The sequence below is a fragment of the Vigna unguiculata genome, chromosome 5 (genome assembly GCF_004118075.2).
Source record: "Vigna unguiculata cultivar IT97K-499-35 chromosome 5, ASM411807v1, whole genome shotgun sequence".
NCBI classification, from domain to species: Eukaryota; Viridiplantae; Streptophyta; class Magnoliopsida; order Fabales; family Fabaceae; genus Vigna; species Vigna unguiculata.
The window spans coordinates 7,242,572-7,314,660 of record NC_040283.1 but is presented as its reverse complement, the minus strand read 5'-3'; the positions used below and the strand labels follow the sequence as shown (position 1 = coordinate 7,314,660).

General features: G+C 30.9%; 2 protein-coding genes across 2 annotated transcripts; both read right to left on the bottom strand.

The window, feature by feature from the left end:
* Positions 1-2,501: 2,501 nt before the first annotated feature.
* LOC114185767 (polyphenol oxidase I, chloroplastic-like) lies at positions 2,502-4,336 on the bottom strand. Its single transcript, XM_028073672.1, has one exon. It carries the CDS (start codon positions 4,279-4,281, stop codon positions 2,602-2,604), a length of 1,680 nt encoding a protein of 559 aa, XP_027929473.1. The 5' UTR covers positions 4,282-4,336; the 3' UTR covers positions 2,502-2,601.
* Positions 4,337-12,184: 7,848 nt separating this feature from the next.
* LOC114184879 (BEACH domain-containing protein C2) lies at positions 12,185-52,754 on the bottom strand. The gene is made up of 32 exons (XM_028072256.1): positions 52,523-52,754; positions 49,287-51,370; positions 47,450-48,237; positions 45,038-45,718; positions 44,184-44,318; positions 40,440-40,544; positions 40,131-40,250; positions 39,218-39,294; positions 37,777-37,858; positions 36,747-37,049; positions 35,788-36,353; positions 31,197-31,281; positions 30,895-31,089; positions 28,552-29,097; positions 28,336-28,479; positions 27,490-27,945; positions 25,972-26,117; positions 24,136-24,205; positions 23,399-23,482; positions 23,131-23,187; positions 22,959-23,027; positions 22,704-22,790; positions 22,501-22,617; positions 20,849-20,998; positions 20,469-20,553; positions 20,246-20,366; positions 20,003-20,099; positions 17,541-17,654; positions 15,407-15,773; positions 13,552-14,324; positions 13,116-13,238; positions 12,185-12,696 (listed from the first exon to the last, which is right to left on the bottom strand). Exons 2-32 carry the CDS (start codon positions 51,310-51,312, stop codon positions 12,619-12,621), a joined length of 8,847 nt encoding a protein of 2,948 aa, XP_027928057.1. The 5' UTR covers positions 51,313-51,370; positions 52,523-52,754; the 3' UTR covers positions 12,185-12,618.
* Positions 52,755-72,089: the final 19,335 nt, after the last annotated feature.

Below are 72,089 nucleotides of genomic sequence, written 5' to 3'. Positions count from 1 at the left end.
CTTTTGTAATTTTGTTTAAATTTTATTTTAAAATTTTATAAAATATATATTTTTAAAATATTTGTGAATATCCACATGTACTCGCGAGTTTTAAAAAGCTTGTGGGTATTTTTTAAACAGGTACTCGACTAATAAATGGATGGGTAATGAATGAATTTTTTTTGTCACAAGTTGGATTACAAATAGACTATATCCGACCTCTTGTCATCTCTAACTTCATAGTTAGTTTAGTAACTTTTGATGTTTCTTTCTTCATATATAGAGACAATGGTCAACACCGTTGATTATTAAGAATGATACAATTTTTATTATCCTTTATTTTTGTGTAAGAAAAAAAGAGAAACTCACTCGTCATATTTTAAGGATATATGGAGAATAAATTCTAATAATTTTACATGAAAAATAGATATTAAAATTAAGCTTGTTTTGAAAACATTATTTTAAACCTTTAATATGAAGATCCATTATTTAATAATTTAAGTTTAAATTTGAATGATAAAAGTTTGTTCAACCTGATTTTATTTTAAGGTTATTAATCAATTTTAGAGCAAAGCTTTATAAAAAATTCAAAAGTTTTTTCTTCTTTGTGTTTTTTTTTTAAGCAATGGCATTCGATATTCGCCATGAAATCCAAATTTGACTTCATTTTCTATTAGATGAATTTTATTAACTTGGTGGATATATTAAATTCATGTGAACGGGGAAGTTTTAAGGTAATGAATATTTTTCAATTTTCGAGAAGTAACAAATAGGAAAAAGAGTTTTTGTTAAGCCATCATTTTAGTCATTATCATCGTATTATTTTATTAAGAATGAATGAGAAGTTTAATATTCAATAAAAATAAAAATAGCAAAATAAATAATATTTAAGAACTATTACTTCAGGAAAAATTGATTTTAAGTAAGTTTTTTTTTTTTTTATTACCAAGAGTTAAAATTTCCAATGAGTCATTTATCCACAGTTAATGTTTCCATATGTAAACCATATGTTGAAAACGTGTTCTCTAGAGTTTTATACTTGTTTATCATTTAAGCATTCGTTTATCAATTCAAAACTATTTATTTATATAATAAATTCTTCTCAAATAACTAAAGCAAATAAATAGATATAATTATACTTAAATAACTAAACTAAATAAACATTAAAGCACTGGTCAAATTTGCTAGGAATTAAGTAAAACATTAAAAGTTAGTTTTTTTTATCGTTATATGCTTATTACATTCATTTATTTTTTTTTCACTTCTATATATTAAAGTATGGCAGTAATGTTCAATAATGAGAAGTATTATTTTTGTATTTTTGCAATGTTAGTTATCATTAGCTTTAATTTAATCCATTTTAAAACTACTTTTTTTTTTCATCCTAACATGACAAGACAATCCTTTGCTAAGAGTCCATATTTATAATATCCTGTACACGTTATTTATGATAGTATTTATATAATAAAGAATATTTTAGTACCGGATAGAATTTTTATACTAAAAAATATGTTAGTATGTAGTTACTTATGATATCATTGCATGAATTTACGTACGAATTCATAAAATTCATAAAATCAACAAACATAACTAAGGATAATTTCAATCAAAACATATATTCAAATTTGTTTCAATCATTTTAAGAAGAATCGTACTTCAAAATACAATAATTAATCTCACTAATAATTTAAAATAGCTTCATTTACTGCTTTGCATTCTAAGTAATAACAAAATAAAGTATAATTTTGAGCTGCCCTTCACATTCTTTTTCTTCCTCAATTTATACGTAACAACCAACTCAATGTCCTATGTTTCAGCAAGATGTTGGTTCCAAAAGTTCCACACGGAAAATAACACATTTCTATATTTCCAAGAAGAAAAAGTTAAACCAAGACTTAAATACAAACATTTATTTATTATTTAAATAATAATATTTTAATGCATTTTTTATTCACTTTTAATCTAATATTTTAATCATTCTTTAATTATTTATTTTAAGTTTTTTTAGTAGTATAATGTGATGATCTAAAAATAATTAAAATAATTAAAATAGTAAGTTAAAGTGAGTGAAAAAATAAATCAAATATCATTATCTTATTATTTTAGTTAATTGTACGAAAAATCTTGAGTGTACCTTTTTTTTTTCAATTTGTGAAAAGTATAATTTGAATACACACAGATAATAAAATATATGTTTTACTATGATTTAATTAAAATGTAAGATTTTATATTTAATATAAAAATAATATTACAGTTAATATATAAATTTTATTATTCTAATTGAATAAAAACGAGATGACACACTCTTCTATAACTTTGATATTATTATTTAAATCCATTAAAATAATGTCTCATCACCGGTATTGATGAGATTGTCTTTATTGTGAGTAATAATAATTTTAATCAGTTCTATATAGTATCATTTGATATTCGTCATACAATCTCACATTTCTTAATACATATATAATAAGTAAATAAGATAACTAAACAAAATATTAATAAAAGAATTAAATAACAAAAACTTAATTAACAAATATAAAATTTTTAAATATTTAATAAATAAAAAAATTTAACACAAATTCACTTAAAAATACCTGAACTTACTGGGTAGTTGAAATTTAATTAATCCTTGAGCTCTCTTGGAAAAAACTCAATTTTGATGTTTCCCAGGATTAGGTCTCCTTGTCCCACGCGAGGTACCAAAGTAACGAGCACATCATCGTCTTCTGCAACTTCTAAATTCTCCAGAACTTTGGATATGGCAACTTTAAAGGTAGTGGTGATGTTATGGCCATGTCCATGCGCCACATTCACAAAACTTCCCACAAATTCTGTCTCATCTGGATTACTCAACCTCTCTTCATCATCATCAACATGAACATCAAACTTAACATACTTATCACTTCCAAACTCAATCCCTTCCATCACTAAAACCTCTTCCTCTTTTTCTCTCTCTTCCCTGCTCCTTTTTTTCTTCGGCCTCTTAACAATGACACTCGTTACGGAATCCAAAACCAAAGGAAACTTTATCGGCTTCCAACTCAAAACCTCATCCTTCTTCCTTTGTCTCAGGAGCTTACTTTTTCGTGATGTGGGTGGCGTACGTAACCATGGAAGATCAACATCTTGGTACACGTACCCCAACTTTTTAGTATCAACGCAATCTCTTACCTTAACACGAACAAAATCAGCATTCTCATCGTAGAAGTAAAACTCGGAATCTAACCAATCTTCGTCACTATAGTCCCTTCTTCCTTCTCCCAGTGTTTTCCATATCGCCCACATTCGATCCATGTTCGCGTGATGAACATAGAAAATGGGGTCTCTAGCAGCTGTGTAGAACGTGCCCATGTCCTCATGGTGCGGAGTATCAGCCCCACCAATCCATGAATGAAGAGTGTTATGTGGAGCAACCTCCACAGAACCCATACCAGGATGAGGGTTATTATCCCCTAGCCGAAAAGGGCTTCCCATGAACAATTCTGTGGTGCTTGCAAGCACCATTTGCTTGTACATGGTGGCTAAATTATACGAAACTTGTTGCTGAGAAGGGACGTAGCTGTCTTCAAGATGATAGTTGAGGTCAACGACGTGGGGTGGCAAGTGTTTCTGGTGTCGGAGTTGGTTGTAAAGTGAGGAGTTATGGTCTGTGAAACAAGATGGCATTTGCATGCCCTCTGCAGAATCCCAATTCCAGAATGGTAAAGCAAAGTGAGGGTCACCGATTAAGTTCCCTAAAATTCGTTCAAAGAAGTACATGTACCAACGATGGAATGGAAAGAAAAACCATGACACATGAATGTCGAATTTTGTGTCTTGAAAAGGGGGCTCAAGGTGATAAGCCCCGTTGCAATAGGCGCAGTGAACCTTAGCTTGTTGAATAAAGCTACGTGGGTCATCTTGAGGGAGGGCTTTCATGAGTGCAATGCCCTTTTCAAATTTAGCTATGTATTGTTCATCAAGCATGTGAAATGGTTTCCTGACTCGCAGTGTGGCATTGGGAGAAGCAAAATCTTTGAAATCTATGAGATTGGAGAAAGATGGTTTAGATGGACAACAATGGTTGTCTGTTATTGGATTAGAAGGTAACTCAGCAGGAAAACAGTGAGTTATATTAAGAGATATTGCTTTAGAAACGGAGAATGAGTGGTCAATGTTTTTGTGTCTATGGTTGGAAGTTGTGGCGGTGAGGCCATGAAAGGGTTTATACGTTTGTGTGGAAGTGTTGAGAATGAATGTTAAGGGAATGAGGAAGAGAAGAAGGGCCAAGAATAAAGGTAGAAGCTTGGAAGGAGTGTTCATTGCTGCTTTTACTTAAACTTTTTTATGCTCTCAAAATTTGTCTCTACTAATAAGCATTGTGTTAACGACGAAAACTGAGTAAGATAAAAGCTTTGAATGGTAAGCGTTGAATGAGTGAGATACTCACTAGAAACGAAACTGGTAGCCATTAATTAATTAGGGAGTGTGCAAGAATTCGATTATTAAATATCCAATTTAGATCGAATCTATATTTAAAAATTTTATCAGGATTCAAATCTATTTATTTTCTTTAAAAAATACAATTTATTTGTTTGATGCGATGCTGTTACTTAAAAAATATAAAGAGAACATGTGATTGAATTTTAAAATTTTGTTATATTATTATTTTGAGTTATCTTTCGGAACCCTCGCCGTTGAGAGTGAAGTTTAAATAATAATTAGTGTGTGGCAGTGCGGACGCGGGGTCTTCGTTTTTGTTTTATTTATTTATTTAAAGAAAAATAATATAATTAAAAAGTATATTTGTTTAAATGAATTTAAGAAATAAATATTTAACTATTACAATTATATATAAGTGTGTTATAGAAATAAAAAGTTGAGTAATCATGTAAAAGATTAATAATTATATTATTTTATGATAATATATATATATATATATATATTAAGATAATAATAATACCAATACTAATATTAATAATAATAATAATAATAATATAAACATACTAATAACAATATTGATAGTAGCACCCTCCATGTTGTATTGTATATAAATATAAGAGGTAAAGATAAATAAAAAAAGTGAATTTAAGATATAAAGATAAATTAACAAAAAAATAAATGCAAGAAATATGATTTCTTAGTAAATAAAAGTAAGATATACATTAAAATTAAAATGAAAATATAAACATATTATAAAATATGAATGATATGATATAAAATAAAAATAATATGAAGTTGATCTTAAAGTTTATAAATAAAAACACATATAAATAGACAGATTAAAAGACTAAGATGCGGTCATAGACATATTTGAAACATGTTGTATAAAATAAAAATAATACGAAATTGATTTAAAATTTGTAATAAGATAAAAATAATAAAATAATAAAAACAAACCCGTAATAATAATAATAATAATGAAACTAATGATAATATTAATTCAAATAATAATATATAATAATAATAATAATAATAAAATAATACTAAAATAAAAACTATATTCACAAAAGTAATAATAATAATAAATAATAATAATAATAATAATTATTATTATTATTGCACCCTTCTATGTTGAATAGCACATCAAAATAAAAGATCGATAAAAATATAAAGTGTCTACAAATAGTTGAAATATTTTCTCGCACTAAATAGAAGTAGATGGTATGTAGAAAATAAAATAAGAGATATAGGAAAAAATGTAGACATAATGTAAAATATGATTTTGAGCTGTCTAGTAAAATAATATTGTTATATGATTAAAATTTATAATTAAATTTTTAAATTATATATTATATTAAAATAAAATGTATTTAAACAAATTGTTGTTAAACTAAAATATAGATATATTATATATTATGAATTCGTACAAAATAAATAAAATAAATAAAATATTATAAATATAATTATAAATATAATATTTAAATAAATAATTGAATAATGACATAAATTAAATAGTTAATTGTGAGTATTTTTTGTAACAAATAAATTAAAAACAAATACCACTATTTTAATATTGATTTCTATAAGCTAAAATAATAAATTATAGAAAGTTGGATTAGTAATAATAATAATAGATTATACTAATAATAGTAACAATATTAATAATAAAATAATAATAAATCAGAGTAATATGCAACATATTGTTATTAGCGTAAACACATAATCTACCCTGTCTACGTTACACATTTTTATTCATCGAGAATAAAGTGGAATAAAGGAAAAAAAATAAGAATTGGGATACCCACACTCGAAAACCGAGTAAGATAAGCTTTGAATGAGTGAGATACCCATTCGAGACGAAACTGGTAGCCATTAATTAATTGGGGATAGCCATTAATAATTACGGAGTGTGCAAGAATTCGATTTTTAAATATCTAATTTAGATCGAATCTATATTTAAAAATTTTACAGGATTCAAATCTATTTATTTTCATTTAAAAAATTACAATTTATTTATTTGATGCGATATTGTTACCTAAAAAATATAATGAGAACATGTAATCTATTTATTTTCCTTTAAAAAATACAATTTATATATTTGATGCGATATTGTTACTTAAAAAATATATAGAGAACATGTAATTGAATTTTTAAAATTTTTTATATTGTTATTTTGAGTTATTTTCCATAACAGTAATCTTTGCATGAAGTTTAATATTGTTCTCGCTTGTAACGATTTCGCTGTTCAAAGGACTTTACGAATACGGAAAGTAAAAATGAAATGTATTCTCTTGGGTGGATTTGCAAGAATATATGAGCGCGAAAAAGCAGAATACATGAATTATTTGTGTTGCTATCGGGTGTATCCGGTGATGTTTCTGATGATGTTTATAAGAAAAATGATATTATAGAAGTGTTGGAATTCAAACAATAGATATATGTGTGTGAATGTGATGTAAGATCCCATGTATGTATTAAATGTCTAACACTTAGTTGGTTAGATTAGTAGATCATGTTTGATACGTGTGTGATAGTTAAAAAGTGTTGTTTTGTTGGCTCGATAGTCGATTAGAATACTAATTTAGTCAATTAGTTTAGTTCTGTAACATGAACTTGGGTTCTGTTATAAACTAATGGGTTAAATATGTTTTTGGTCTCTAAGTCTCAGCGAAATTTGGAATTAGTCTCTCATCAAAACTTTTGACCAATTTAGTCCTTCATCTTTCAAAATGCATGAATTTAGTTCTTTTATCCAAATTTTGTTAAGTTTATCTGACGTTTCAAGCGCATTTCATGATAGTATTTAAATTATTTACACTGTTTGACACATTTTTGCTTCAATGTTAACTTAAATACTATTATGAAATGTGCTTGAAACGTCAGATAAACTTAACAAAATTTGGTTAAAAGGACTAAATTCACGCATTTTGAAAAATGAAGGACTAAATTGGTATAAAGTTTTGATGATAGACTAATTCCAAAATTCACTGAAACTTGAGGGACCAAAAACATATTTAACGCTAAACTAATTGATTAACCAAATAATCTAATTAACTAGGAACGTCATGACAACCGCTGATTCATATAATCAGATCACTGCACCTGCTGTTTTTTTTTTTTATGTTTTTTCAACAAAAAAAGAAAGAGTGTTGAATATCTTCTTGGAGCAAATCCTGCAACAATGGCTTAAGTGTTCATCATGAATGATCACCAAGATCCATTGAAGAGATGTAATATTGACACAAAAGCTGTATTCTAATTAGGTGTTATTGTTCCATCATTGTTACTGTTTTTCACTAGTTTTTGTAATTTCTTGAAACTAAAATTCTGTGTGTTATCACTGTGATCGTGGTAATTGTGTATAATTGTTTGGAGCATTACATTTTGTACATTTCTTGAAGGGATGTTTTCAAGATGTGTGGTTTTAGAGTTTAGGAATTGCATAGGTATTTCTTGTATTCCTTTTTTTGTTGATACAGTAAAATTTCAAGTGATGAAAAATAGAGACTTGATGTAGATTCATTTGAATCGAACCAAAATAAATCTTGTTGTCTCTTGTGCTCTCATTCATTCTCTTTTTAATGTCAAAAGATGGACCACAAATCAAACAAAGGTCGTTTGAACCGAATACAATAGCTTTGAATTCAAAGTTAAAAATTAACAAGTGTCCAAAGAGTGACACGGGTTATTTTAGGCCCCAAAAAGACAATCTGAATATTTAAAGAGAAATCATGAGAAGGCAGGAAAATGAGGAACGTCATGACAACCGCTGATTCATATAATCAGATTACTGCACCTGTTGTTTTTTTTTTATGTTTTTTCAACCAAAAAAGAAAGAGTGCTGAATATCTTCTTGGAGTAAATCATGCATTGGAGTAAATCATGCAGTAATGACTTAAGTGTTCATCGTGAATGATCACAAGATCCAATGAAGAGATGTAATATTGACACAAAAATTATATTCTAATTAGGTGTTATTGCTCCATCATTATTACTGTTTTTCACTAGTTTTTGTAGTTTCTTGAAACTAAAATTTTGTGTGTTATCACTGTGATCGTGGTAATTGTGTATAGTTGTTTGGAGCATTTTTGTTGATATAGTAAAATTTCAAGTGAAGAAAAATAGAGATTTGATGTAGATTCATTTGAATTGAACCAGAATAAATCTTGTTATCTCTTGTGCTCCCTTTCATTCTCTTTTAATTTTTGTTAAGTATAAAGATCGAACAATATGCATTCTTAAAACCTCTTTTGTCAGTTGGTTAAAGATATAACAAAAACTATTTTTAATAGGGCTGGCCAAATTATACTGAACTGCACTGAACCATTAAAAACTGTACTGAACTAAAAAATGGTTCACCTGAACTGCACTGAACTGAAAAACAGTTCAGACAAACTGAACTGAACTAAACTATTTTTTGTTCTAACAAACTGAATTACATTGAACTGCACTGAACTGAATTGCAATATGTATTGAACTGCTATGAACTGAACTCTTTTTTCAAACTGCACTATTTTTGAACCGAATTGCACTATTTTTAACTAAACTACACTATTTTTGAACTTAATTACATTAATATTGAACTGAATTGCACTATTTTTTAACTAAACTACATTATTTTAAACTGAATTGTACTATTTTTAAACTGAAGTGTATTAATTTTTAATCGAACTATACTAATTTTAAACAAAACTGCAATATTTTTTGAACCGAGCTAGTTGTGTACTATTTTTAAATTGTTTAACTAAATTTTTCAACTAACATTGCCATTTGTGTAGATAAAAAAAACATAAAACTAAGTAGATAAGAAAAATTTGTCTCTACTCAAAAATACATCTTCAAATATAAGTTATTTTTTATTACTTTGTCATTTGTGTAGTTTAAAAAAAAAATAGATTATAAAATAAAAAAGTTGTTTTTTATTTTCAAATTGTACAATCTAAAATTAAACATTTTAAAAAGTAATAAAATAAATTTTTAATTATATAATTTTAAAACAAAAATAACCCACTGTTGTTTGTGATTTGCTTAGACAAGTGCATATATAAAGAAACAAAAGAAATAGTGAATTAATTGATTGAGATCAAAAGTAATGTACAACCAAAAAATGAATTGATTACAAAATTCTATAATACAGAAAATACTTTTTTCTTTTTATTATACAATATAAAATATATTTATAATTTTATAAATTATGTCTGAAAGTAAAAAATAAATAATTTTCTAATTATATGATTTAATTTTTTCTAATTATATAATTTATTCTTTTTTCTAAATTATGTCTGAAAGTAAAAAATAAATAAATTTCTAATTATATGATTTTTTAATTATATAATTTATTCTTTTTTCTAAATTATACAATTCTAAAGATCATTTAACTTTTATATTACATATTTGAAGAAAAAGTGATAATTTTATATTTACGAGAAATATGGAGGTGTCGCAAGAATCAGTCGTTAAGTCTCTTCTGGTTAGGGGAAAATATTTTTATTTTTATACAGATCAAACAAAAGTGCCAATTTCATGTAAAAGAGAAAGGAAAAAATAAAAGGGAAGTTCAGTTCAGTTAGTAATTAACTGATACAAGTTCAGTTATTTAAAACTGCACCTTAAAACAGTTAAGTACAATTATTATTTCAAATGGTTCAGTTTATTTTAGTTTAGTATAGTTAACTATAATTTAATACAGTTAGGTTAATTTTGTCCGGCGCTAATTTTCAAGTGTAAAAACGAATAAAAAGTTTTAGAAACTAATTCACCTCCTCTTGATCTTGAAAAATGGGTACATCAAAACTAACAATCTGATCATGGAAAGGACGTAAAGATTTGAGGGTGTTGGCTGCCATTTTACGAGTTTAACCCAATCATGTGATTAATATTTTTCAGTCACGTGGTTTGTGTTTTGTGGTTGAAGATTTTGGAAGTTAGATTTGTAGGTGAGTTTTGTTCCAAATGGGGTGGTGGTAAACGTGTGTTCAAGGGAATGTTGTGTGTGTACTGGTGTTTTGTGTGTCAAAAAATGTGTTAATAAAGTGTTGTGTGTGCATCGGTTACGGTGCTTTGTGTGTGAGTGTATGTTCATTAGTTACGTAATAATATATAATAATATATGTATATAATAATTAATAATAACAAACATATATATAATAAAATATTATTGAAATTTAATATTTTTAACTTTTTTAAAAATTATTTAATTTTATTTTTACGGTAAGGAAAATTAGGTAATTTTTAAATTTTATCTATTAATTTTTTTTAATTTATCACATCACCCAAATCATACTAATTTTCACAAAAATTCATTTTCAAATTTACTTATTTTATCCTCTAAATTCATTAAAAAATCGAACATGTTCATCTATTCAAATCCAAATCCAATTCTTCTTCAAATCCATTTTCTCAAAATAACACACCCAAAATAATAATTAGTGTGTGATCTATGTGCACGCGTCTTCTTTTGTTTATTTATAAAAGTAATATAAATAAAAAATATATTTGTTTAAATAAATTTAAGAAGTAAATATTTAATTATTAAAATTATATATAATAATATATAAGTGTGTTACAGAAATAAAAAGTTGAATCATGTAAAAAATTAAAAAATTATATTATTTTATGATAATCTATAACAATATATAAAGATAATTTCCTCTTTTGTGTTCATATTTCAGAATACTAATTATACCCTTTACAATATAATTATTTATTAAATTTTTTAAAATTAACGCTTACTTTTGGTTATTTTCTATAAAATTGTTTATCTTTTTTTTATTCATCAATAATTATTCTCTCTATTCATTCTATTTTATTTTTAATAAATATAAATTTATTTTATATATTAACTTAATAATATTACACTATTATGACCTACTAATATAATATCATTCATATTTAAAAAATGCGTACACACATGTACAATATGTCTGTGTTTACACTAATATATATTGAGATAATATCAATACTAATACTAATACTAATAATAATAATAATAATAATAATAATAATAATAATAATTTAAACATACGAATAACAAATGATATAGTAGCATCCTCCATGCTGCATTATATATAAATTTAAGTTGTAAAGATAAAAAAAAAGTGTAATTAATTAAAATATAATTCCTTAATAAATAAAAGTAAAATGTAGGTAGAAAATGAAACAATACGTTAATGAAACAAGTAGCTAACGCCCCTTATGATTATTTTAATATGGTGAGATTTTTGATCACCACACACGTTGATAGTACCTTATATTTGTTAAGATTGAGTTTATCATTTACACATTCGTATATATAAAATCAAAAAATAAATATTTACCAACATTTTAGATGAGATATCCCCAATTAAAGTAAGGTGAAACAATAAAATATCAACAATTCTTCTTAACTGCCTAAAATTTTTGTGCACTTTATTTTATGAGAAGTTTAAATAATAAAATTTGTTGTAATATGTGAAGGGACCAGTATCATCTAACCATGCCTTTAAAATTAAAGGCGGGGCCAAGAAAAATAAAAATAAAAATCCAAGTTTCTTATCATTCATGCTTAAGAGATGTCCCAATATATATGCAACGATTAAACCATATTTAGGCTTGACTTTCTGGCCTCTTTAAACTTTTCCTTACACTTTCTAAAATTGAGCAACCAAAAGTCTTGGCAAAGGTTGCAGATATTCTAATTATTTTTAAAATGACTTGATAATAAACGATCAATTTGATATTGTAGCAGCCTTTCCTCGTCAGCAACATGGACTATGATTCATGGAGTAGTTTATACAACAAGATATTTGAAAAAGTAACAACTGAAATTTGATTATATTAACAAATATTAACCATTCAAACCTGAAAATCTAATCAATCGCAACATCTGAAAAGCAGCAGCATTACAAGGAAGAATAGCAGCAGCATTACAAGAAAGAATAGCTATTATATTTTAATTCTCTGTAATAAAAAAATGGTGGGACAAAAATGGCTCAAACCTCAGTGGGAACTCAAGCTTGTCCAATATCAACACTATAGCACAACTGGAGGAGCAAAGAACCCTCTGCCAAACCTAAAAAATCTAACACTAGTGGTAACAGTAGGATGCTACATATGTCACAAGACTAAACCATAAGGGTCCAACCAATATGCTTACAAACCTGTTTCATAACCTCAACCTAACCTTCCTAACTGATTGTGTGTAGAAGATCTGTAACCCATTAATGTATACCCTACAAACTATGATTTTATGAGAGGCTGAAGTCCATCACCTTCCCAGCCAAGCTTGAGCATTTGATCGACAACTTTCAAGCTTAACTGCAAACAGTAAGTAGCAGTATTAATAACCATTGAATGAAACAGTTTAGACATTAAAACAAAACAATTACAGGCGCAACAGAGAGATTTATTTAGACAAATAGTTGGCCTTCATTTCATGCACATAAAAGGTTCAAATTTCATCGCTGGCTATCATCAACTAAACTTCAGATGCGGTAAGAAGAATAGTGGAAATTTCACACCATTTAAAGTCACTAGTATAACGCAAAAATATTTTGATTCTATTGGTGGAAACTACACAGATGTGATGTAGTGACTACTAATATTATGCAATTCAAGAAACTGCATGGGCAATATATGAAGTTTGTTCTATTTATCAGTTTACAATTCAGGAGAAGTAAAAAAAAAAAGACTCCAGTTGAAGGACATTGGTATTTCATATGAAAGAATTAACTTACAGCCGGATCAGTAAAGATTATCAATTGTTTATCCAAAGTTGAAACCAAAAGATTTGTGTTATCCTTGCTTAGAGCCAGAGCTGTGATATCCTGCCCTTCTTTCAGCTTCAATACATGAAATACCTACACAAAAATGTAGAGAAGACTTGTGATCTTTGAGAAAACTGCCTAATATTGGGAACCCACAAAAAATAACAGGTCCAAGAATATTTACTGTCTCATTAGAAATCAATTATTTTTTATTTGAAAATACATATCTGCAGACGATATTTATAATAATTCCACTACAAGACAAGAAATAAAAAGCTTGCTTTGAATGTTGCTCTTTTAGATAAAATGCCTGGTTACAGTACACAAAAATGAGGAATAGAATGCCGCACTTTAATGTGTCATAAAACGTAAATGCAAATTTAAATCTGAAATTTTAATGCTGTACCTCCAGCGTGTGCATATCCAGGAAGCAAATAGATGGCGATGGAACATCTATTCCGGCGTTTTCAAAAGTTTCTTCTGATTCTGAATAAAAATTGTCACCTGACTTTTGCGAGGTCGGACTATTAATAATGGGTCTACCATTTTCAAGGGAATTTATTCCAATCAAAGCACTCATCCCATCAACCGAAATTTCTATGCAACTGATACTGCAAAAGAAAGATAATTCTGTTCTTGCAATTGGAGTACCATTGAGTGTAAAAGTATTGAGAGTATGCTGAGATTCATTCCAAGTCATTACAACCCCCTCAGAGGAAAGGCAGACAATATGGGCCTCCACACCATCCAGCCTTCTAATTAGACGCCCCCTTCTTATAGAGTGCAAGAGAACATCTGATGAATGGGAGCAAGAAACAACTATTCCAATATCCGAGTTAACACAACAACTAAGTATTTCGGTGCGGTGGCCCCGAAGTACCTGTATGGGACCTTCAATTCGTCGTCTCCTGTCTTTTTCTAGCATGTGCAATGAACCATTACTAGTTGAAGATGATGTACCTGTTCCAGCGGAATGTTCTGACATGACACTTGTGTGGGATGCAAGTGCCCTATGTATTCTCCAGAGTAATACTGTGGTGTCTCGGGATCCCGTCACTAGGTAGTTACTATCAGGTGAAAGACCGAGGCATGTTACAGGAGCACAATGCCCATAAGCTGTTTCTAATGTTTTAGCTCCATCTGAGGATATTAGCCTAATACTACTATCAGCATGCCCACCTAATCAATTAGAAGCAAAACTCCAAAATTAGATGTCAAATATTAAGTATACAAAACCAACTACAATGTAGTCCATGTTTCTAAAACTCTGTAAGAGCCAAGACGATGAAAAAACATAATTTATTTTAAACAAAAAACAGATGAACTATTTCTCAGTAAATGTTACTTGAAAATATGGCAATTCAAGTCAGCAATACAGACCAGCAATCAAATTAAAATGATACTGCAACGTCGTGAATAAAAAGCAAGATAGAAATGTCATTATTCATATCCCCTGTTAGTGAGCAACTATATTATAATTTATTATTATTTCCATAATTTTAAATTGTCAAGATTGATTGATGATTAGAATATGTTAATTTGCACTGCCGCAACATTTAAAACTAAAATTTGAGCACCAGTAATGGCATTTAGCTTTATGGGTTACAGATCTACACAATAATATTACAATGATTGTGGATGCTAAATTTGATCACCATACAAGCAATGTTTTAAAACTTGGATTTGTAGGCATAAACTTGGATTACAGTACCAATAAAACTTTTTTTATATTATATAATGTATGAAGTAATAAAAAATGTAATGTTGTAAGAAATTAAGATACAAAAAAATATAAATTAACATAATTATGTTGCATAAGATAAAAAATACTAGTAATGGAAAAAAAATTATTTATAACTAAGTGTAATCCTTAAATGTGTTTTTTATTTATCTTAAAAATGTTTTAGTTTAAATTTAAAATAGAAATGGAAAAATTTGACAAATACTAGTTCAAACTGGCTTTCTGCAAAGTTTTGGACCTCTTCTGAAATGAACTAGCTTTTTTGGAGTTACCAGACTAGTCACTAGACTGATTTCCAGTCATTCCAGCCCAGTTTTAGAAATAAGAATAAAAGGAAACATTATAACATGAAAATAAACCCACACAATTATGGTTCAAACCCTAACAAAGATTCCATGTAGTGGATAAATAACACTATTCAATTAATTTGAAGTTTTGCATGAGTATAAATCCACCAGAAGAGCTCGCTTTATAAATAAGAGGCAGGATATGAAAACAATGTTAAGCATTTCTAGATTACCAGTAATAACTTCTTTGTTGCATGTTATAGAAACAATAGCTTGGCTTCTAATTCCAGAGGCAGCAAATGCTACTGCTTGGGGGAATTGCCACTCGACAGAAGATGAGGCTGGTGCTTTGAACATGCGCATAATAGTACCACCAGCAGAGGCTAATGTAGCTTTTCTGTGTTGAAAGAGGAAAGGAGTACCCTGCCCATCAGGTGTATTGGGCTGCCACTTGTGTTGTACAACATGAGCTGCTGGTGCATTCATATCAACAACCACAACTGTATCTGAAGATGCATGGATGGCAGCTGCGGGAAGATTGCAGCGTTCTGGGAATGGAACATCATATGGTTTGACTTCTTTTGGATTACGGAATATTGTCTGATATTGAAATATAAACATTGTCACGTACTTAACATTGAAAATGACAGTGTATTTACATACTCTGAACAAAGCACAGTAACTCTTTCATAAACGATAATAGTCAAAGGTTTACAAAAATCTAATGCCAACAAATTTCATTTACATCGTTTTAGATTAAAAAAAGTGTTTTAGATATCAGGTATCCCCACACATTTCAAAATCAGCATATATTTCCTAAAAAAAATACTAATGATCAAGCTTTGAGAAAAATATTAAAAGCTAAATATTCTCAGTTACAACGAAAAGTGAATTCACTGATAAAAAACCAGAAATGGGCTTCCACATGGCTATGTTGGATAATCTAATGAAGTGCCTAGAAAAGGGAACTGTATCAACAAGAAGAACTCAAAAGAATATTTAACCAAAATTGCAAGCAATACGAATTCAAATGAGTTCACAACTTGCTGTGAATACTGATAGTCAATACAGATGCAGCTTCTGAGGAAAGTATAATATTGGAATAATGTCAATGTTGCTTACTTTTAGAACCCCATAAGCACAACTTTCTCGTACACACATGCAAGCATGGTCTGGTTTTTTAACTCATTCTACATTTCACCGTTTCTTTGGGTAGTGGTTATCACTACTTATGTTTCATCTGGGCTTTAGTTAGCAGATCCATTTATAAAAGGTCTTCCCACTAAACAACTTCATGATTTCACATGCAAGCTCAAAATAAGAGAAGAGGATATCTAATTTAAAATTAGAAGGGATGCGAGTATAATTTAATATAACTTTAGGGAGGTAAGTACAGTTTCCCCTAACATTGATATAAAAAGAAAGATATCATTGGGCTAGATATTAGAAAATTTTCATGTGCGAATAGAAAAGTGCAATATTCCAATTTTATATTGGCATTACTTCGGATTTAACAGTGATGGACTCATTTGTTGAGGTTTTTGTAGGCTAGTAGGAGCAGAATATTATTAGAAAGAAGTGATAAAAAGAAGACGTAAGGTGAAATATTCTTAACAGCAAGGAGAAATAAAGCAGTGCAGAAGAAGATTTCTCAAAGAGCTTTTAAGTCCCACTTTATGTTGTACCAAGAAAAATACCATGAAGGACACCACTCAAGAGCATCAAAGACAAGCCATGAAAACAACTGTGTACTCCAATTCATCAAATCAAGCATAAAAGTGAGGATTTCAAACCTGCCAAAAATATCACACAACAGCATTCAAAGCACAATGACAACACTTTTCCTTTCTGACTCCTGCTAAAGTATGTTTAAAGCCTTTGAACTTGATCAACAATAAGTATTTGACTTCTGCTATCTAAACCTTACTTCCTTCTCTTTTAATAAAAACTTACTAAGTAAAGGGACAAAAAATACAAAGAGAAAGAGGAATTCCCCAACTATAAAACAGAAAACAAACAATGTCAAAGAGAAAATCAATAGAATAAAGCTATTCAATGCCTTAGCATATCCACTAGTTCTCCATTAAATAAATCAGAAGGATAAGATGTAATTTCCTTTTGATGGTGAGTACAGATGTAACTTCTCAATACAAACTATCTATAAGAAAGAATTATCTGAATGTTGTGTCTAATGACATACCACACAGTATGTAACTAGGCTAATTTAGAAATCAAATACATTAGATTCATGCCTAACAATCAATTATCAATGATCCTCATTTGCTAGAATTTGTAACAGCTAATGATTAACAAATCTATAACAGTTAATGCCCAACATTCTAACACTATCCAATAATCAGCTGTTACCTGCAAATGCAGAACTTCTGCTAATGGCTTTTTCTTCAAGTGAGGAACAGTCAGAAGTTGGGACGGTGTTTGTCCAAAATAAGCAATCTGATCTTGTATGGCACGCTGTTGTACCTTTACTTGTCATGAATAAAAGAAAATATTAATCTACATAAACATGAATAAATTACATTCCTACAATCATCTTATAACAGAGCAATTTAAGGGTACATTACATGGTCTTCCCTTAGATTAAATTTAGTATGAATAAATTTGTACTAAAAACTTCTTTCACATGTCCCTTGATTTGTTATCTTTTAGGCATTATGTGTTTGGTTTGTGCATAAAAATAAAGGAAGTATATGCAGTTCTTTAAAACAATAGAGGTGTCAATGCATAAGAATTATACATATGAGAAGGGACTTAGGTAAAGTTTTTTATCAGTGAGGCCTAGGAGTACAGCTAACCTCAGGGAAGGTTAGCACAATTATCCCAATTTATAACACATAATTTTTTTCCATATAACTTTTCTTATCCACTCAATTACAATTATTAGCAACATATTTTTTGGATGTAATGCAAAAGTACTAATTAATCAGGAATCTTCACATAACAGCTTTGGGCACAGTTAGGTCAAAGGCCTGGTATCCATGCCTTTATGGTCAAATGGTCTAGAGTTTGATCTATGGCAAAACAATCTATTTGTCCGTCATCCATTCAATTTATCCACATGTAAATTCATTAAATCCATTCATTCCCTTCAGTGGATGTATAATGATCCATCAACTATTTATCAAAATCTAATGGATATTCTGATCTATACCTCAAAGATCAAAATTATTCCAACAATTTTTTTCATATTTAAATCTTTCCTAAATTTATGTTAAGAAGTGAACTTTAAGCCTAACTTAACTCTACAAACTTGGCTTGTAAAGTGAGATTTGCACCCACTTATATACTATGAAATGGCATTACCTCTAGTTGATGTGAGACTTCCATCAAGTATATTGACGAGATATTCATTGTTGTTCGTGAAAGTGGGTGCATTTATCGTGCCATTAACAATATGAATTATTAGCAGTGTCAATAAATATAACTACCACTTGAACTTTTTAATTTTGAGTATCTTTGAGATATATTAAAATTTATGACATTATTCATTAAAACTAATTTAACTACTTTTATACAACTTCATAACTAGATACATTTTCCTTATATATAGAACTTGAAGTATTATATTTTTGTCGATGGATTGGATATCCATCCATGAAAAATTTATTAATAGATGGATTTTCATCAAATGGTTAAAGACAGATCGGTTTTTATTTTATTTTTTTAAATAATTCAGCAGATCAAAATTAGTAATGGATATTATAATCCGTATTAAAATTTTTCTGTTCCATCCATTTACCACCCATACTTGCTACTCTAATTCTTCTAATAAAAGGTTGACTCTTAACGCAGGATTGGTAATCATGTGCATTGGTCAATGCTTCAAGCTCAAAGAACTCATGCATGAGGGACATTATTAAGGAAGTGAAACAATAGATGTAATGGAAATATGTCTCAATTACAAAGTTAAAAATGTCGTTTACACTGTAACTAACAAATACAAGGATTTATAGTTATCCCAAGTGTCATAATAACATAGTAGTGCACAACATATAATAGCTTAAATAAAGTTTTAGCCTGTAAAAATATCATATTATAATGAATATTTAATATTTAGGTTTGATCTAATCCAAACCCCAAAAGGTTATAGATCGAGAGTATTTGACCATTTATACACGATTCCTGATGCAACTGTTGTCCAGAACTCTGAATACAGCCACATAAAGAAAGTTTGTCTGGTACATGAGTGTGTAATTAATAAAAGAGTGGAATTGGCAGTGATCTGACGCTCTAGAGGAGCCAAGGACCAACCAATGGGTGGTCACCAAATGAAAAAGTGTACTAGACAGAAGCCAACAAATCTGGAGGAGCCATGACAATTCTAATGAAAGTTATAGATGGGTCATGGTTATTCCTAAAAAAGAATTGCCTATGGTTGTTAGTGGATAAGGAGACTGATGTACTGCACTAAAGACTATAGAACCTTCCATTCACTAGTGAAATGAACCAACCAAAGTGTAATCAATTAACATCAATAAATAATTATTTGTTTTCTCTCTCTCACTCTGAAAGTTTAACACCAGTGGACAATAGGCCCATCATTTTTAATGGCTGAGGATTACTTGTCATCCTCATCACGCACTATATACCATGTTAAGGAAGAGAGAAACAAGAGACAATGAAATCCACTTGTCTCAACTACAAAACTGCATGTAAAAAGCATTAAGTACAAGAATTTTCCAGAGGCCCTAATTACCATGATTAAATATTATTATATTATGTATGATTACCATATTTACATACTACGAAACTTTAGGATTTTAATCAACAAATAAATGAGTTGAAAATATGGTGATGAGAAGGAAACATACTGGGTCAGAGATTTTATCAAGATCCACTGTCCCTTCATAGGTAGTATAAAAGAAAACGTTATTCGCTGTAACAGCTTCCTTGCCCCTTTGCTTAAACCTGAGCAGATCAACTTAATTTTATAAACCAGAATATGTATAGAAAGAATGGATTAACTAACTTACGATAATGGAAAGAAAAGAAAACAAGCAGCAGAGCAAAGCATCAAACATTTGGGTGAAATTAAAACGTAGTTAAAAACCTACCCAAATATGAGGTCAATCCACTCGTGCAAATGAGCAGAGACATACTCACTCTCTAGAGCCTTCCGGTGCTTATGAATAAAATCAACTGGATTTTCAGCCCAAGCAGGAAGCTTTACGGTATCTGGCAAAAAAGCAGAAGTAAGCTATTAACCATGATATCACAAACGACATTTTCACACAAAAAAAGAAAAAACTAAAGCATAAAACATCATTTGAAACATACCAAGTTTTCCTCCTGTTTGTGTTGTGCCAAAATCAATTGAATTTTCATTTGTGAGGACCTCAGATTGGTAAAATAGCTCAGGAACCTAAAAAGTGGAAATAAAAAATTGTTAGTGATAATAATTTCAATAAAACCATAATAACATTCAATATTAATAAAAGCATCCCCCTATTGAAGACACCTAGCAAAGGTCCCCCTAATTAATAGAACTATATTCTTAAAAGGTGAATTTAGGTCTAACTCAATCTAACAAAACAAGCATGTAATGTGATGATTTCCTCCACTCATAAACTGTATTTTGGTATTATCCCTAGTCAATATAGTACGTAAGTTTTTCCCAATATATATAGAACAACCATGTTTTAGAAGTGTATACATACCAATTCCTTTACATCACTCATGTCCTCAAGAACTCCATTCCAAGTAGCAGAAATATCAGAAAACATTCGATCTGCATGGTCAAATTTTCCACCTTGCAGTTGGATTGCAAGGGTAGTGAACGGTTCAACCCTGACAAGATAATACAAAACCTGTAAAAGATAATAAATATTAGATACTCCAGAATCAGCAACTAAAAAAATTCATGCAAGACAACCGAGTTTAAATACTGTGTAGTTACTTCTATTGCTACTGTATTAAGAAACAAAAGGGTAAATCAGGCATCAGAGGACATAGTGATTATAATACACACAAAAACGGAGGCTTGAATTCATGAGGCAAAAGAAACAATGAAGCAGAAAACAAAATCTTAAAGATAGTATTCTTTCAAATATTGACTTAGTTCCTTGTTTTGGGGCCAATAAGTATATCTCTTAGACCTTACTAGATTGAAACTATGATTGCTATCTTCTCTAAATTGTAACTCAATTTCAGTAAAAGTACTTGGATTTTAATTTTGTAGATGTTCTGCAGTCCTAGTTGAAATATTATTGGCAAGTCTAACTCTACATAGAATTTGGGCTTTTCCCTTGAAAATACGAGCTCTATTTAAGAGGATGTGATGCTCATTTCTTCAGAGATAAATTTCAAAAGCATCAATGAATTAAAAAAATATCTGGGATAAGGCTATGTTGTTGAAACAATGATGATTAAAATAAAGTTTTAGTAAGGAACATTTTATGAATATTTTTTCAGCAAAATGCTTCCAATTTGGTTGCACATTGCTATCAAAAGCAAGATGCAGTAGTGCCTATGAAATCTCAGATAGGGGGATTCTTCTCATTTTAGTCTACTATATAATTCAAGCTTTCCATGACATGCCACTTTTGGGCAGTCAACAGTAAAATTCATTGTGAAGACTTGGGTATTATTGAGGCCTAAGTCTTGCATTAACTAATAGGAAATGTTCAATGAATTATTTATAAGGTTGGTTATCCCCGTAAATGATTCACTCAAATCATCCCATTTACTAAAAGCCAGAGTCTACTGTTCAAAGAACCTACACAGCTTCCAATTCCAATGCCTCAACCTAATGATACACTCAAACCCATCTACCATTTATTTCTAAAACAACAGATAGCCAACCAATATTGATAAAATCTTAAGTAATCCACTGCCCTACTTTACATATACAGAATGAAAGACGCCAAAGCAATTGATTATAAATTATCTGAACGCAAATTTACTAAAAGGCCAGTAATATAATAGTTTGTAAAGTTGCCTTTTAAAATCATAGGTGCTAAGAGCAGACTGTCAAAATTTAGGGTAGATTCATAATATCTGAATAATTTCTCTGTTCAATTATGATAGTATGCTGCAGAAACCATGCCAGCATCATATCTGGACATACAAAACTCAAACACAACAAAATACAATACAATCAAACTTCAATTTAGATCTGTATTCACTTAACCAAATACATTTTTTTTATCAAACTATCCACATTGAACTAATTTGCTAAGTGATATTCAGCTAAGCAAATAAGCCTAAGACCCAAACATAGTTGAAGATACTAAATGAGCATACCAGCAATGCTAAAAACCTATTTTGATCAATAAGGATACTAGAAATATATAAAAAAAAAGGGACAAACTGTTCCGGCACTTGAGTAGTGTGATCCATAATGGAATTTGGGAATGACTGGATCATCAAAGCTAGTATATCTCTCCTGAAATCTATTCAGTCGATCAGGATTTAGTGCACCAACAGGCTGCATGACATAAAAAAATAAACTATGAAAACACATTATAAATGCTTTTACAATAGCTTCTAAAGAAATATTTCATTATTTAACACCTTTGAAAGGTCTCGATAAGAGGAGGGATTAGACAGATCCAAGCTCTCTGAACTGTATTCGGAAAGAATCCAAGGGAAAACCGGATACTGCCAAAAATTGGTAATGATGATAAATGAAAATAGGATTAAATAGATTAATTAAATGAAGTAAATTAAAGGGGATGGGGAGGTATGACAAATTAAATTGGTAATGATGATAATGAAAATCATGAAAATAGGATTAAATAGATTAATTAAAGGGGATGGGGAGGTAACCTGTGTAATATCATTATAACTGCGCCCAGCCAGTGTATTGAGTTGCATTAGATATTCAAAGTTACTGATCTGCACAAAGGAAATACAAAACTCTTGTAGTCATTTTCCGAAATGGATGAGTACCCAATTATAATGCAAATTATTCTTTTACTTAATGAATCATGGCTCTTACCTCCCACCTAGTCCAACGTTCCATGAGTTGAATTCTCTTCAAAAGTTGTTCAGGCCTCTAGAACAAGAAGGAATTTCTTTAGATTATTGGACAACATGAAACCCAAATGCTATGATATACATACATACATATATATATATATAAAATTATAATATCACAAATATAAATTGCAGCAAATATCAGCATGAGTTGTATATATTTCGTCAAAATTTCTTCATATAGCCCAGATGCAGAAAAATTTAGACGAAATCAACAGAAAGGATATTACCTGAGTAGCCAAATATATATTGTTTAAATGTGGAGGTCGTGCTTGAACAATTGCACGATACGCGTTTCTACGCCCTTCACCATTCTGAAGAGGGAAGTATAAAGGAAAATGTTAGGCATACCCATTGCTTAGCCTCCAACGCTGTTAAGGATTTTAGAAGAGTTGATCTTTAATATAGTATGAAAGCCTTCAAGACCAAGTGGTCAAGTGTCCAATCCTTTCCACATCCATTCTCCAAAATTAAATAAAATTTTGGTGCTAAGGTCCAACAGGCCAGTGCATTGTTCATAATTCAAGAATAAAAAGCTCTTGCAAGAAGGGCCATGTAAGAGCCTAAGCTTTTAACAGAGTCTTAGACAAGGATTACAGTGTACTGCATTCAACAGTCATATAAGTAAAATATGATGAATCATATCAGTGTTAAGATAACCTCAAAAACAAACTGATATTTTGATAGAATTTAGCTCCTCTAAAATTAGGATGTACTTTTTAGAGGATAAAGTATTATTATAACCATTGAATAGAAATTAATGGTTGAGACTTGAGGTTTTGAACAGCTTCTTAGTTTGTTGTAGTTGTGTGTGAATTTAATAACAATCAGAACCCTTGATTTTTTTTAATCTATGGTTACAACTGTAGTTTATTCCTGTAAGTACACTCCCTAAAATTGAAGGAACAAATCCTTTTTTTTTTTTTAAATTTAAAGGAAATAAACTGGTATATTTAAGAAGAAATACCCCAAAATCAAAGAAGAAGTTTGACCGGTCCACCATAAATAACTCCAGGGCACTTCTTCTAAGAAGGTATCTGTAACAGGAACTAACACTTATAAATCACCAAAATCATGTTTTAAAAAAGAAGTATACTGCAAATGTACAATAAAAACTATGAGAAAACTTCATGTATATAAACAAAAAAGAGAACACAATGCTTCACCTCTCAAGAGAATAAAGTATTCAATTCTTGGAAAAAGAAAACTACTAAGTTACAAACAACTATGGAGCAAACTTAAACTAATCAAGGATATTCCCTTATAGCTTTGTGGACAAATATTAAGCATCAATGGCTAAGTGCAAATTCAACATCTCTAAGGAACCTACAATAGAAATAGGAATAAAAAGAAAAACAAATTACTTAATTTAATGCAAAAATAAAAAGGAAATAAGGAACCAATGCCTGGTGTCACCCCGGGACACAGTCAATTACTTAAAGAGTAAATGAACTGTATACAATTATCAATGTGTATATGTTCTTAGTTGGATATTAAATGCAATACTGAAAGTTGTTGGTATGATATTAAATGTATTACTAGAAGTTGTTAGGAGTTGATAGAAGGTTCTAGAGATCTCATGTAATTATTATTTAAAGGTTTGAGTTCTTTATATATAAAAGTTGACGTACTATTTCAAACGAATCAATTGAATAAAATCTTCTTTCTTTCATATTAATTCTTTCAAGTGTATATTATCATGAGGTTAGTGAGATGTCTAATGTTAGCTATTAGTGTTATCTGTTCGTCTATAATGTTCTATTTTTCTGTAGTTTGTTTTAACTATTTTACAGGTGTGTTTGTATATTTTATTTTCTAGATTTATTGTAATTATAGGCAGTTACACTGGTCTGTAACTGTCTATAACCTCTCTCAACTGCTATGTAACTTCTCCTGGTCATTTATATGTTCTGCTACAGAACAGACCTGTAATTATTCTTGAGACTGATAATACAGCCTATATCTTTTCCAGTCACACGACTGCCTGTTACTATCCTTTAATTATTCTTTTCATCATCTTCATCAAATTCTTTATGGTATCAAATCTAGTTCGTGATCCACAATGGCCGCTCCCAATCCCAATTCCCTCCCAGATCAAATTCATTAGCTAAGTTTGTTTCGTAAGTGGCTAATATTTTCATACTGTTATCACAATCACATGTAATTAAGTGGCTATTATGGAATCACTGTTTTTTGCTGTATCTAGAGAGGTCATAGGCCGTGTGTACCCTTTTCACTTACTTTCCTTTCATAGAGAAAAACACAATTCTCGAATGACAAAACTCAATGAATTTCCCAACATTACATTCCTATTACTAAGAAAAACTCAAATCTCAAATGAGGACAATATCACCTTACAAGAAAATTTAGTAAGGTTGAGTTAGGCCTAAAAATTTGTAAGATGGTATCAAAGTTTATCCTAAATCTATTAGAAGGGCCACTCACTATATCATCCACATTTCAAGCCCAATAGTGTTATAAATGAGATGGTGTATTGGGAAAAACTAAGTCGCACATCAACTAGAGATTGTCACAATACACAACATATAAGTGAGTACAATCCTCACTTTACATGTTGATTTTCTAGGATTAAATTAAGCATAAACTACTTTGTAAGACCTCTATTTATTTCTTCACTACCCAACCTCTAATTCACCAACTAGTATGACAACTGTCTTAATTACCAAACTCACGACACTCTGTACTTGAAATGACAAAACACTACACACTGTACTTGAAATGACAAAACACTAAACCACTACAGAATGAATAAATAATAGTATGATCTACAAAATAAGCTCACCTCCGACTATAAATTTGGTGAAGAGATAACATTAGCCAGCTGCGATCTTTTTCTTGTTTCCCTGCCTCAACATTGGAATTAGAACCGTCCATTGTGGTGCTAGTTTCACTGTTATCAACTATAAAATTTATCCTCTTATTGGTTACCTACAATAAGAGAATAATGCTTTACATGAGTGTTATTACCTACATTAGACAAGAAAGTCACTGAAATGATAGGCTTTAGGTAGGGAAGGTGGAAATTAGAAAATATCAACAGAAAATAACAAGATATGAAATTGATATGATATGATGTGAAACAAAATACAAATGATTGGAAAGTCATCAAACAAAATTCGGGATCTCTTGTATTATGGAATCAAATACTAAGATCCTTTGTTGTAGCTCATTTTATTCTTCGAATCCCTTGTTTCCAGTTGTGGGTACATTATGTTTAGAAAATTATGGGCGAATTCCATCGTATGCTTTTATTTGGTTTTTCAAAACTATTTATTAAATAAGTTTTTGAAACCGACTTTTCAAAGAAAAAGTACGTTTGACCATACTGTTTTAAAGAAAAAAAATACAATTCCAAAAGTTTTAAGGGAAGAAAATATACTAATGAATTTGTTCTAAAATAAAGTTTCAAAAACTAATTTAAAAACTTATTTGATATACCATTTTTCTTTATTTTATAACTTATTTACTTCGAAGAATTCAATTACATTTTTGTGAGATAATATCATCCATAATAGTGATCTTTGTAAATCCATCGGATTTAAAGTATAATTTTCCACAGTCGTGGAGAGAACGACCATGCTCCATAAAATAAACAAGGGAAGAAAGCGAATAACGAAGACAGAAATAAGACAAGGAAAACTGAGGCATGATCCAAAGCTTTTGAGAAGTTGGAAATTGGGACAGAGAATAAGGAATGTGAGATATATAAGTTTCCCAACATATTGAAGAAAAATTGTTGAACTGTTGTTTTGTAAATGATTCCACTTAACTGAGAAATAAAAGGAACCAGTTAACTATAAACTTTAGAGCTTCTGGGACAAAAACTGATACCAAATGATTTTGGTATGCTGCAAATGATTGATGAGCATGGGGCACCAATCTAGGTTCTAGTTGGGATCGTAAGGTATATAGTGATGCTCTTGCATGCCTACCTTTCTATCATAAACAAAGGGGCAGAAATTGGAACAAGTTAGGTGATGAAAATGGGGAAAGGCATCAGAGGTTATTTGTGAGCACAAAATTCCTACCAAGCACATTGTATTATGGCCCAAAGGATTCTACATTGCAGAAAATACAAATCTTCTAACACATCATTAACATAGTCCAATTTCAAATCCACCCTGTAATTTGTGCCAGAAGCACAGCTAGGAGTAGAATGACAGCAGTGCCAAGAAAACAAAGCCCAATCGTAACAAGAAAATGAAGCAAAAGGAAGGTTCATGACTTTTTTCAAATCCACATTTATAACTAAATAGATATTTAATAAAAGATTATATTAAATGAGGCCCATAAAACTTACTTGAAAGGTTCCCCGAATGACCTTTAGTGGTCGGACCATTGATGAAGGTAGCTCAAGAACAATTCTTTCATCAAGTTCACTAGGTACATACCCAGGCGCAATGGCCGAAGAACTCTGCACAAGTTCTTCATCACTTGCATGTTGAGTAGCACCAGACTCTAGAGATGCCTGAACAGCTTGATCAGCCGTTTCAGACAGTCTAGTCTGATTGGCTCCTTTATCAACATCACTGACCCTAGTATTCAGGTTGTCAATTTCCACCTGTTCTTCATCTTCATTGACAGTCTCCAATGAGATTGCTTCTGCTGACAAAATTGGTGTGTGCTGGTCATTTTTCTCCCCTAAATAGTCGTCATAATTTGCTGCAGAACCTAAATGATCAGAGCCATGGTAATTCCTCCTCAAACATCTTCTCATCCTTGAAGAACCTTCCATTAGATCTAGCTTCCAGAAAACCTAGAGAAATTATAATAATTAGTATAATGAAATAAACACAAACATTTTGCTATGTCACGTAGCTTTACTAGAAATAGTGCAAGTAGGCAAGATAGTGCATCCTCCAATTAAGGCCTAACAAGAAAAAAGAAAGAAAAAAAGCAAAGGAGTAATCAAATTCTTTGCAAAACCCAAAGTCTCCCATATAAATGTCAGCAGCACATTACACAAAAAGGATATAATTTGTTTGCAAGATTTTCTGATTGTCACAGGACAAGAAGCAAGAAAAACGATGCATGTTTCTTAGAGTCACTTTCTCATCCCAAAAAGAGAATTCATGGTAGAAAGGGATGAGATGCTATAAAAAATGAGTTTGGTAATGACAATGTGAAGAATAGTATCACAACATACACAAGGTGGACTGTATAAATGATCTGCAAAAGGCCCAAAAAGACTTTTCATTTCTATTAACTGGTGAATAAGTTTGCGCCATGCACGGACTCCAGTACTGATTCGATGCCGACCAATTACATCTACATAAGCACGCCTGTCAACCTGGAAAGCAAGAAATATTTAACATTGGTTTCTCCATAATCTGAACTCCAAAGAAACAATTAGCAAACAAACCTCAGACCGTTGCATGTTCCTTGCTAGGGCAAAACTGGCAACAAGCACGGCAATGTATTTATATGAAAAGGCATTGAAGTCTTTCCCATATACCGACTTCGTATCAACAGGGTGCAAACATTCCATCCAGGCAACTCCCATTGCTTCAGAAATATTCCATCTCCTTACCCGCTCCATATCACTAGCATTTCTTCGCTGTGCAGCTGTGGCCATTGCAACAGCACTAAGACCTCTTCCAGAACCAATTCTCGAAAATCTCTCAAGATCACGAGCAGCTGCCAAAGCAGCAGCTTTTGCAGCAGCTTTGTCCTTTGGTAGGGGTGATGTTTTATTTGTGGCTTCCAGAGGTTTTTGAAAACTTGAAAATGTATGGAGTTTAGTCTGTTTTCGTTCCATCAATGAAGTATCACGCTTAAGAAGGGAAGTTGTTGTAGGAGGATGGCTTTCACCACCCGAAGTACCTGCCGCAACCATAGCCATTGCCATTGAAGCAGGTGGAGATGCAAAAGCAGCAGCCCAGGCAGGAGATATCATAGCAAGAGCGGCCTGAAATAAATACTAGTCATTGAATGCATATCTCAATGAATACAAGAATAGCATCATAATGAATGTTTTAGCTATCATTATTGTAGTGACAAATAAACAAGCAGACAACTAACAAAGCTAAGAAAGAAAAACTAAAGAACATACAAATGTAATGGTTTTGCACTTATCTCAAGTAACAAAAACCCCTTTTTATTTAAGGTTGGTGGCACCATCAAGTGCTACGCAAATTTTATTCAAGGTTGGTGGTAATTTTATTCAAGTAGATAAATAGGCTAAATCGTAATTTTGGTCCCCTAATTCACCCCCCTCAATTTTAGTCCCTTACATCGTAAGTTTAGAAAATCTTCAATTTTGGTCAAATCCTCACTTTTCTATACATTGTATTTCTTTTGATTTTAACATTTTACCTTCAATGAAAACATTAGGTCTAGGATTCAATTTGACCCCAAAAAAAGCATCCGGTAACTGAGGATTTGTCCAAAATTGCAGATTTTCTAAAATTGAGCATAAAATCAGTGACCGAATCACAGATCAGAACTTAAAGGGAAACCGAATAAGTGTTAGTCTACGCATTATTTATATTGTTGAAAAATATAGGGTTTTAGGTATTGAGGGAGGAAATTGGAGAAGAGACTTTGAATAATAACCCCTTGAGTATTATTTTATGCATTACCAAAGAAATAAAACACAATAACCCATATTTATACCAATACTAGATCATAATCATAAATAAAGAAACAATTCATCAAATATGGACACAACAAGATAATCTGAGATTGTCTAAGATAGTCCAGATATGATACACAATTCAGAGATAGAATGGTTCATGTAACGAGAAATAAAGTTGTACTAACGATTCAGTAAAATCCAGTTCAAACTGATTGAAATCATTTATTTATTGATGATGGGCCAGATGATAAGCTGGAACCTGACCACCAACCAAAGCCCAGGAAAGAAAGAGTGAACGCATGAGAGTTGATCTCTAATACTACTCGCTAATAAATCACCTTATGAACATCTTAGTAGATACTTTTATATTATTCTAAAACTTCCCTTCAAGCTAAATCTTACTAAAGCTAATGGAAGGAATATTATTCTGCTACTTTTATTCAAGAAAAGAATTGTGTTGAAAACACCAAAGAGCATTCTCCTTCTACACAGGGAAAATACCCTAGTCAACAATTAACATAATTCCCTCCTTTATGTTTCAGTCTGTTCCGGAACACCCAATAAGTCCCACATCGTTTAGGAGTTGAGGTCAAGCATAGTTTAAATACTCCTTTTTTCCTCCACCCTCCGAAGCGCCTTTCAAAGACAAACCCGTGACGAAGCTCCACACTACTCCAAAGCGGACAATACTCGGAAACACGGTGGTTGTTCCTAACGATGGTTGTTGGACGAACTTGGATCGGAATCAGAACACAGTCAAAAGATTATTTATATGCCTTTCTCTCTAACTGCCTACTCACTAACTTCTAATAACCTTCTAAGAAAAGCCTAAATAAAGTTTTATGGCTTTTCTTCCTATAGTAGACTCTCAGGGCCTAACAGAAAATATAATGCAAGCACCTAAAATTAGTAAATAGTCTATCATGCATCGCAAAGGGTACAAAACAAGTTAATTTACAAGCACATTATGAGTTTGTGCACATCCATATGCTTCCTTTTTAAATAAAAATAAGTAAGCAAAAGCATCACTATCTTGATTTCAGTTCCAACTAAGCTGGCACCTAATCAAGATCAATCATATGCAGCATACCTCAATATATATTCAAAAACACGTGTGAAGCAAAGTACCTCAATTGGTAAGGAATCAGCTGCTAATGCACGATCATCTGCAACAAGAGGATTCAAGCCATCAGCAGTAGCAAGGTCTTGAATGGCAGCTAAAACAGGGCGCCACCTCCTTAATACAGCAACGAATGGTGGTAAAATAGCTTCAAGGTACTGTTTACGAAGAGGCTTTTGATCTCTGCTAACAGCATGGTATACCTGGCAGATGTTGTACTACGGTAACTACAATAGTTGTGCACAAAAGAAAGACAAGTGACACATGTTGTGCACAGAAAAATTAAAACGGCAAGGATGATAATACGAACCTCAGAATAAAGCACGCAACATGCTACCAGAACTCTTTGCCTCTTAGAATCAGAAATTGGCATGTTGAGAATAGGTGAGAGAACACTGTTCAAATTACAAATAAATAAGTAAACAAGATAAACCCTTCAATACTATAAGCCCAGTCATTTTAGGATGATGATAATCATCTGCGAGGAGATGAAAAATAAAGACAAATTGGGAAATTCAATTAGGAAGACCATTTTACAAAATACAGTATAATGTTTCAAATAGATGTAAAGAGAAAAAGGTATATATTAAGTTCTAGTTGACTATAGGAAAAATAAGGAGGAGGGGAAAGATGTTTGCAGCTGGACCTTGTTACCATACAGAACTTGTTCATGTTCTATATAATTCCAATAGATTGTTATTGTACTTTAAGTAATAATGACATATTATGATACATAGATAGTATAGTATATTAGATTCATAACCCCCTCTCTTTTTCGTCCTCTCCCTTTTCTTCTTTGTTTTTGTGAGTATGCTCAGTGTGTGTTCTAACAAGTAGTATCAAAACTAAATTGGTACAGTTACTTTATCACTTTAAGTCATGTTATAACGAAAGAATAAAATATAAATGATTAGAATAGAATGTTTGTTTGAGGTTGTTTAGTATACAAGTTGTTAGATATATCGTTGTTAGATATATCGCATTAATCAGGGAAACATAACATCCATTGTTTATTAGGTAAAATAGATATTGTTTGATATTGGTAGTTATTGTTGATATTGTTTATTACAATATCTTCTATTTGCCATATATATACTTGTATCACTCTATTATAAATACATTCATCCTATGCGTAATTTAGACACAAGGGAGATTAACCCTATGCAATTTTTCTCAATATTCAACACAAGCAACAAACATAGTCTGTATTAAAGTTGGACCTGATGGTACTATTGATCGCCTCAAAGCTCGACTTGTAGCCAAAGGCTACATACAAATTTTTGGATTGGACTGTGGTGATACTTTCTCTCCAGTGGGAAAAATGACTTTTGTTTGCTTATTTCTAGTCATGGCTGCTCTTCAACAATGGCCTCTTTATCAACTAGATGTCAAAAATGCTTTCCTCAACAGAGATTTGCAGGAAGAAATTTTTATGGAGCAACCTCTCATATTTGTTGCTCGGGAGGAGTCTTTTGGATTGGTAAGTCATCTTCACAACTCTTTATATGGCCTAAAACAGTCTCCTAGAGCCTTGTTTGGAAAGTTTAGTAGCGTTGTTCAATAATTTGGTATGACTCGATGTGAGACAGAACATACAGTCTTTTACCGTCACTCAAGTGCTAGATGTGTCTATTTGATAGTATATGTTGATGACACTGTTCTTACAGGAAATGACCACCATGGCATCTCCCAGATGAAACAACACCTCTGCCACCATTTTCAAACCAAGAATCTTGGCAAACTCCGATATTTCTTGGGTATTGAGATAGCACAATCCAACGATGGTATTATTATATATCAATGGAAGTATGCATTGGATATTTTGGAGGAAATTGGGTTGATGAATTCAAAACCGTTGACACACCCATGGATCCTAATAGCAAACTCCTACCAAATCAGGGAGAGCCTATTTCAGATCTTGAGCAGTATAGAAGATAGGTTGGAAAATTAAATTACCTTATAGTTACTTGTCCTGACATTTCCTTTGCAGTCAGTGCGGTGAGCCAATTTCTTAATTCCCCATGTAAAGATCATTGGAATGTAGTCTTCCGTACATTAAAGTACATTAAAGGATCTCCTGGAAAGGGTTTGTTATATGGTTCTAATAATCATACAAAAGTTGTTTGCTATTCAGATGCTGAATGGGTAGGATTTCCTTTTGATAGAAGATTTACTTCTGAGTATTTTTGTCTCCATTGGTGGTAACTTGATTTCTTGGAAGAGCAAGAAACAAAGTGTTATGGCAAGATCTAGTGCAGAAGCAGAGTATAGAGTTATGACCTCAGCCACTTGCGAACGTGTTTGGCTTAAGCAATTTCTTAGAGAGTTACAATTTGGAGATGTCACTCAAATGACACTTATATGTGACAATCAGGCAGCACTTCATATCAGTTCTAATCATGTCTTTCTCGAGAGGACCAAACACATTAAGATCGACTGTCATTTCATTCGAGAAAAGATTATGTCTAGAGATATGAATTCGTTAACTCAAATGATCAGTTAGCAGATATTTTCACTAAATCTTTAAGGGGGCTGAGAATTGATTATATTTGTAACAAACTTGGTACATACAACTTATATGCACCAACTTGAGGGGGAGTGTTAGATATATTGCATTAATTAGGGAAGCATAGCATCTATTGTTTATTAGGGAAAATAGATATTGTTTGATATTGGTAGATATTGTTTGATATTGGTAGATATTGTTGATATTGTTTAATACAATATCTTCTATTTACCATATTTATGTTTGGTTGCCATATATACTAGTATCACTCTTTATTATAAATACATTCACCCTATGTGTATTTTAGACACAAGGGAGATTAACCCTATACAGTTTTTCTCAATATTCAACACAAGCAACAACCATAGTCTGTATGAAGTAATTATGCAAATAGCAGCAACAACACTTATTTTTTGGGTGGCTATAATGCAGAGTTTGTTTAGTAGCATACAGCCATAGTTAAAGGAATCTTATGCAGTAACCACATTGTTGTTTGAAGGTTGTGTTGCTGAAATTGTGAAATTGTGTGGTAAATACACATAGATACAACAACTCTATTTGACTATGAAGTTTTTGTTATTAATTGTTTCTTTGCATATTTATATATCTTATATATTTAAGTATATGTTAGATTTTTTAATGTTTATGAATTTTACGATTCATGATTCAAAATTTAAACTCTCTGATATGTGAAACTATTCGCGATTCAACTACCATGCTCCCAACCTTTACTTTCATCATCAACAACAACAACAACATCTCTCCTCAGCACTACCATTTTGTTGATTGGGACCCATTTAATGGTACCCAACACCCATGGCTTCCCCTTGTCATCCAACTTCATTTTTCTTCCATTTGATACACGTCTAAAGTAAAGTGAATCAAATGCTTAACAAATTGGTTTTCATTTATGACAAAATAAATTTGTTAAGAATGATTTATTCCATCTCGTCTTTGAATCAGAACTTTGCCCATCCTTCAAGTGTCAGCTGGAATCCTCTCCTCTTGATGCTGAAAAAATATGAGCTATTTACTAAAGAGAAAAGCTTGAAGGAGGAGTTGGATTTTGCTTTGGATTGTCAGGAAAGTTTCTGGATTTGTTTTGGATTTCTTTCATTCGGTGGTGAAAAAAGGAAGCAATGCTAGTACCATACAGAAATTAGTACATAATGGACAAAATCTAAATGATCCAAGTCAAATTGGAGAACATATTTTGGATTTCTATACCAGTTTATATGCTGATAATGCTCAGGCTAATTGCTCTTATTTGGAGATGCAGAATTTTGTCTCCAAGTATATTCCTAGCTTGGTTACCGAGGAAGAAATTAAACAAGTTGTGTTTGATCTTAATGGTGATAGTTTTCCGAGTCCTAATAGGTTTGGTGGTTCTTTTTATCAGGCATGTTGGTGATGATGTTTGCAAGGTTGTACAACAATTCTTCAAAAGTGGTTGGATCCTCGCAGGGATGAATTCTAATGTTATATCTCTTACTCCTAAAATTTCTTGTGCGGAGAATATTCAAGATTTTAGATTCAAAATTATCTCTAAAATTTTGGCTGATAGACTAGCTCACATAGCTAGTAGAATGTTGTCCCCTAATCAAAATGACTTTATAAAATAACTTGGTTTCAAGGTATAGGTCATCAGAGCTGATGTCACCACTGCGGTTCAGGCCACTGAAGCAAATTACTGCCATAGACAACTCCAAGGAAACTTGACAAGAAAGAAGGCTCATTGTTAATGCTTTCATTCTTAGGAATCTTTCACAGTGGTTCATAAAAGAGGGCTCATTCGCTCCCGTGTTCAAGATTTGGATTTAAAATTGAGCTAAACCTAAAATTGTGTTTTTGGAAAACAATAAATAAATTTAAAAACCACTATTCCACCACAGGTGCCGCAAACCACCACGGTGCAATAATTGAAATGATAGAAGATGATGCCATATCCTTCAAAATAGCAGATAGCGATGGCTCAAAAACACTGCAATAACTGTACCATTATGGTACTGCCATAACCACCATTTGAAAACACTGCCTAGAGTTGAAAATTTTTCCAGTGAAAATAAACGTGTGGATGATATTTTAATGAATAATTTGAACTAAGAGGAGAGTGTTGTAGATAATTCAGTTAGTGTTGTATGTTAGTCAGGTAGTTAGTGGGTTGTTTTAACTATTTGCTTGTTATTATACTATAAATAGGAATTCTATATTGTTAGATGTGTGCAAAATAAAATTTCAAAGTCAGTTGGTCTCTCTCTCTCTCTCTTTCAACCCCTTTTATTCTGTCCTTGTGTGTATGTTCAGTATGTGCTCTAACAGTTCAATGACCACTGATCATTTATGGATAAAAAAAATGAACTGCATATATACGTGAAGATTGAATAGGTTGTTTTACCTCCACAAAAGTGCCGACCGTGGTTTTCTTCCTTCAGATACTGAATCCTCAAAACTTGTATTTCTCATGAGCATGTGATCTTCACCATCATCATCTTCTCTCATCGATAGAAGAACCATTCGAAGCATGCACAAAAATGGCTGGTCACTGTCTAGTAGTTGGTACAATGCAGCCATCCCTCCCATTCCTGTACCTGACCCTCCACCTATACCAAGACCACCACCAAGCCCAGACTCATCCAGCAATAAGGCTTGGAGCATTGCCACAGACTTTTTCACCAAGGGAAGCTCAATCCACTTTCCATTTGCATCTTTCTCCTGAGCAGACTTCCAAAAATCCCATCCACTCCCACCACCACCAAATAAAGCTGGATTTTCAGAAAGGTTGACACCATACCACAACCGGCTCCTGTATTTCCATCCATCTGCTAAATCCTTAGCACAAGACCCATATGACACAAAAGCACAAGAAACAGATCCATAAGGCTCAGCTGCTGCAGCTGCAGCAAGCCTTTCCATCACTGAGGATGGGACCTGACCACTTTCGTCAGCCATGGATGAAAGGACCTAAAATTATCATGAAAGCATTTGTTTCACCAATACAAAAATAAATGAAAACGTGGAGAACTACATACTCAAAGTAACATGAATGCTAATAAAAGGAATAGCAAGGCAAATAAAAGGAATAGTAAGGAAAATAAAAGAAATAGTCTATCCATATTTTCCTAAATCTGAAGAATGCACAATGAAGTTAGAGATAAGAAAAAAACAAAGGTATGGAAAAATAATACTTTGGTTTATAACATAAAAGTATTTGGAGAAAATGTCAGTCACATCAACAAGGAATGGATTTTGTATGAATGACAGAAACAGTATTGTGGATCTATTAAATAAAAACAACACATCAGTATTTATTTCTAGCATGCATGCATGTGCAGTTTTAAATTACTGTATACATACATCTAGAGCGACTCCCTCGGAGTCACTAGCTTCTAATGACTCTTCAATAGTCGACAATGAAATTCGGATACTATTGTTTTTATTCTCAGCAGGGATTGGAGAAGGTGAAGCATCTGCAGCACGTGTAGAAGAGGATTGTTTGCTTTGTAGTCGTAAATGATCTTCAACAAGCATAAGTATCACAATGGCATTCTCCACTAAAGCCACAGACAACTGGGCAGCATTATCAGCTTCAGTCTTAGCTTCTCTTGGCGACAAACCCCCAGCCGCAACACCAGCTGCGGCCGCCGCAATAATTTGAGTCTGCATTAAGTAAAAGATGTATGTAGTCATTATTGATGTTTTCTCTTCCACACCTCAGCAAGAACAAGTTTCCAGTACTTAGGAGCTAGTTACCATCTCAGCAAAGTTAGTTAAGAATAAGAGAGGTTTTTATAAATACATTTTGGGTGGGTCTAGAGAAAGGGCAAGACAAATGTATGTTGGGAGGAGACTGGTCCTCGAAGAACCAGAGTTGTTCTTTCTGTAACACCGTATATTGAAGGAAACATACAGTCACTGTCTTTCTAATCTCAGTAAACTTCACCTTTCTTAAGTTTCTGATCCAGTTTCTATATCTTACAGAAACTGATGTGATATTTTTTATTAGTTTTATTCTGTATAAATCCGAATACAAAGAGAGCCTTTATAGAAGCTACCCTCGAAAGCAAAACTGATTCACCAAAAGGGAGAGCAGGAAATAACACACCAGAGAGAGAGAAAATGTAACAGAAAGATACAGAGGGATAAAAGAATATCTCTTATTTTCTTTTATTCAAATATATTCTGATAAACGGGGTTTTAATATCAATGTGCTTATGCATAAGAGGGATTTGTTTATTAAGTGTGCCTACACATTTAAAACCTTAAATAACTGGAGGAAAAAGAATATAAGAATGAATAACATATCAAGCCAAGGCATTTAATGTACATAACCCTTCATAGGAAAATAAAAAAAATAGAAAATATATATATATATATATATATATACCTGAACCTGCAATTCCCTTGCAGCAAAATCCAGCAAGCCTCCTAGGAGTTTCCTCTTAAAAATAGGTAATGCTTCTTCACGTCTTCAATACAGAAATTAACCCAGACATGAATGATTATATTGACATGAAACAGGTAACTGTAAACTGCCACTTTAAACTTTCAATCAATACTAGGGAATAATATGATAGTATAGAAGGAGATTGTAAAACTCCTCAAAACCCTTCACAATCTTTTCTACAAACCTAGATTAGAATGATCACTCTAAACATCAATTTCTTTGTTTCTGACACAATTGTTTCTCTCTCGATTCCTAGTCAACCGATGAGCAACCTATATACCTATTGTTTCATCATAATTCATCATCAAGTGTTAGCAACTTTTATACAAACTTAGAATTTATCAAATCTTGGTAACAAACACCACTGGAACATAAACTTTTTGAAGGTTCGGTATATTTTTCTTTATTGGCTGCCTCGGTATGGCTACCTTCCTTCATCATATCTACACTCCAAGTTACAGAAAAATACTTCCTCTTTTCCAAACTATCTGCCACATTGTGAATTTTGGTTTGTTTCAAAATGTTTATTTAGAAAGCATTAGTTAATTGTTAGTGTCTTGCTCACCTAAATGCTCATAATTTACAATTTTACTCTAACTCATGTAATAAGAGTTTAGTTAAATATGATTATTTTATCATAGTAATTAGCGAAATTGAGGATTTTCTTAAGATGTGGCCAGTTTTGTTTATCTTATTCCACATCATGCCCTTCAGGAAAATATGAGCCAGTAGCATTTATAATTGAAACATGGTGACATGATAGTGTCCAAACATTACGATGTCATAAGTGTGCTATCAAGGACCAACTTTACTCAAACCATAAACTGTAAGGCAAAAACTTGTCATTGGTTGCATAACTATTGGGGAAAATCCAAAATTACATTGATTGAGATGTTGGAGTGACTGAATATTATATATAAAGGGGAGGCAACTCTCACCCCTTGAACCACCTTGAAGGGTTGAGTTAAATCCAAACGCAAAAATTTAAGAATATCCAACATAACCCCCACTCACTCAAGAGCCATTTGGGCTTGTGCATAGACAAAGCAGGTTCATCCTACATTGTGCTGAAATTTATTTTGAATTAGAATGGGAAGGGGATTGAACTTTAAAAAATTTGGTTAAAAGGCTCTTATGCCACGACAATGACCAACTTCCATAAAGGATTGCACTGTTACATACACATATAGCCTAATGAATGGTTTTATATTGAATATATGTTTTCAAACTAAAAGAGTTAAATGTTTAGCTAGAAAACAATGACAATCAGCATCAAAATAAAATAAAATGGAATAAAACTTGATTTCAGTAACAGTCAAATCACATTATAGAAGAACTTCAGAAGTAAACAGTTGAGCTCATAATGGACACATAAACTTACCTTACTCGTTGTTCTCCTGTGCTAGATCCACCAACCATAGAAAGCCATTCTGCACAATGAATTGTTGCTTCAATATCCTGGACAAAATGAACAGCACTGGGCAGTCTGAATTACTTTGACAATACCAGAAATCATGCAAGCAAACAAATACATATAATAAAAGGGAAATTCCAGATGACTGATATTTTCAGATGACTAAGACTCTGCATGGTGATCTATCTCAAGCCTTGTAAATGGAAGATCCCACTTTCCAAAGTACAAAACATAGAAGGAAGGGAGGAGATCGATTCACGTTTAGTTGAACCAGATAGTGTTCCAAACAAACTAATAAGTCCCACTATATTGAAATTCCAGGTCAAGGACAAAAGTTTACTCCCTAAGGATGACTACAATTATGTGATAACAAAATAAAATATTAGCAGTGTTACAATGAAATAGAGAACATCCAAAACATTCTCACTATATCACCAGGACAAGATATGAGCTATCAAATAGAAGCTCTGTCACATTTTTAACCTCTGACCTCTAGTATTCATTTGGTTTCTTTATTTAGAAAAAATTATCCCCCGCTTGTATTTTTCTCTTCACTTGAATGAAATATCTTCCTTTACCATGAAGATAAAAAGATAAAGAAGTAGTGTGTATATCTAAAATCCCAAATAAGTCTCTTGGAATTGAAAGGATTTGCACATTTATTGCAACCACAATAAATGTCTATTATTTGATGTTCAAAATTGATAACACCAGCCAATGAAATAAATAATTAATAAAGACATCGGAAACACGTAAACATACAGTCCGACGAGGATGCTGTCAACAGAAACATACTGAAAGAGAAAATTGGGCAACAGTTGGCAGTAACATCAATAAGGTGAAGACATGAAAGAAGTGAACTATTCTAACAAATATCAACCTTCCATCCATCCTTTTGGCGCATTGAGTGCTCTAGCATGATACTAAGGAAATTATGTATAAGGTCTTCTATGTCTCCATCTCCAATGGTCGTTGAATCAGATAATTTACCAGGACCCACCTGTCAAACAGAAGAGCACAAGTTGAACAGTTAAAGAGTCTTCCCAACAACCATACAAATGTGTATTACACAAGAAAATGGCATGAATTTATTGTGTTTGTATGACAATATTAGAGATAAATGGAGACAAATAATAAACACAGAGAGAGAGAGAGAGGATTAAAACTTGGCTTTAATTAATATTATTACCTCGTAGTTCGAGATCAGAACTTCAAGAATCCACTCAGGCCATTCTTCCATGCTTATCAGACTGCTTCTATTTTCAGGATGACTGCAAGCCAAAAATAGAAGATCCTGAAATCATACACAAACAAAAACAACTTAAAACTAGTTGGTATTAAAAAGATGTCAAGCAGGAATATGTCCATAAGTGCAAGTCTAACTTCCTCTGAAAAGCTCCATAGATAATTTTCATTATAGCTGTGGCATATACAAGAACCTTATTTAAGTCGGACAAAAAGTACTTAAGCCATGAAAGAACAATTATAAATTGGCACCGAATACTACTTGGAGTGATTGTCCTATATATACACTAAACCAAAAACTCAAGAAAGTCAAAATCCGAATTGGAATGTAGAATAAAACATTGTTTGGCAATGTACATGAAAAGGAGGAATTGGCTCTCCTAAAGGTACAAAGTATAAAATTGGAAAGTAATAAGAAAAAAGAATATGAGAAAAGCACTAACTGACAAGGAGAACAGATTTGAATAATGCCTTAATGTATCAGGAGTTTTGGAGAGAAAGATGTAGACTTAAATTGTAGAAAGCAGACAGGACTACCAGGTTATTTCATGACAAATCTTCTATTTGATATTCTGTTAATAGAATTTCCTTCTTCTCAAGCATGATTCAAGAATGATCTCTGATAAATTAGAAATGGAAGAGCATGTGATGGAGCATTTCAAGAATATTGTGTCTAATGACTGTTCCAGTCCTTCGAGTCCTATTATTAGGGAGGTGATTCCCAAGACGGTATATGCAGCTGATAATATGGTGCTACTTCAAATGCCTTCGATGTCAGATGTTAAGGAAGCTCTGTTTAATCTTTGTCCAACAAGTTCACTGAGCCTGATGGATTTATAGTGTCTTTAATCATATTGGGACATAACCCAACCTGATGTATATAATGCTGTCATGCAGATCTTTGAAAAAGGGTGGATGTTGCCAAATTGTAACTCAAACCATTGATTGTTAAGGAACCTAGTGCCAATGAGATTGGTAAATTCAGACCTATTGCACTTGCAAACTTTAAATATAAAACAATTTCAGAGATTATAACATATGGTTGGTCAAGATCACTAATAAATTGATTTCTTCTCAACAAAGAGGATTCATGCAGGGAAGAAGTATCCTGGATTGTACAGAAACAGTGTCTGTAGCAGTTAATTTACTGGATAGAATGTGTTTTGCAGGAGATATTGCCAACAAAATTGATATAAAAAGGCCTTTTTAATACACTTTCAAATTTTCATATTTTGTACTAAAAGCTTTTGGTTTTGCAGAAAAAGTTCTGCACATGGATATATATATATGCTTCTGAATTCTGCTAAGATTTTTGTTGTAGTGAATGGCAAGCCAGGGGGATCCTTTAATTGTTATCGAGTGTAAGGCAAGGAGATCCTTATCTCCTTTGCTGTTTTGTATTGCAAAGGAAGTTATAAATAGAAGCATCATTTTGCATGATTTAGATGGAAAAATAAGGGCTTCTGGACCAAGACAGATTGATTTTCCCATACACGCTTCATATACTGATGACATTAAGTTCTTTTGAAGGTGTGTGATGAAAAATATGAGCAACATTATGGATGATTTACATAGATATAGAAAAAATCTTGGATCAGACAATGAATAATAGCAAATCTAAATTCTATGTTCGGAATATACCTGCTGTAGTTTGGGAAGTTTCATCTACACTAGGTTTCTCACAAGAACTACTGCCTTTTGTATACCTTGGTGTACCTACTTTGAAGGGCAAGCTAAAGTTACATCATCTGATGCCAATTGCTGACATAATTAAGGAAAAACTATCCAAATGGAAAAATTATGCTGGTCAAGTCTATGATACAAAACATTCTTTTCTTTCGTTTTCAAATATATAGATGGCTTAAAACAATGTGGAAAACAATTGAGAGCTGCTTTATAAATTGTATTTCGACTAGTGATATTTAGCTTGGTTATAGCAACTTCTGTACCATAGATATTGTTTGTAAGCCTTGCAAGGGAGGAGGACTAGGATTAAGTTCTATAGAAGATTTTAATGAAGCATCTATGTTAAAACTAAGTTGGGAGTTAATGAAACGGAAATCTAAAATGGGAAAAGTTTTTGCAGCTTGTGTGTTCAGGCCATCTGGCTCGCTAGTTTCTTTTGTATGCACTTCTATTTGGGTAGGTTTGAAAGACAACTTGTTCAAAAAGTGTATATTATTATATCAAAACCAGCTTGTAAGTTGAGATTTAAACTTACTTATATATTATAATTTAGTCAAATTTTCAGTATATATGAGATCTCCAACATACCTTACATGAAAAAAAGACATATCAAGCATAGGAATAAAGAGTGATCTAATAACGAGTAGCATGATATGCCCAATAAACCTTACTAAGGCTTTGATACCATCATAGAATGTGGACTTTAAATTTAACTCAACCTAACAAATTTGGCTTATAAGATTCACCTAAGTCTGCATTTTAATCTTGAGAGTTTGATACATATTTAATTGGGATGTAGATTTATGAAATTTTAAGAGTCATATTACAATATGAAATATTAGGGGTCATATAATTAAAGTATGGAATATTATGAGTGTTGAAAATTTTTAAAGATTGTAAAATAAGAGATATAAGATATATGATAGATATAAGAGGGGTATAGTGAAAGAGGAACTTGATATTTTATTCATATTTCTTTCTCTATCTATTTATACACTATATATATATATAGAACAAAATGTAACCGAATATGAAGTCAAACGACTTTATGTGGTTTTTTCTAAAAATAGTCATAAAATTATTGATCCGAGAATTTTCTCTTTCTAAATGCGGATTTAAGCGGGATGCAAACTTAAATGAGTGTGGATTTAAGCGAAGGTTTATTGTATATATTATTGTTCGACCATATCTCTAGTAGATATGGAATCTCCAACGGGTGGTAATGGTTTTTTCCAAACACGATTTGATCCCTTACAACCTCCTCCTGGCTATTTACCTCCCAAATCACTTATCTTAGCAAGTGGACTTTAAAGCCTAATCTAATTTCACAAAACCAACTTGTAAGGTGATATTTGCACCCAACCATATACTATAATTTGGTTATATATCCGACAATCTCTAGCCATTCTATCAACAAACTATAATAACTGTCCAAACTAAATCCCAACCTCCCAAGAGTTGAACATTAATAAGGGCAGAGACCGAGAAAATGAGAGCAGTAACGACAAAGCTAGAGAAAATGTCACAGACACAGTTTTCTCTTAACTGAGACCAATTACAATATAAAGCTACAGATAAAGCTACAGCTATCTATCCAGATGATAACAAATCAAATAGTCAAATCCGTTACAATGAAATCTAAATGTAACAGATAACAGAAGTACTAGAAACTAAGGGGGGACTGCTATTAATCATTGTTGACAAGCAAATTTAGATTTTAACAACCAATCTTGTCTTTTATTTTAGTTTTGCACTAGCCTAGGTCAATAAATGTCTGTGTTCCAGCATTATCTTTCGAATCTTCAAGTAGCAGCGAACTTATGCCCCAATAAAATCTATAAAATGCCAGAAACTGAAATGCATGAACTAAGCAGTACATTAATGTACAAGTGCTCTGTATTGAGAATTTCATCACATACAATACACATGAAACAGCAAACACCTCATAAATCATATAAAACACAACTTATAAACAATGGATGCATGACTGTGAAGCTAATACCTGTAGCGCTCTGCTCTGTAGAGGCCTAGGTGCAAATGGAAGAGAATGCAAAAGCACCAACAAAAGTTGTGAATGCTCAAAGCGGTGACCAGAATCATAGAAATTTAGCCCATCCTCTGAAGAAGAGGCATTGATCTGAAAAGAAGAGAAAACAAAGAAAAATGAAAACATCAACAAATGAGGATAGTAACCTTATCACCTAATGACATTTTTAAACATACATCTCGAATAAGCACTCAAAAAGAGACTTGAAGGCTTCTATGTTTTTCTTTCATCTGCATTGGGTCATGGTTAATAAGAGGACATTTTACATTAATATTAGCAAATATCCTTCTCCCTTCAACTAGTAAGTTTCCTTTTCTTAAGAAAAATAATGTGTATTTAAAAAGCCCCCTGACAAAAGATCAAGTATTGAGAAATTAATTCAACAAACTGGAATGGCCAATGTCATTGTATGACTTTTTCCCTTCATATATTAAGTTTGATTTCTTCAAAAATCATTTAAGCCTCCCTATGTTTAGCTTTTGTTAGTGCTTTGGAGGTTTTTTCTCTTGCATGAGTTTTGATCTGCTCCCCTCGTGTTTTTGTATCTTGTTGTTTTTCCTTTTTATGGAGTTTTCATGTGGTGGCACGTGATTGATGGAGTTTTAAGGTGCTAACCTAATTGAGTTATTAAAATCTCATTGTGATGCCTAACATGATTTTATAAAATAAAAGAATGGGCTTATACTGAATAAATCATGGTAAAGACATTGATAGAACTTTTATCAAAAAATAGTAAAATGAAAGGACAATTCCCATATTTGCAGCATAGGAATATGGAGTGTAGATATGATGAAGGAAGGTAGCCATACCGAGGCAGCCAACAAAGATGTGTAAACATTTTTGGTCATTAGCCTGTTGGGTGCTGCTTGAAATGCCTTTTGTAAAGCAAAAAGTACAAGAGAGACCTTGTCTTCAAACATAGTACCACCTTTGTCATGGAGTCCAACACCCAAAAGGTTGCTTGTTGTATCAGGACCTGCAGAAGAACCGATTCTCAGCTGGCCTGAAGCTACTAATGCACCTAAGAGACCTATGATCCCAACAACAATCCCATCACTTTTATCAACATTGTAAACATTTTTTCTAGCACTGTCTGCACTAATGGATAGGCTTATGCCTCCCAAATTCTTGACAGAAGGAATTTCAGAGGCAAATACAGGAGAAATAGGATCTGGGCTACTGCCACTATCAACAGATAGGGAACCGTGGTCATTGTCTTGTAAGATGGCTTCATTTTTCTCCTTCGATCCTTCATCTTCTTGACTTCCTTTTGTCATTTCATTACCACCATCAATCTCAGTTTTGTGAAGTTCAGAATTCATTGACCATGAATCCAGGACACCATTATCTCCAGCTTTAGCTTCCCTCTGGAGCAAAACAAGAAGAGTTTCTACACCACCACATGCCAGGAATTCTACCGCAAATGTATGAGCTCTAGATGCATTTGGCTGGACAACCAATCTGTAGAAAAGATGCAGCACCCTAGCAACCTGAAATTGAATAAATAACGAATTAGTACAGTTTTATTAAAATAAAAATAAAAGAATCAAACCAAAGCATTATATTATGTGCAACACTTAGAATTACAAACTTCAAAAAAACCACTTAACATGAGATCCAGAACATTGAGATTACATGCATTAAATATATCGCAATCTAACACAACATACCACAAAATATAACCTATTAGAGTTAACCTAGTTAGGTTTGCAACTTGTATGGTGATGCCATAGCATTTTCTCCTCTGATTAAAAAAGGGAACTACTACAGATATTCAGCTAGCTAGGTTTTCACAACTGCTGTGCCTTACTGTGCCATGTAAATGCAGCCCAACTCATGGCTTTTATTGAATATAGAGAAAGTAGGGATTGAGATTAATCTCCCTTGTGTAGAAAATACACATAGGGGCTGTATTTATAATAAATAATATATGGGCTAAGCCCAAAATACATATGAAGAATAATAACAATAAAAACAAAAAATAAGATATTAAAGATATCTTAACAGCTTTCACAAGTGTGTGGTCAGAACTGAAACAAATGAGCACGACCTTATTATCATCAATGCGGAAACAGATATCATAACAAGATCATATAACCACCATCACCAAGTCAGTGTCATCAACTAGAAGCCAGGGTTTCCATAGCAGTACCACCCCATGATGGGATTGCAATAGTTAAACAAAATGTCATTAGACTTCAATGGCATTGTAAGTTTTACATTGCAGATTATGACAGCCACCTGTCCATGTGGCCAAGGCAGATTGTTGAGACAAAAAATATTGATATTAGTTGCTTTACTCCTCTCTTTATAGTACTTTTTGTTTCCTCTCCCCTTGTTCTGAAGTTCAATTCTGATGTAACCTCTCCAGCCAACTGTGCATTATCTCTATTTGTTATCTTGACTACCAGTTTATGTTCCTTTTTGTTTTCTCGAGCCATTATTTCCTCAGTTTCATCTATGATCCCTCTGCACATTTCTCCCTATACATTGTTGATAGATACTTTTGTTGAATTTTATTTCCTAGAACACGTTTCTAATTTATTGTTTTAGATATATGTTACTAGTTTTTCTTATTTATTACATTCAACAATTTTTGTTGTATACCTTATATATATGTCTTTGTTAGTGTTACGCCAAAATCACTTGCCATATTATTGGCATGTCCCCTAAACGTTGCCAAGTCACAAGGGAACAATGTCACCATGCCACATGAGTACTGCATGGAAAAGAGTATCTGGCTGAAAGGAACTAAATGATAACACCCATTTGTGTCGTAAAACAAAAGGAAAGGTTATTTTTATATAATAGTATTGGAAGAGACCCAGCTCAAACATGAAATACACTACCACACCCCTGAAATAAGTACCTAACAAATAATAAAAAAATACTGTATTCTAAATGATAAAAAATTTAATAATAAAAAAGTTCAGTTGAAAACACCAAACAAGCAATCATTCTTCCAGAAGCTATATAAGAAAGACCACAAAAAGGTACTGTGAAATTCTATTCTAGCAAATGCATTTTAGCATTGACAGCACCCATATGTCTGTCATTGTAGTATCCTGTCCGACAATCCCTTCTTATTGCCCGCACCGAAAAGAAAAGCACTTAAATGTTACCCCTTTACCTGGTTAGGTTGTGGACAGTCAACCATGAATCCAAGTAAACATCGGACATCATTTGAGGCAAATAAAAGCACTTAGATGTTACTGCTTTACCTGGTTAGGTTGTGGACAGTCAACCATGAATCCAAGTAAACATCGGACATCATTTGAGGCCAACGAAGGAGATGCAGCCACTATTAGAAGTTCAACTACCACCAAGAGCTCATCAACCAAAGCATTGATTTCACCTACTGGACGTGTAGACCCAGTTAGGGAAACAGTATTTAATGAATCAATTTCAGGAACAGTCCAATAACATCTTCTGCAGCCATCAAGAAGCATCTGAATGGCATTAGCATCTCGCATTACCATTGACTCGGTGAAAACCATATCTGCAAGAGATGATAAAAGCTTCTTTTGTATGCCATAACTACACAAACTCCAAATTTTTAAATCTAACAACAGTGTAGTGAACAGCTGCACTTTAAGTGCATGGTTGATCTTCTGAGATTGACAAAGGGATACAACAGCAGCAACAAGTTCCTCATCTTTTACACCATCATGCTTTCTAACATCAAGTGAAGATAGAGTTCGGAGAAGATAATTTAAAATTTTTGATAGAACCTCTGGTCCTCTACCACGAGCCAATTCTTCATTGTTCCTTGGATGTTGAATAGCTGTGGATATAATTCTAAATATTGAGGCAGCCAAAGATGTGGTCGCTGAAGACAAAGGTGAATTCCCTTGCTGAGGTTCCAGAGTATTTTCATGTAGATTGCTTATAGTCAAAGGAAGCAAAGCCAAGGGACCACCATAGGATAATGCCCATAAAGCATCCACAGGTCGGATTCGTGTAGCAACGTGGACTTGCCCAAGAACCTCAGCTGGACGTCGAAGAGTTCCTGAATCATTATTATAAAGAAACTATAAGAAGACTACAATACAGAAAATTTTATACACCTTCATTATAAAGATGCTCTCAAATGTGGTTTTATGCGGTTGAGTTAAATCCCAAATGCAAACTATAAGATGCTCTCAAAGACTAACGTAAATCCATTGTAGGGCCACCCACATTACCACACTCCAGGCTGACAGCCGTGGGCAGGAGGATTATGTTTGAATGCCACATTAAATGGGATCATCCTTAGCCCAACTTAGTTGCAGCCCCTTTGGGAACTGTCATTAATTGTAGCCTCAAATATGGTATTTAGTCTCACATTGACTAAAAATATGATTTAAATAAATCTTATAAATTCCGAACATTCATTACATTACAAGCCAGTTACATAAAGTTGAATGAGGCCATAAGTTCAAATTCCAAGAGCCAGCATATCTAATCTATGTGTGTAGCTGTCAGACTCGCAAAGAGAGAAACAGAACCTATCAAAAAGTCAACTATACAAGATAACCTCACGAGACAGCTTAATCACAGATAGAACACTAATAGTATGTCTATTTCTCAATGAATTTCATACCATTTACCCACCCTTTAATTTGGTTAATATTCATTGTAAGACTTTTTATAAACAATAATACAATTTTATATGCTTGGATATAAGCTTAATGCAAGCCCCTAACTGATCTGTTCTTGATTCCCAAAAATAAAATATTTTTTGAATTATATAGTTTTAAAACAAAAGAAAATAAACTTTCAGAAATCAAGAATCAAAGACTTGGAATTAGAGTAGAAGCATCCTAGTACTAAGGTAAAAGAAAAATTTTCACTACTACAGATTAGAGAAGAACCACCATTGTGATGATTACAAACACTAACCCAAAATATAGTAAATCACTTTTTATTTCCATCATATAAATCCACAAACTAACCTTCCAATGATTATTTACCAGGTACCAGGGGCCTTTCTGCATGAAAAATCAATATGCATTTATGCAGTGTTTAAAATTCATTACTCATGTATTATCATAAAAGAGTCGATAGAAATTATCAAACCTGAAGCACCAGAGGGTGAAGCATCAGGACAGAAACGACCACTGAGCAAACTGGGATGATAGAGCAGATGAAGGCAACCTCCTATTTCTGCATCCAAAAGCACGCTTTCCTCTGCCTTGCTCTGCACATAGGCATTTGTTGCTAGCCATGGTAGCCCGGCAGCATTACCAAAAGAAGGAACTATATCCCCACCTCTAGAAGCCATGCCTGACATTCTTTCTGGACCAATTGGTTCCTTGAAGATGTAAACAGGACCCATCTCAGCAAACAGAGGACATTGACGACGACGGCGTTGCAAACCAGCCATAGTAGGAGGAGGGTTAGTCCCTATGCAGCAAAAGGCAAGAGGTTTGGAAATTCGAGGGAACTCAAAAGGACGACTTTCATACAAAGACCCATCTATATACAATCTGACTTCACTTTCTGCTTTCCCAAGAATTCCATGCTTGCCTATATGTTCAAGACCAACGAAATACCAGCATTGTGGTTTGAAAGCATAGGTAAAATGCAAAGAAGATTTCTTTCCCTTTCCACTAGCAGTTTCAACAACCAAAAATTGAGCATGGAAATAAGCCTCTATACCCTGATTATCACCGGATAAAAAACTGAACAGCCGTGGCATGTGTGCTGTACCTTCACCAGCAAGTGCACTAGCTGCAGCAGCAGCTGACATAGCTGATGATTTACCAGACCTAGCTGCTGCAGCAGCAGCAATTGCAGCAGCAACTGTAGCTGTATTTAATGTGTCTGCAAATGATTCAATGTAGATCCATGTTGCAAAAGCATATCCATTGATAAATGGCCAACGGCTTTCGCCTGGACCAAGCAAACCAGAACTTTCACCATCAAACTCAAAGGTGCAAGCTGGTCCCATTGACTCCTTTCCACTAATTGCCTTCTCCAATGCCAGTGTTAATCGTGGAGCCCAAACTGTTGTAAGTGTTTTTGTAATTACTTGAAACCATCTATAAAGATCACTCACAGTGAGAGAATGACCCGCCAAATATTGTATGCAGTGGCACAAAGGTGTTCCATCCCACCTCATTTGACCATTTAAGCCAACATCCACAGTGAAAATTTTTTCTGCTGTTCTCAACAACACTTCTAAAAGGCCAGCCAATGAGCACATTGCCCTATTTCTAGTACAAGCCCTTAATATCACAAGTAGTCCCCTAACCATCCGTGTCCTTGGTGACATCACATCATCAGTATCACCTGCATAAGGAAGCCAAGGAATAAGTTCACCAGCCAAAATGGCAGCCCGGGAATTCAGCATCACACTGGGAGGATTATTATCTTCATCCTCTTCAAAACTTTCCACTCCACCCATTGTTGCAAGAAGTGAATCTACAATTAAGAAAGGCACACTGTCCATTTCTTCCCCACCATCAAAAAATTCTACACCACTTGCGATATTCTTCAACTTGTCCATACCTTCAGGTTTCCCCATAATAGCAGAATCAACTAAATGGAGCAATTCTGGAGACACATTCGGCTTTGCATGTTTCTGTCTTGGCTTTGGTGGAGAATTAAAAGTAGAATATCCGCTAGAATCAAAATTAATTGATGTGGAAAAATGCTTGGATGTATGACCATAATGTCCTTCTGACCCAGGACTATAAGAATGATTATCATTATCCATCTCCGCAACTGGGGAAGAATCATTCTCTATTGAGTTTGACCCAAATGATTGTTGAAAATCCTCTGCATTTCCACCATATGGATGTTGTTTATTATCAGAACCAGACGAGCGGTTTGAATCCTCATGCTCATTATTCTTATCTTGGTCTTTCAAAGATACTTGCTCAAACTGGTCCTCGTCCATCACTGTAGTTACAGAATCAATAACTTGTTCTTGCAAGTTAGCCCTTTCATCTATAAGTTCAACCCCAACACTGCTGCTAGAATTTACATTTTCCTGATGAGGACTTCCAATAAATTGTTTTACGCCACTATCTACTATTTCATCAATATCTAATCCATTACCAGATATATTTATCTCTTTTGTTTCTTCCTTTTCTTCCATCAAGATATTTTTGAGTAAGCTAAAAAATATTCATTCCAATTATGAAAGCCCAATCCACCTGTAAGTAACAACTAGTAAAATTACAATAACCACAAAACAGCTTAATGAACAGCAAGTTCTATATGAACCTTTTGGAAGAACAGACATTATGTGATGCATGCATCAAACAAGAAAACCGCAGACCATATGGAAAGAAACCAATTAAACAAAAATAGAAAATGCTTTTGTGATGGCCAATACTCAGATCCACATTCCCGGCACTCACTTTTTGAACGCATTCAGCAATTTAGAACGATCAAGTTAAGATCAGCCCGCTTGGATTATATCTTGGTGCATCAACTTAAAACAATTCTAAACCTCAGCAGCTGATCTTTATCGAACAGTTATGAAAGCACAAAATGCATGATTGCACACAAAAATGACTGCACCGAATCTGGATCCTCTATGACTCTAATCTTATATTTCATGTGCATAAAATTGAACCTAAACGAAGTAAAAACGGTGATTCATGAGTTGCACACTATTTATTGATCCAGTTAACTAACAGCGTGTAAATGGTTGACAATGTCAGTTCGTCAGCGATTTCAGTAAAAAGGTCCCGCTAGGCAACTAAAAGTAAGCAAGACAATCTTTAGTTTGACCAAGCACACAAGAAACCATTATAAAACTTCACATTACAATAGTCTACAGTACACACTAAGAGGAAATTCATTAGCTTCCTCGGTCAACTCAAAAAACTACTTCATTCGCTTATATTTGAGTTAGGAACAAATTTCCAATAACTAAATGAAGTAAAGTGTGCACAAGTCGAAGCTCAAAAACACTGACACTGAAACACGCTCCACCCTTTAGTTAAGTTAACTATTTGAAATCAATTCAATCCAACAAGAACGCAACAACAGTAAGTAAAAACAACCACACGTTCATCCAAAGCCAAAAATCGTCGCTTAGCCAAAAACGCAAGAAACAAGTCTCGGATCTTGCTCGAACACAAACTCAAGCAATCGAATCGACTCTGATCGCCTCGCATTGCGAACACGGATCGAGAAACAGCAGATCTCTCCGCTAAGTCTCGCGCATTCACGCACGATTCGATCGAAGCTTGAAAAGTCAATGAAAGAAAATGCACGGATCACAACGAAACCCACATTGCTGCTTCAGATACAAAGAAAGCCAAGAAGAAGGAAATATAGGTCACAGTTTGGCTTACCTTCTACAGGATTCCGGCGCGGAGTGGCGTTCGGTCCGATCGCCGGTTCCGATCGAAGATTCGACGGAAATGAAAGTGTGGAGAGAAAAAAGTGGAGAGAGAGTGAATTGGAGATGGAGGAGAATAAGGCGAATTGGGCGCGAGAGAGAAAAAGAAGAGAAGAGAAGAGAAGAGAAAGAAGGAGGTTGGTGCTGCTTGTGTTGGTTGTTGCAGCTGTGTAATTGATTATTGCTGTCTGCTATGGTTTTACCCCATTTTCCATTTCTTAACTCTCTCGTTATCTGATCCGGTCCAGTCAAACCACCACCGGATTACCAACCGGTTCAATTTTTTATTCTTTTTTTTCTGGATTTTCCCTTTTATTAATCTTATTAGAATTAAAATCCTGTGTTTATTTTCTATTAATTATAGATTTTTTTATCAGCTCTATTTATTATAGATATTAAAATATAAAATAATTATTTCATTTAAATTATAGTAATATCATATATTTAACTAAAAATGTAATTTCATTCATTAATATTTATTTCAATCTTTTATATTTATTAGGTTTTATATATTGTTTAAATTAAATATATACAATAATTTAAGATGTAATTTATTTTTAAAATTATAAGCAAAACAAAATCAGGTAATAAAATGAAATTAGATATTAAAATTTAAGTCCACAGTTTTTTAATACAAATTGAACCTAACCCTACCCTTGAACGAGAATAAAAAGAATCAGACCCATTCTCGTCAACCATAAGATTTGTGGTACCCACAAACATTTTTGGCTCAATAAAAACTACTCATGCAAACATACTCGTTCTTCTATTCTAGAAATTTCAACCTGAATCCCCAAAAATATGAAATGACAAAGTTGTTCTTAACTTTAAACTTTGAAAGTTGCAACCTACAAATACATAAGTTTTAGACAATCAATTTCGAAAAAATAAAATCAACTACCCTTTCAAAAATACCATTATAGAAAAATGCAACAACCTTCTAGAAAAAATTAATAAAATATTTGTGAATATATGATCTGAAAAACTATTTAAATTTGAAGTGGATAATTCAAAAATCTTATTTATTTAGATATATCTAATAATATTAGATAACTTTTTAAGGTCAAAATTATATCATGATTTTTAATATATTAAATATAATGATCGACCCTATTGATGTAATTTTGATAATTTTGAGATTGAAACATTAACCTTCAATATGAAAAAAAAAAATTAACCTTTGATCAGATTTGTTTTTGTACATAATAGTCTCTTTAGTTAGAACACTTAAACATTTCATAACACTGTCTAATTGCATGTGTTAAATATAATGAAGGTGCTGATTATAGAGCCTTCAATTTTGAATATTGTTCCTTTTGTTCTGAAATTGATTTTTCGAAATACATTGTAATGTCATATATCATTATTTCAGAGTAAAGTAAGATTGAATTGATTGTGGAATTTTATTTAAACTTTTTGTAATAAGGTTGTTGAATTCTTATTTCATCGGAAATGGTATTTCTTAAAAGTTGTTGAAATTTTGTGCACCTTCGATTTCTCGTAACAAAATTGTATGAATCGATCCAAGTTAAAAGAAATTATTTAGAACAATTTGTTCGTTTCTACACTCTTTAGGAGTTTTCTGCCACTATTTAAAAACAGCTTGTCTTTTTTTATTTTATAACAATCTGTATTCATTATTATTGTTTTCAGAACGTTGTGTAGATGTTGAAGTTAGTAGGAGTAAATTTTATGTTTTAGTTTTAAGCAGTTAATAATAGAGGTATTTATACTTTTTTTTAATTAACACATAGTAATTCAACATTTGATATTATTATGGAATGTACATTATGGTAAGTCAAATGTAAGTGTATAATTTACTTGTAGATTTGCCAATCTAAATATTTTGTTTAGCTTATATGTAATTTAAAAACGTTTTTTTACTTGATTAAATGTTCTAAAATGTAATATTTTTATTGAAATCCATTATTCTCTTTAACATAATTGTAATTATAATGGATGATCGATTTTAAAGTATCATAGGAGATGAAATTGATAAATTTATTTGTATAAATGAAATTCATAATATAATGATATGATCAATATAAAAAAAATAGTTGGAATAAAGGAAAATGAAACTTTCACATCAAATAAGTTGAGTAAGTTTATTATTCGTGATAAAAAATGACAAGTGACATGTATTAAAAGTGACATGTATTAATATTGTAATATATTTGTATAGGTGTTTAGTACGTGAGGTGACTTCCTTGAATTAGTCATTTGAATTTGGATTTGTTATTAGTATATTGATAAGTGTCTCTTTAACATCATAAGCATATTAAATTAGACACTCATTAAAGACTTAAATTGTTTTTAGCAAGGAAAAAGACCATACTTATACCGATGAACATCCTCCTTTGATGAATGGAAAACATGAAAACTAATGAAATCACATTATTTTGCAAGAGAAAAGAGAGAGAAATCAGGCATTACACTCGGCCATGTTTAAAGAGCTCAACCATGATAGTTGAGAATATAGAACAATCATAGATCCTTGGGTTGAGCCTAAAAAGTGTTGTTGAACTACACACATGAGCTTAAACTATTGATAGTGAAGTGATACTTCAAGCATCAGAATAATAGAAGAAGTTCATGTGGCTAAGCACACCAACAGAAAAACTCATAAAAGAAGTTCATGTGGTTGAGTGCAGAAAAATTGGTTGAGCATTGCTTACATCAGTCTATAAAATAAGACTTTCTTCTTTGGCTAGGTCATAATATTCACAGAGAATAGGCTTCCTTCCTCTGGAAACTCTTTACAATTTTCTTTTGGGATGGATAAAGTGGAGAGAAAGTGGATTTATGTGTATTAATGGGTTGATCTCTCGATCATGTGTGGCTAAACTCAAAGCGTAAGGTTGGATGTATTTGAACTTAACCTTTTTTTTATTTATGATTAATCTTCTAATGTATCTATTGCTATTATGATTCATTAGATTGTGAATTGTTTTAATTATCTTTGATTATTCTAATTGGTTCAAATTGAGTTGGAAAATTGGTTTGAATTATGGTCTAAACAATTTGTCTTACCTATACTAGTGCATAAATGGTACTTATAGGGGATGTTGGGCTGAAAAGTCATGAGCAGTAAAGTAGATATTTAGTCTACCAAGAGTAGAGAATCACCTTGGGTCTAAATTTCCCTAGGTTTTGGACTGTAAGGATGCATCTAAATCTACTTAGATAGAGTACTTCAAGAGCAATAATTTGTGATAGATTTTAGGTTAAAGAAAGGAAATCAAAATAGAACCAGGGAAAGAGAGAAAACATCCAACCTTATTTGTTTTTATAATACTTCTTACTAAGTTGTTCTTAGCCAAAACGTAATCACAAAAGCATTATTGTAGTACAAATATTGGTAAGGTTTTAACAAATCTCCGAGGATACAACACTTGGATTTTACTTCAACACACCAGTGCACTTGTTGTAATTGACTGTTAAAGAAAAGTCATCATATATTGATGTTGATACAATAAGTGACCCTTAAGGAAAAAAGTCATATATGTTGTTAGGTTATAAAATAGGTGCTCAAATAAGTTTTGTTAGAGAATTTGTAAATTTGTGTAACTAAAATGAGAAAATATGATTGTATGTTTAAATTGCAAGTAAACTAATGAATAATGGTAGAAGATAGACTATAAAGTTAATTTGTAGACATCTGTCAGATATATTAATAGTTCATTGATATAGTGGCAAATTAAAAACCACTAAGCAATTCATTTTTATTGATGTAAGTTTAGTGAAACTCGTAAATATTTTATTAATTTTGAAGGAGAACAATCAAGGTAATGTCACAACTATAAAGTATATGTACGATGTGAGGTATGCATATCAAAGATGGTAAAAATGACTAAGAATGAAATGCAATAATTGGTCATGTTATTAAAGCAAGATATGCATATTAACGAGAATAGTTTTGATGAGGCCTTGAGAGTTATGATCTATTTTTATGGGCACGCCTTGATTTAGTAAAATTGTTAAATTAATTAATGTTGTTTTGTCGATGGAATTCATACAAAACTAACAATTGTTGTATTCATTTAAGATTCTTTATGTGACGTACATGAAATTGACTTTCTTTGTGACTTTTCATTTGTTTTAGCTCTTGAAAGACGTGAACGGTTGTTTGTGTGACCATATATGTTCCTCCAAATCTGTCACTAAGATTTTTTTCTTTAATAAATGAAATGAACGTCATTTTTCTTAAAGTTTTTGGCCTTTTATGTTGATTTAACATTAAAAAAAATATTAGCAAAAAATGTAAAATGTTAATGGGTACACCCATACTCCACTCTTAGGAGCTCCACAAAAAACTTGTGTTGTCATCATCACATCCAAAATAACATACATGAAAAATGATCCCACTACATGAATGTGATGGAATGGGAACACATCATCCAATGTGATGTCGCTCTACCAATTGGTAGATGGAAGTTCTTAGTCTTTATATGTCACTTATTGATTGACAAACTCATAACTATCATTTTAGAAGGGCAACCAACCATAACTATTCATTATAACATTAATACACTTATTTGGAACCCTATATTTAGTCATCTTTCATCCATGGGACATCAGTGTGAACTCCTTATGATCTTATAAGATAGTATTTAATATGCATTCCGTTTAAACCAATGTCTTACCACACTGTTAACATGTTAATTCAACAAATTTCATTTTTCACCACACCATCCCACAAAGTCTTAGCAATGTGATCCACATAGGTTGTCAAGAGAAACATATCCATTAGACCCATGGGAAATCATTCCATATTGTGCACTCATTATGTAGGCATGCATCCTTCACGTGCAAATTATCATTTGTACGATCAATATCACAATTTCAATAATAATCTCTCCTATAAGTGGAGGTTGTAAGCTTGTAGCACTCACTCCATTGAGATACCACTTGTTATCCTAGCCATATCTATCTCATACAAGACGCAACATATTAGAAAACAACATAAAATGTATTATGGATTATACAATCCAATGTGTATTTGGATTATGCATTTGAAAAATGTACTTTGTATTATGCAATTGGGTTGAGTATGTTTTTAGTCATTCAACTTTAACTGAAAATTAGAATTCGTCCTTGTCTGAAACTTTAATACATTTGGTCCTTAAACTTTAAAAATAAATGAATATAGTCATTTTAATCCAATTATGTTAATTTTGTTTTACGAGTCAAATGCATTTCCGAACAAATATTGAACCGAGAATATGTCAAACGATGTAAACAACTTTAATGTTAACATGAAATGTGTTCGATACGTAAAAAAAAAACTTAACGTAATGGGTCAAAGTGACTATATTTATTTATTTTTAAAGTTTAAGAACCAAAATATATCAAAGTTTCGGATAGAAACGAATTTCAATTTTGAATCAAAGTTGAGGGATTAGAAACATACTTAACCCTGTACAATTTAGATTATTAAATTTTTTTTCTTAAAATAATTGTAGATTATGTAGTTAGAAATATATTTAAGATCATGTAATAATATGAAAAAGACTTCCTGATTGGTTAAAAACTACTCATAGAAGAAGTAAAAGTGGTTCCAACAATGTGGAAGAAAGAGTTGAAGTTTAAACTTTTATGCATTGTGATTTTTTTCACCCAAATAACATCTTTTTTCTTTCAAATAGCATTTTGTTGCTTTTATTTACATATATAACGTACTTTACTGTTCAAATTTAAAATTCAATATTCGAGAAGTAATATTTTAAATTGTATTTTTTTATAATTAATTTTTAGGTTAAATGTATTTTCACAAATTCAAATTAATATATATATATATATATATATATATATATATATAATTAACACTATTAGATTAAGAAAAATATATCTATTTAATTTTAAAGTACGAAGTATCAAAATATATCAAAAGTGAGACATAAATAAATTTTAATTTTTTATAGATTACAAATGTATTTAACTTTCATTTTTTTTTCTTCAAAAAATTCATTTTTAATGAAAAATAAAAGAGAAATAAAAATCTAGCTAGGAATTCAATTTAACCAAATTCCAATTATTTTTTTGGTCAACCCCCTCCTAATCACAATTTAGAATTCAACTTCACCAGGATTAAATTGTGAACTTGCAGAATAAACTATGTTATATAATTAAAAGACATACTACCTGTCGATAAGAATTAAAAATATATGTTATATAATTAAAAATTGTCGAGGTCATCATAAGTACGTTGGGTCATGGCCCAGTCACTTTCTTAAACATACAAAATAAAAAAATATCAAAGTAAACGGTGTTTCTTTCTACATCTCCAAAATTTTTTCTACACCTCCAAAAAAAATTTTAAATCTCAAAAATACCCTTTGAACATTTAATTAAAGTTAGGCGCATCACACTCCAAAATTACTTCTGAATGTCAACTGTCGGTGAACAATACTTCTGGAAGTCAAAATATATAACCAGAAGTCGACTTTTAGAAATCAAAATATATAACCGGAAGTCAACTTTCAGAAGTCAAAATATATTATCGGAAGTTGACTTCTGAAAATCAAAATATATTACCAGAAGTTAATCTCCGGAAGTCAAAATATATTACCGGAAGTCGACTCCCGAAAATCAAAATATATTAACAAAAGTCGACTTCCGGAAGTTAAAATATATTATCGGAAGTCGACTTCCGAAAGTCAAAATATATAACCGAAAGTCGACTCCCATAAGTCAAAATATATTACCGAAAGTTGACTTTTAGAAGTTAAAATATATTATCAGAAGTTGACTTCCGGAAATCAAAATATATTACAAAAGTCGACTTCCGTAAGTTAAAATATATAACCGGAAGTCGACTTCTGGAAATCAAAATATATTACCGAAAATTAACTACCGATAGTCAAAATATATTACTGGAAGTTGACTTCCGGAAGTCAAAATATATATATTTTTTTTTCATTCATATTTTTTTTTAATTTAAAGTTTTGTTTTTAAATTTTATTTTTTAGTTTAATTTTTTTAATACATTATATAAAAAATTATATATGCATATATAATTTTATTTTTTAAATATATATATATATATATATATATATATTAAAAATACTTAAGAAATAAATTAAATTAAAAATACTTAAATTTTATATTAAAAAACATTAATTTTGTGTTAACTATTTTTAATTTTATTTAAAGTTTATATTTTCTAAGCTTTAAATGTTTTTTTAGTTTTTTAGTTTTTTATTTTTATTTTTTATGTTTTCATATTTCTTAATATAATATTTTCAAATAAATTAAATTAAAAAACATTAACTTTTTAACAAAATACTTTAAAAAATTAAAGAAATGGAGAAATATATATATATATATATATATATATATATATATATATACATATATATATTAAAAATTTATTTTATTTTTAAAATATGCCTTGAGAAAATAAAATTTTAAAATATTAATATAATACCGGAAGTCGGCCGGAAAGTCAAAATATATTACCGGAAGTCAATTTTCAGAAGTCAAAATATATTATCGAAAATCGACTTCCGAAAGTTAAAATATATTATCGAAAATCGATTTCCGGAAATAAAAATATATTATCGGAAGTCAACTTTCTTTCAGTAATGTTATTTTTGGGGTGTAAATGGTCAAAGATAAAAGAGTACTTTAGGTAGTTTTGTTGGAGGTGCAGGGAGAAACAACCAAAGTAAATTATTAGAAGATGTCAAATTTATTATTATATAATATCAATAAGATAAATGAAATAAGATTTATAAATTGTAAAACAATGATAAATAAAATAAGATTTATCAATAGTAAAACAAAGAAGTGCAAGAAATTTATGGGTGTGTTTGGATTGAGGAGTGAATTCAAAGGAAAGTGAGTAAATGAGTTCGAAGGAATACAAATATAATTATATTATTATTTGGATTAAGAGATAAATAATGTGATTTGAGTAGATTTAAGATGCAAATATGTGAAAGCGTGATGAGATAGATACTATAATACACCGATACTTCAACTTGGGTCACGTATCTGTGTCTGACACGAATCGTGTCCGATCCTTTACCGATAATTATCAATGAGTATCTAATTTATGAAGTCGTAGTACAATACAATAAATAAAATCTTTGAATAATGATCAATTTTAGTGAAAAAATAATTAGTCACTGTATAATGACCAAATTGAGAACTAAAATAGTTCAAAAAAATTACAATTGGTCTCTAAATTGATCATTAAAATAGTTTCAATTATGAATTGGTTTTTAAATTGATCACTAACATTAGCTACCATGTTTTGGCTACCAAAATAATTGGTCTCTGATTAGAAAATTTGGATGTACACATTGACAATCATATATTTATTTATTTGTAAGAATTATTGTATACTTTTCAATATTTATATATCACGTATCTATCACGTATTGTATCCTATTATTTTGACAATAAACGTATCGACGTATCGGATACGTGTCGTATCCGATACACTATCGTATCTATACATCATAGGATAGATATGATAAATTAAAAAAATATTTTAATAAATTAAAATAAGTGATTTTTATTTTACCATTGATAATAAATGTAATATAAATTTCAAATACAAATATTAAAAGATATGAAAATTAATTTCAAATTCATTTTCCTAATTAAAAATAAAGTCAAAGTCAGAAGATAAAGTTAAAATTATAAAAGAAATGTAAGAACACTTTTTTGAATATGTAATTATAATAATACAGTAAATATTTAATTATACCTAAATAAAAGCACCACTCATTTGAATCTCTCATAAAAACATAATACAGTAAATACAGAATGCACCCACAAACTCATGTGAACGTAAAACTAAAACTCAATGTGTACTTTTCTATAGATAAATCATGCAAGTTACAACTTTTCTATTGATAAATCACTTCACAAAAACAATTTCTAGCATATATTTTCTTCCTTCTTTTTTTTTATGTGTACTTTAATAATTTTATATAAGAAAATATAATTAATTGTTTTTATGTAAACAAAATAGTTGAAGGTTCCTTTCGGTATTTTTCATTTTAACTCATTTTTGCTGATAAATGTGATTCTTAGACAAGAATCAACACACCAAGTTTCTATGGTGAAGTTCAAATCTCACTTTGATGTTAAGAATTAAAAATATGTTTTAAGTGATTTTTTTAAAATTTAATAGTTTTTCTTATTTAACTATTTTTTAAATTTAATTATTTTCTAAAACTAATATAAGTTTTTATTGTAACAAATATGAAATACCAATTCCACAATATATTTAAGAATGTTAGAAATGAGGTGTTACACTAATTACAGTGTGCACATACATCGGTGAGATTTGATGGTGATGAATTCCTCTCATCTTCACATAAATATTTCTGTGGGAAGCCTCGAATTACAGTTACTATGAGGACTGTCATTAATCTCATGTGCCTGAATTTAAGTTTAAGAACACTCAATATGAATAATCAAATAAATAAGTATGAATATAATAAATCAAAGAACACGAAATCTCAGACATTTCAAATGTGTCTGTCATAACTATGTCCTTTCCCTATTTAATAGAGTGATGTTCTTCTTCCATGGGCTCCATGATGAGATTACTGTGTTTCTTATCTTTTAATTTTCAAAAAATTTAATTTAAAATCAATAATAAATATATCATTATTTTTCAAAATAGTTATTAAATATAAAATAAAAAAATAAGATATGTAAAAAAAGAAATTAAAATAATGATTCAAGACAAAAAAAATTAGAATAACAGTTAAAAGTAAATTATTTATGAAATAATTAATTTTTAAAATAATTAAGGATAAAACTGGTATTATAAAATGTGGACACAAATGAGGAAATCTTCCTCATATATTGTTATAGATTAAGTCAATTTATTTTTATAGTAAAATATTCATTTAGTTTCGTTATTTTTATTTAATTTAATTTAATTTTTATTTTACAAATTTTGATGCAATCAATTCTTTTCTATTAATGATAGTGTTAAAGATGTTAAGAATATGTCACGTGTTAATTTCTAATTTTTTTGATTATTTATTTATTTTTTTAATTAAAAAAAAACATATTGACATGTATTAAGCTATCGTCGTGTCACATAGTGGGATGTGGCATAGGTAGTGTCACATATCACGTTGTCGTGTCACATAGTGGAATGTGGCATAGGTAGTGTCACATATCACAGTTACGTGAGGTGTCATTTAAAGTGCCACTTATTTTTTCCAACTAGATTTTTGTCTAATTATTAATGTCATTTAAATATTTTTTATTTCTTTTGTCTTTTGCTTGTTTTGGAGTGTATGTTGGTAGTTATGTTTTAGGTTTTCGTGATACCTAAGTGCAATATGATCAAACACTTAGTTGATCTTTCTTTGGTCATAATATTTCATACACTTTGAAAATTGTTTTCATACTTAAAATCTAATTTGATTAGAATTTTCATTGAGAAGTTTTGTGAATGCCATTTAGAAAGCTCAGGCTAGGAAATGCTTGGTTTCTAAGCCTATCCAAGAGAGTCACCTTCTTTTTCTAGGAGCATCTTTATATATCTTTCACTTTATATTCTTTTTAGAAATTTTTAAAGTTTCTTTGTGAAAATTGTTTTAATAAAAGTGTTTGTTACAATTGTTTTGAAAAATGTGTTCTCATTCATATGTTAGTAGGTTACGGATGAAATGTATCATATATTTGAAGACAATTTTCCTTTCTATCAAGATTTCGCTATCTTTTCAACGAATAATTAAGATTATAATAATTTTAATATTTTAATTATATTTTAAATTATTACTTTTATTGAAAAAAAATCTCTATAATTTGTGTTTATGTCTTATTTTAATGTATTTTACATATTTGTAGTCATTATATCACTATTCTCTCATTATTAAAATTAAAATGTATGTAGTAGCCTTTTAGAAATAAAAGTAAAATCTATGATTTTGTTAGTCGAGACTCTTGAAAAAATTTCATAGATCGTTTATGATACATAGTATAATAACTTGAATTAACCCATTTAATATTTTATATTTGAAAATGACTGTATACTTGTATTATTTTCTTATTAATCTTTATGTTTTATACGTTAAATAAACATAATCATATTATTAATACTAACATTAACATAAATACAGGTATTGTTGTCGATGTATTTTTTTATTTTTTAAATATTTGTACTATATTATAAATTAATAATACATTTTAATTGACTAAGTTAATATATAAGAAAAAAATATATATAGCAAAAAAATACCTAAATAAATTAACAAGTTTAAATAAATATTGTAAGTAAAAGATAAAATAGTTTAAAAGATTACGATAAAAGATAAGAAGGTTTATTAAAGATTTTCTAAAAGATAAAAAAGTTTTAATAATTATTTAAACATTATGATAAAAAGATAAGATGGTTAATTAAATATTTTTTAAAAGATAAAAGAGTTTTAATAATTATTTAATTTGAAATATTTTTTTCAATTAAAATATTTTTGAAGAGATAAGATTTTGGTGAATAATAATATCAATTACGAAGATATAAAATAAAGTGAGATAAGTAGTTATAATGATGTATAACTTGAATTAGATAAGAATATGTTCAAAAGTGAGATAAGTGGTTATAATGATGTATAACTTGAATTAGATAAGAATATGTTCAAATATTTTCTTCGTTAATATTCTCTTAAATTTCTTATAAGATAACTAAATATTATATATATAAAAGGGAGTTGAAACACAAAAATTGAAAATATTTTATTAAGATAATGATAGGTAATTATTTTTGAAGCATTCTTTTAAAGAGAAACACGGTATGAAATACAAAATGAAGGTTAAAAATTCAATTTAAATATTTGAGTATTCAGAAATAATATTATTGCTAAATTATGTTTTTGTCTTTATTTTTATAATAAAATATTAATTTGATCTTTTTATTTTTATTTATCTCAATTTGATTTTTATTTTGAAGATCTAATGTAAACAAGTTTTTTTCGTTAATTAGTAGTGCAATAACAATATTGAATAAGTGTCATGGGTTTTTTTGTAATTATTTATTTATTTAGTTAATTTAAAAATAAATAAAAATTTGTCAAATGTCAAGTTGAAGTTATCAGGTATGTAAGGCATGTTTATTTTTCTACCTTATTTTAAGGGTTGATCCTAAGCAGATGGGCCTAAGGGTTGGCCCATAGGGTGCCAAGGCCCCTAAAACAGCTAGAGTTCACCATTCTGCACTCACTTGCAAATGTTCTCGTTTTTCAAACACTCTCTTCTCCTTGCAGAAGGCTCTGCTAGGGTTTAGCCAAGGTTTCGTCAAGTTAACCAATCTCGCCCCTTTGCTCCACGTAAGTTGTTGTCAACTTGTGCTCTTTCATTCAGTCTTCTCTTCACGTCTTCCAGCTAGGGTTTTGTTAGGGTGGGCTCGTTTTTAAACTGTGCTACTATTTTCAGCTCTTGAATCTGCCCTTAGAGTTGTTGTGCTCAACTATCGGTTGTCAGAGCCCTTTTTCTAGCTATTTCCAGGTAAGGAAAGCTAGGGTCCATTTGTCTAGTTCGTTTTCTGCTTGCTCTAATGCTATTGTATGATTTTGTGGTCTGGATGCTACTGTGAGTTGATAAAAATGTCGTTTTAGTTTTTGGGATTATGTTTGTGTGATTGTTGCATGAGGGAACAGTGGCAGGCACTGATTTTCTCGCCCAAGCGAGCATGTCTCGCCTAGGCGAGACTAACAAAGGCTCGCCCAAGCTTTTCTGCGCGAACTGTCTCTCAAGCGACTCGTCTTCATTTTGAGAGAGAATTCACAGGAGCCACTGTTCCACTGCTCTCGCCTAGGCGAGAAGGGGCTCGCCTGAGCGAGGTCTTCTAGCCTGAGCGAGACTGGGGTGAGTTTTGTGCTATAATGTGAATAGCCAATGATGTGGTTGCTTGCTTGCCTGACTTGAATGCTTTATTAGAAAGGTTTGAGGGATGATGCCTTGATTAATATATGAGGTTGAGATGGAAATGATGTGTTGCTTTATTGCTGTATGAATTGAGAAGCATGAGTTGTATGATTGGTTGTTTACGCATGACGTTGGTATTTATGGGAACTTTCTGATTGGTTGGCGAAACATGTATAAAGTGTGAGTAGGACGTAATTCCATGACTCTTGTAGTGAGAACTCATGGTGGTGCCCCATCTAATGGACGTAATTCCATGGGCCCTCCTAGGGGGAGTCCATGGTGGTGCCTCATCTATAGGACTTAATTCCATGAACCTCAAGGTGAGAGTTCATGGTGGTGCCTCAACGACAGGACGTAATTCCACGAGGGTAACGTGGTGGTGCCTCAAGAAAAGGACGTAATTCCACGAAGGCCACGTGGTGGTGCCTCATGTAAGGATGTAATTCTGCGAAGGCCTCGTGGTGATGCCTCACTATTAGGACATAATTCCACTGTCTCGTGGTGGTGCCTCATTATGCGTATCCGGATAGTCTAGTCTTGGAGTTTTAAATGGTTAGGTGCCTCATGTGTGGTTTCCCATTATTTATGCTTGACTATGTGATTGAATGTTGAGTGTTATGATGTAAGAATCTTGTGCACTAGCTTACCCTTTCGCTTGTTTCTATGGTTGTGTGTGGTTTTTCTCCTTTGCGATGATCATCAATTTTATTGATGTGAGCAGATGTGAGCAGATGTGAGAACCCCTAACAGTGGTAATGATAATAGGGATGCTGCAGCTTGATGGTTACGGACGGGTATTGGGCTCACAATGGAGCCCATTGCTGAAGGAGCTTTTATTAGTTATGATTCTCTTGTCTGTACAATACCTAATACTACTTTTTCACCGTGTACCTTGTTTTAGGTCGTGTGAGGTCTCTTTTTATGTAATATGGGTATGTTTGGTGTACTGTGTACCTTCATACTCCAAACTTCGTAGTCTCTGAATATTCATGTATGTGACGTTTTATTAAATTGAGGTTATCCAGTTTTTGGGATGTTACAACGTACCAGTGGCAATGTGATGTGATAGTGCAACATATCAGTATTACACAAGATGATGTAGTTATTTTTTCATTCTCAAGAAGACTGTGAAAGATTTTCAAGATTTGTTACCGTGATTTGATTTGGACAAATAAGTTTATTTCCAAAATTCGTTACCGTGATTTCATCATAGAAAAATAAGTTTGTTTGTATATAATATAAAATGCATTGGATTGGAAGACGACCGTTAGTTCAATATTTGTATAATTATTATTATATTTAAATAGAAAAAATATATTAAGTGTTATAATTATGTATAATTATATATAATATCTAAATAAATAATTTGATAATATTTAGATGTAAATTTATTTGCTTTAAATTATAAAATTGATTAGTGATGTGTAATTAAACCATATAAAAGGTTGAGGTGGAGTTTACACTTTTCCATATAAAATATAGACATAAAATATTTTAGGAATCCGAACAAAATAATAAGAAGAATAATAATCACAATAATGATAATGATAATTATTATAATACTAATATAAAATAATTATACTATTAGTAACATTAATATTAATAATAAAAATAAAAATAATACTGAATATTTATTAATACTAATATTTACACTAATACTACTAATACAAAAAATAATAATAATAATAATCTATAACTATATATAAAGGGGATTCCCTCTTTTGTGTCCACATTTCATAATTCCAACTTTACCCTTTATAATTTAATTATTTATTAAATTTTTAAAAATTAATGGTTATTTGTATAAGTTTTTATAAAATTATTTACTTATCTCCTTTTTCTTTTTTTCTCTTACTATTCATCAACAGTTATTTTTCTCTTATTTTCTCCGTACATTTTATTTTATTTTTTATAAATATACTTTTATTTTATTTATTAACTTAATAACATTACAACATCATCAATTATTAATATAATTCAAAAAAATGTGTACACACAGGCGCGATAGCGCCTGTGTTTACACTAGTAATAATAATATGGATCCCATAAAAAAAGAATAATAGTATGAAAACAATTAAATAACCAATCACAAGTATTCTTAATAATAAATAATATTTATTTCAGAAAAATAATAATAATAATAATTTTTAATAATAATGTTAATAATAATACTAATGTAATACAACTAGTAATAATAACTAGTAGATGGTATTAAGACATATGCATGTATACGATTATTATTATTTCTTAAATTATATTAAGAAAATTAATATAATTATAAATAATATGATATTTTTTTACTAATATATAATTAAAGAATGAATGTTAGTTGTGCGCACACATACGTATATATAACTTGTAATTTAATTATATGTCTTAGCTTATGAAATTATTTTTAAAAGTATACTTTGTATGATCTATATAATATTTTATGATTAGATTAGATAAATTAAAGTTAACTCCTTTATACCTAAATCCAGTGCAAATGATCCTAAGAAAATTTCTTTGGTCAATTAAATATCAGACAAATTTCTTCGGTGAATTTTTATCCTGCAAAAGAAAAACATTTTACATTCATATCCATCTTTTAATTGTAATTATTACTTAGAACGTCATGAAAATATGATAATTTTGGAAAACATGTGACTTTGTCACCTTTCTTAGTAAAAAATTCCTATTACGTAATTCAAATACACTTTATTATGCTATAATTTGATCTTCAATCCAGATCCGTATCTTTCATTATGCATGCTCTATAAAATATTTTTTAAATTAAATAGATCTACACTAAAGTATAATGAAAACAACACTTTAATATTAAATATATTCACAGTAAAGTACACAGTAAAAATAGTGATTTAGGAGAAAAAAAAAAACTCCTGACCAACTTTAGTGAATGTCTTCAAGAATGCACCCACAATTAATGATTGCAATTAATGATTGATGGGTCGATTTATGATGAATTAATGATTGCAATTTATATGCACCGAAACTTTAGTGTGGGATTTAAGGGGAATTTGGCTTGAGTGTAACTCATTTTTGTTTTGTTAAACTTTCTCCTGTCAATGAATTGTGCTTTGGATTATTAGGGAGGAATGACCCATGTGTTTGCATATTAGTAGGGAAATGTAGTCTAAAATCTTTCATATTTTTTCTGTGAAGAAATTATTGTGATAAGTTAATCTTGAATAAAGTGTAAGTTTTTTTTTTCTCTATCATGATTTTAGTGTATTTTGCCATGATTTTGTTATTGTTTATTTTTACTTTAACAAATATTCCATGTTATAATAAATGAAATATAATTTCATAATGACATTTTATTTGAGACTATAATTTTATATAATTTACTATTAAATTTAAATAAAAATATTGTAGCAAAAATTAAATATTAAATTTAAAATTTATTTACGAATTTATAAATAATAAATATGTTATTATGGAACAACTGGCGACTCCTGGAACAACTGTTCATGGTCATTATGGAGAAATACTTTCATATGTTATCCTAATTTAACTATCAACATTATCTATATAACTTTTGTTATATTGGCTTCTTGACACGTCTCATAATATCTCTAAGACTATTTACACTTAATGATATATAGGAATACTTTAAACATATTAGTTTATTACTAATAACAATATTAATAATACTAATAATAATATTAATAAGGCTAATTCTAATTTCAATGTTGATAATAATAACAACAATAATCATAATCATAATTATATTAATAATAATAATAATAAAATACAAGTAATGATTATAGTAATAATAATAATGTAAATCATCTTGGAACTCCATTGAAGTCCTTCAATTACTCACCCAACTTTATATTTTGGAAACAAAAGAACACATAGTGGGAAAACTTTTCCTAATCCTGACAAAATCTTTCAGATATATATATTTTATTTCATTCCACGCCTCTTGAAAAAAAAACACATAGTTGAAACACTTTTATTGTATTTGATTTTTTTTATCTTAATTTATATTAAAATATTAATGTAATATTCTTATATTCAAATAAATAATTATGAGTAATTTTTATATATAAATTTTAATCATATGAGAAAAAGATAAGTAATTAATTATGAGTACTTTTTATATTATATATTAAATAAAATTAAAATTTATAATTAAATTTCTAAATTATAAATTATATTAAAATGAAAGATATTATATGGATTGTTGTTAAATTAAGATGTATGCATATTATACAATACAACATATTGATGTTTAAATTTTTCAATAGAAGCATATACAATTATAAACCTATAAACAATTTAAACCAAAAAAGAACATCGAAGAAGCATTTGTTTAATAATAATAATAATACTAGTAACAATACTAATAATAATTATAATAATAATAATAACAATACCAATAACAATAATAATAAAAATAATAATAATAACTTTACTAAAACTACAAATATTAATAATAATACTATTACTATGATTAATTGAAACAATATACTAATACAAATAGTGCTAATACTAATAATAATAATAACAATAATGATAATGCTAATTATAATCCTAATAAAAATAATTTTAAATAATAATAATAATAATGTTAATATCAATACTAATACCGATATATACAATAATATTATACCGATAATAACAATGAGGGTTAAATATGTTTTTGGTCATTTCATTTTGACTGAAAATTTAATTTAGTCCCTTTTGGAAACATTGAACCAATCTAAATTTAGTCATTTTAACCAAATTTTATTAAGTTTATTTGACATTTCAAACACATTTTATTATAATATTTTAGTTTGTTTACACTGTTTGACATATTTTCTCTTCAACGTTATTTGACAAATGCGTTTGAAACGTCAAATAAACTTCAAAATAATTGTTTAAAGGACTAAATTCATGCATTTATAAAGATGAGAAACTAAATTGGTTCAAAGTTTTCAAAAGAGACTAATTCCAATTTTCACTAAAAGTTAAAAGACATATTAAATTTAATTGTGTTTAATATGATAGTATACTTAATGTTTAATATATTATATATTATAACATATCGATATTTCAATTCGGATCATTTATCGTGTGCGATATATATCCGTGTTTGATACTTGAAGATACTTAATAATGTAGTATCTAATCTATATAGTAGTAGTACTTTTATGATGACAATAATTTAAAAAAATATGTTGACAAAATTTAATACATACGATTTTAATTTAGATTCATATAATAATATCAATCATATATTTATCATGTTTTTAAGAATTATTGTACACTTCTCCTATCAATTTATACAACCATAAACCGTGTGGGAGTGGAAAAATAAAATATTTAATTAACATAAATATTTATTATGATTAAAATTTAAAAAACAATTTAATTTTTTGTATTGTATTTAAAAAATTAATATCAATCTACATTTAAACTTTGGTGTTTCAGTTATTAAAAGCATCATATCAATGGATTACACAACCATATATATTATATGATAGTGTCTAGCATGAATTGAGAGCTTTTTAGAGATCACATGAGAGCACAAAGATATTGAATTATCTATCTTGTAAATTTCAGTTCATCTGCTTAAAATTTTGTAAACCCACGGCTAACTACTACTATAAAGAATTAGAGAAATTAAAATTGAAATTAATTTACATAGAATCCAACAGAGTTCAACAATTCAAGAAAAAAAGCTGAGAAAAACCAAACAATTCTACATCTATGCAAAAGTGGAATATAATCAAAATAATGAACTACCAAATTGGTTAGAATCTAAAAGGAATTGCAATTAGCAGTTTCAATTGAAAATCTAAAAGTGTAGATACAATATAATTACAGAGATTATATGTAAATATAAATGAGCAGAAATATAATTAGGGGGTTATGTGTAAATATAAATGAGGGGGTTATGTGTAAATATACAAAGCGCTCGATGCACTTTACCCTTTGGCACAAATGTAATGACAAAGAGCTCTAATTACTATCAACATAAATGTAGTACCAGCCTTTAATTCATTCGATGAATAGTCATCAAAGGAAGCTACCAATCCCAAGGCATGATTAGCAAGGTTGCACAACTTTCTATGTTGTCAGTGGTGACACCTACCTAACTAAGATTTGAAAAAAAGCAATAAACTATTTTAACGTGTAAACATATCAATAAATTTAAAGATACAATAAAAGGAAAATTAAGTTATTGAAATGAGTCTCTTAGTAATTTTAAGGAATAACCCAAGGTTATCACAAAACCTAACTAAAGTAATCATAGCCCACCCTAAAGCTAATCCTGAATAGTTAATCCTGCTTGATATTTCTCCTTGCGCATATTGAGCATAAAAACTCAAATCAATCCAAATATATAAATTCTGAAAATTTTTGTATCTGTATCCAATACTTCGTAATACCATTGTTTCTTGATAATGATGAAAATGAATGGACCATAAAGCCAAAGACAATATAAATCTTACCTACTCTAGAAAGATAAAAACAACCTTTAAATCCTACCTAGCTACATGGTGTTTCCATATCAATGAGGTTTGTTTATTTTTTATTTTTAATGAAAGAATCCTCATTGAAGCGAAGGCTAAGGATCAAGGCTTTACTTTGTTAATTTCACGAAGAGCTTCTCCAACATTCTGTCC

Coding starts and splice junctions, on each gene's coding strand:
- LOC114185767 (XM_028073672.1), bottom strand. CDS start 4,281: ATGAACACTCCTTCCAAGCTTCTACCTTTATTCTTGGCCCTTCTTCTC.
- LOC114184879 (XM_028072256.1), bottom strand. CDS start 51,312: ATGGAAGAAAAGGAAGAAACAAAAGAGATAAATATATCTGGTAATGGA. Junction 40,545..44,183: donor TACAGAGCAGAGCGCTACAG/GTATTAGCTTCA, acceptor GTATGATTTCAG/GATCTTCTATTTTTGGCTTG. Junction 37,050..37,776: donor CAAGGGAATTGCAGGTTCAG/GTATATATATAT, acceptor TACTTAATGCAG/ACTCAAATTATTGCGGCGGC.